This window comes from Nelumbo lutea, chromosome 2 (genome assembly GCF_056320005.1).
Source record: "Nelumbo lutea isolate HS-2025 chromosome 2, American lotus-T2T, whole genome shotgun sequence".
In the NCBI taxonomy this organism is placed as follows: Eukaryota; Viridiplantae; Streptophyta; class Magnoliopsida; order Proteales; family Nelumbonaceae; genus Nelumbo; species Nelumbo lutea.
Window position 1 is genome coordinate 17,702,865 of NC_142685.1, and position 72,089 is coordinate 17,774,953.

At 37.2% G+C, this 72,089-nt stretch overlaps 4 protein-coding genes across 5 annotated transcripts in view; 2 read left to right on the plus strand and 2 right to left on the minus strand.

Annotated features, from left to right (window-relative positions):
• Positions 1-380, plus strand: part of LOC148868915 (BAHD acyltransferase DCR-like) — a 1,952-nt gene extending 1,572 nt beyond the window's left edge. Inside the window, exon 1 of the mRNA XM_088968940.1 lies at positions 1-380. This exon is cut by the window's left edge and continues 1,572 nt beyond it. The gene's annotated coding sequence lies outside the window, so the exon portion shown is untranslated.
• A 12,130-nt stretch (positions 381-12,510) lies between these two features.
• LOC148868916 (uncharacterized) lies at positions 12,511-19,161 on the plus strand. Of its 2 annotated transcripts, none has more exons than XM_088968943.1 (4): positions 12,511-12,736; positions 12,949-13,409; positions 13,554-14,092; positions 18,889-19,161. In XM_088968943.1, exons 1-3 carry the CDS (start codon positions 12,656-12,658, stop codon positions 14,056-14,058), a joined length of 1,047 nt encoding a protein of 348 aa, XP_088825069.1. In that variant the 5' UTR covers positions 12,511-12,655; the 3' UTR covers positions 14,059-14,092; positions 18,889-19,161. The 2 variants fall into 2 exon arrangements, with proteins under 2 accessions (XP_088825069.1, XP_088825070.1); XM_088968944.1 differs by lacking the exon at positions 18,889-19,161 and adding an exon at positions 18,237-18,656 and having other exon boundaries at positions 12,519-12,736.
• A 1,516-nt stretch (positions 19,162-20,677) lies between these two features.
• On the minus strand, positions 20,678-36,647 carry LOC148868917 (sulfoquinovosyl transferase SQD2-like). The gene is made up of 11 exons (XM_088968942.1): positions 36,041-36,647; positions 27,271-27,337; positions 26,367-26,437; positions 25,493-25,610; positions 25,307-25,380; positions 24,332-24,387; positions 24,154-24,237; positions 23,486-23,573; positions 23,318-23,395; positions 21,656-21,712; positions 20,678-21,353 (listed from the first exon to the last, which is right to left on the minus strand). Exons 1-11 carry the CDS (start codon positions 36,379-36,381, stop codon positions 20,858-20,860), a joined length of 1,530 nt encoding a protein of 509 aa, XP_088825068.1. The 5' UTR covers positions 36,382-36,647; the 3' UTR covers positions 20,678-20,857.
• A 16,961-nt stretch (positions 36,648-53,608) lies between these two features.
• LOC148868918 (26S proteasome non-ATPase regulatory subunit 7 homolog A) lies at positions 53,609-71,541 on the minus strand. Its single transcript, XM_088967488.1, has 10 exons — positions 71,083-71,541; positions 59,411-59,503; positions 59,227-59,308; positions 56,407-56,503; positions 56,051-56,126; positions 55,841-55,899; positions 55,571-55,693; positions 54,333-54,390; positions 54,124-54,209; positions 53,609-53,961 (listed from the first exon to the last, which is right to left on the minus strand). The coding sequence occupies exons 1-10, from the start codon at positions 71,267-71,269 to the stop codon at positions 53,890-53,892; spliced, it is 933 nt and encodes a 310-aa protein (XP_088823614.1). The 5' UTR covers positions 71,270-71,541; the 3' UTR covers positions 53,609-53,889.
• Positions 71,542-72,089: the final 548 nt, after the last annotated feature.

Here is a 72,089-nt window from a genome sequence, read left to right on the forward strand (position 1 = left end):
CTTGTGTGTTTTGTTTAGGTAACCGTAAATCACTAAATTGACTGTTCGATGTTGCGAAGAACGCCGCTGATCGCTTCACAGCGAAGCACCGTGGAGGACTGATCCATTAGACGGTCCTGATTTGCTTGAAAGAGGATAAGCGTTGAAGGGTCCACAGCCATACCCAATTACCCATAGGCTAGGCAAATGGGCAATGTCTCTCTCTCTCTCTCTCTCGTTGGGACCTCTTAAATAAGCCTTAGTAGGTACTTTTAAATCCGGACTCGTGGTGAGCGCAGGCAGCACCTTTCAAGTTTCAACCGTTTGTTGGGAATGTAACTCTTGTCGATTTGGTTTCCTTCAAACCAATAAAATAAATAATCGCTACTTACTGGCATAAAGTATGAACCTTAAACGATATTCCATTCTGACGGTTAACAACACCTCTCTCTCCTGATCATGGATTCATGGCACGTTCACCGTCTAGCGTAAGCTTACATTAGCACGTGTATGCATACCAAAAAAATCATCAGCATGAAGTGTGACGTGGCACAATTTACACCGTGGATTTAATTACCCATATCTGGAAAAACGATGAGATTGAGCTCCGGAATCTGGACAGACCTGCATGGTCCACCACTCTCAGATGCTGTTTACTTATGTTAATTTTAAGTGGTCGACACAATCTTCATTCTTTTAAATCCTTTTAAGAGAGAGAGAGAGATTCATACAGTATTGATATTTTGACAAGTTCAAGGGAGGTTCAGATAATTTTCCAGAATGAAAATTAAAAATTAGTAAGATAGTGATAGGCAACAAGTATAGTATCATTAGGTATTCAAGGATGTAGAAATCAAATGAGAATTCTAGGAACTAGATCCAGGAGGTGTTGGTCAATATGTATGGTTTTCCTTTTCCTTTCAAAAACAAAAACAACAATTAATTACGAGATCAGCAAAAATATACATAGTAGAGAACACTCTTTTAATGGGTGTTCTATACAACATAAATGTTTTTTGTTTTCGTTTGTTTTTAAAATCATCACATCACTAAAAATATAAATATATGCTCTTAATTTCTACTTTTGTTTTGAAAAGCAAAAACAAATTGATTTTGTTTTAAAAACAATACATATTTTTTGGAATCATCAAAATATTAATTCTGAAAACAGAAACAAATTAACTTTATAGTATAAAAATTATATGATTTATAGTATTAAATACCAGATGAAAACACGTATTTGAATCCAAAGTTTCAATAACTAGTTTTTTGTTTTAATTTTGAAAATAAAAACTTATGGCTTTGATTTGTTTTTGGAACCAACAAGCCAACATGGCTTCTTTCTATACTACTAGGAGTGAGCATGAATTGGTTCGATTTGGTTCTAAGGCAGAACCTATCCTATCAAGATTTGCTCTAGGGTTGGTTTGCAGTTTCATGTCTACCCTTAGAATTTGTTCTTTCTTACCCAAAATAAATGGAACTTATTCTTTAAAAAAAGCAAAACATTCCATAATGTTAAGAATCTAATTAGTTAACTATATATGTTGTTGAACTTAATATATACAGTACTGTATGCTTTTTTTTCGACATTATAAATTATAAATGTGACATAATTACATAAACAAAAATTGTACTTATATACATACATACATACATATCAATTACAATCATAAAATGCTTAAAACTTGATTTTCAATAATAATGATGACAATGACAATATAGTTCAAAACTTATCATTATAATTTAAATTTTATAAATATTACCTTTTACATTACTTATTATATATATTCAAATATTAAATTGAAGAAAATTATCATTTTTTAAATGGCTTGGTAGTTTAGTGAGACTATATTTATAAATACAAGTGCTTGGGTTCAAATCTTCACACTTCAAAGTATTTTGGTGTTTATTTTAGGGCAAATTCGGCTCCAAGGCTAGTTCCACCAAGGCCAATTCTCCCAAGGTCAAACAAAACTCGTGGAACCGGACCCTACCAATTAACAAATTGGGTAGGGTCGGTTTGAGGTCGATTTTAGGTTGGTTCCATTCAGTTATGGGTAAAACCAATCCATTTGCTCACTCGTACTGACTACCCCACCTCTTTCAAGGGTTAGTCCTCTATCAACTGAATGGATTTTACCAACAAAAAAAATGTTAATGTGGACCAAATTTATGTTGTGGATTTAAATCCGTTTGTTCATATCCCTATATATAGTAGGGTTTGTCCTCATGTTCTATTCAATTATTGGAGCATTTTTCATCAAATTACTCATCTATCCTCTAAGGAAACTAGTGTAATAGTCACTCTTGAATAAGATTAGGATTAAATCATTAATGGTGTTTGATGTAATCGTTTCTGGTCACGTACCAATGTTTTCTGATGTAAAAATTTTTTGGCTAAGTACCTCATTATTTGACCCAGTGGTGATGTGCCTTAGTGATGAGCTACTTGGTGGCGAACTGCCTGGTGGAGATCTGGCTGAGGGCGAACTGCCTGGTAGCGAACTATCTGGTGGCGAACTGCCTGGTGGCGAGCTCCCTAGTGACAAGCTCCCTGGTGGCGAACTACCTGGTGGTGAGCTCCCTGGTGGAAAACTACCTGGTGGCAAACTCCCTACTAGGCGGCCTGTGACTTGGAGAATGGTAGAGCTCCCCGGTGCAGAGCAACCTGACTGCCTTCAGCATGAGGTGGTCTTCTTTCCTTTGTAGGTAGTGGGAGCTGAGGGACCTGCAAGAATTTCATCTTTTCCTCCTCTTTGTAGGTGGCAGGAGCTGAGGGACCTGCGAGAACTCCATCTTTTCCTCCTCTTTGTATGCGGCGGGAGCTAAGGGACCTATGAGAACTCCATTTTTTCCCATCCCCCTTACCCTTGGGGGCTGAGGTCTTTATATGCCGGAGTCCTCGTGGGTTAGGTGGTTGAAAAGCCTCCAAACGGTAAGACTCGTCACATCCCGTCAGGGCTAGGGTACGGTGGTGAACTCCTCGAGGTCGTTAGGCTGGCGCTTGTGTCAGGTGGCCGTCGGCGCCTGGGCCAGGTTGTCAAGGCGGCGCCTGCATCAGTTGGCGGGGGCAGCACTACCAACTTTAGGTTGCCAACTCACACGAGATCCTTGGAAGGCTCGACCGGTAAGGACGCCTATGTAGTCGGTTGGCCGCCAACTCTTACGAAAGCCACGAAGAGCTCATCTTTGTAGGGGGGACCTTGCAGAGAGGACTGATGAGGCATTATCTGAATTGAAAGTAAGGTTAGTAGAGCTACTTAGTCTGTTAGCTCGCTATATAGTCTTTGAGTTCATAAAAGATGCAAACTATAAAGCGATAGCTTCGATTTCTAAAAAGTGAGGATTTAGATTTCCGGGAGAAGAGGACTTAGCTTTTGTACGATGAGAATTTAGCTTTTTGTAGTGTTTCCCACAGATGGCGCCAATTGATGTAACCGTTTCTGGCCACGTACCAATGTTTTGTGATGTAAAAGTTTTTTGGCTAAGTACCTCGTTATTTGACCCGGTGGCGCCGTGCCTTAGTGATGAGCTACTTGGTGGCGAACTGCCTGGGGGCGAATCGTCTGGTGGTGAATTTCCTGGGGGCGAACTGTCTGGTGGCGAACTGCCTGATGGTGAGCTCCCTAGTGGCGAACTGCCTGGTGGCGAGCTCCCTGGTGGCGGACTCCCTACTAGGCGACCTATGACTTGGAGAATGGTGGAGCTCCCCAATGCAGCGCAACCCGATTGCCTTCAGCATGAGGTGGTTTTCTTTCCTTTGTAGGCAGTGGGAGCTGAGGGACCTGCGAGAACTCCATTTTTTCCCATCCCCCTTCCCCTTGGGGGGTGAGGTCTTTATATACCGGAGTCCTCGCAGGTTAGGTGGGTGAAAAGTCTCCAAACGGTAAGACTCGTCACATCCCATCAGGACCGGGGTACGGTGGTGAACTCCTCGAGGTCGTCAGGCTGGCGCTTGTGTCAGGCGGCCAGGTCGGCGCATGGGCCAGGTTGTCAGGGCGGTGCCTGCGTCAGTCGACGGGTCGGTGTCTAGGCCAGGTTGTCAGGTCAGCGCCTGTGTCAGTCGGCGGGTCAGTGTCTGGGCCAGGTCGTCAGGTAGGAGATCTTGTTGCGATACGCCAAACTACTCCTGTACTGAGCTTCTCTACAAATGACGAGCTGCCTGTGGCCAGCTGCTTATGGCGAGCTATGGCAAGCTACTTATGGTGAGTTGCCTATGGCGAATTGCTTGTGACGAACTACCCATGGCGAGCTGCCTGTGACGAGCTGCCAAGAGGCCATACTTAATTGACATGAGATGCTACATGTCACAATCCCACTAGAGGGCCAAATCTGCCCTCATCAGTATTATCTTTATATTTGGTAAGTGTTCTATTTATATGTATAATCCCCTCATAGTTCATTCACAAGTTGAAGTCATTATTCCATAATTCTAAGATTTGATATGGCATCAATTTTAATTTGTTCAACTTGATGCATTTTTTCAAGTTGATTGTGCTTTTTCAAGGGATGGTGGATATCATGCCTCTTGTCAATCCTTGTCTTAAATTTTCTAGCTTTCTACTCCTTTTGGTAATTCCCTTACATATATACCTAAAATATATGGCCCTTGGGTCCTGTTGCTTCCATCAATGAAAGAAGACTGATTTCTCATTTTATTTGGTATTTGACCCTAAATTGAACTCCATCCATTTAAGTTGTCTCTTTATTCCATTTGTTTTCTCTTTTTCTTACTCTAATGATACATCATGGAGGTGAAAATTGAAAGTGACAATTAATGTATGATTAATATTTTTCTTGAGAAAATCCCATATCCTTGGCACTTGACTTTTGTCCGGAAAATCAAGAAACAAGCGCCGCATTGCATCATTCATTTTCTCACACTTTAAAGAAAGAAATACTTTTGCTGATTTTATGGCGAATAAGGGTATTGATGAAGAAAGCTTTTATGTTTACAATTCCATTTATGAGGTTCCTAGAGAGGTGGTGTTGCTCCTGAAAGAAGATTAGCTATTGGGAATTCTGAATCTTCATGTAGGTTAGCTCTTTTGTTGGTTTTTGGTTTGGCTTTAGCTTTTTGTATTTTTAATCCTTGTAAGGGGTTGGGTAGAGAGAGTGAGGTTTTGTGATTTCAGTTGCATTTGTTTTCAATGTGTTGATGAAAAATTCAAGAAAACATATTTGAATGGCACTCAAACTGAAACTAAAATAGAGATAAAGAGAAATAAGCAGAGAAAATGCACACAAATTTACGTGGCTCAGCTTATAGTCTACGTCTATGGGCAAAAGAGGAATAAAAATCCATCATGAAGTTGGTAATGGAGAAGAAATACAGAATTGTACCCCTATAGAAAAACCCTAAGCCCCAAAATACAACTAATGTGTCACTCGTCTCTCTCAAGACCCAGACTTTGTGTATAAGAAAGAAAACCCCCGAAATACATAACTCTTTGTATTTGGTCCGAACCTAGAAGATGAATATGGATTGGGTTCATACTGTTGTGGGGGCGCAGCCCCCACACCCCCAATGGTGATTTGTGGTGGGCTACGGGCTACGCATCCACTACAAACCACTATAAAAATCTGTCTTCGAATTTTTCTTAAATTAATTTAGAACGGATTCATGAAATGGGTCGCCACAAAGAATTTAAAGCACAAACATAACACAATGCAAAAGGAAATATGTATCATTCAAAAACCTCCTTTGGCCATTTCATGAATGCAAATTGGTTTAATTTTACATTGATAAATTTTGTATTCCAACCAAACAGTTTCTAATTGTAATGAGTACAAGCATGGATGTCTAGACTAAGGTCCACCTTTTTTTTTGTACTTAGATTAACTATGAGCACAAAGTTTATATCAATTTTTTTGATAGTAACTTTGTTCTCATTTTGAATACAAACATATCTTCAAAGTTGTAATAACTATCATTATCAATACACAAATTAAATTTATGCTTACCAAATACTTGGATCAAAATACATTTATGTATCAAACCAACATTTGCACCACAAGCAAATTCAACCTTTATGTTGGGTTTTAGGGCAAGGCAAACTAAGGTAATGTTTGACATTGATGTCGTTTTCTGAGAAAACGGCATAACATCAAAGAAAGTGGTGCTTCAAATAATTAATGCCCTCTTGTTTGGTACCATTTTTTGAGAAAAAACGTTACTCTAGACTATGTCTTAGAAATCGGAAAAGTGTGGTCTATAGTAACACCAAATTCATTGTTTTCTGAGAATATAACACGTTGCTACCAATGATACAATGATATGGAATCAATGTGGTATCATCTTGAACGTTGGATAATATAGATCAATGTTGAAAACGTAATAGATCAATGTTTAAAACGTTATTGTTAGCACGGATACCAAACAAAACAAAGTGTTGTTTTCTCAGAAAACACTTATATGACAATACCGATTCTAAATAAAAAAATAATAAACATCGTTTTCTAAAAATACAATACTTACAATTCCATATACCCAACACCATTTTTATGAAAAAACAATGCAATATTCCCAGCACCGATGGCAAACGCCTACCATATCATCTCCTTCCGATCACCGTTATGTCTGCGGAGGCCTTACGTACCTTTTATGGGTTCTTCCTAATCCAGAAAGGTCCATTTTTTTTCCCAATGGTCGTTTTCTAAGTTTATCGAAATTGGTCCGCACGCTGTCTCCTTTAAGCACAGTTTCTCTCCGTCACTAGTTTCCTCAATCTCAATCCATCCACCGGCATGGTTGACAATGACATTGCAGAGAGTTTGCATTAGTTACAATCACTAGCTATAGAAGATATTTATTAAAGTTAACATACCCTACAATGAATAGTTTAAATTTCCTCACGTATTGATGTCGGTACAAATGATTTGAACTCCTGTTAAGTAAACAAAATATCTTCTAAATCGTTAAGCCAACTCTTGGTTGTTGATGAATGGCGTAAGTTTGAAGTTTGATATCTGAAAAGCAAAAAAAAAAAGTCCTTTTAGAGATTCCCAACAGAAAATAATAGATGCTTTTCTATTTTTTATGCCTTTAGTCATGCGTTTTAACACATTTCACTCATAGGCCACTACTTATAAAAAATAAGATTCAATATTAATCTCTTATAATTAAGTTTTTCAAATATCAAACCCTATTTTTAGCATTATGACACAACTTAATTGCGTTAAGTCAGGGCAAACAGCTCTTTATGGACAGCCTTATCGAATGATATACGGAATGAGAGAATCGTTAATAGAAGGAAGACAAGAGATGTTGACATCAATATGGTATAGGTGGTCAATGATGTTTAATAAATCCATACGGAAGTTCTTGCAAATTTTTGGCAATTAATTTTCACTGGACACTATATAAAATATCTAATTTTTATATTTATTTAAGTTGCTGTAAAATAAGCATCTAATGTCTTAGGCGCACTTACAGTTCAATCTTATTCTTATCAACTTAGATAGTGCTTGTGGGAAGATTATATCTTATCAGATCTCTTTCATCATTCTTTTTCTATAGATAGAAAAGGGTTTTGTTGGTTTTTTCTTTTAAGCCTAACAGCCAAAAATCGTTGATCAATGCCGATACTACAACTAGGAATACAATCAGCAAGAAAAATTAATTAAAAGATACAAGCCCAACCCATAAATCAGACTAAACTTGCTGAAAAAGAAATAATCAGGAAAATCAGGATAAAACACCTTAAGCAACCTTTGCCGCACAAAATCACAAAATACAGGAAAACATAAAAAAACAAAGGGTCATGATTTTGTGTCTTGGTTAATGACTTGGTTAAATGCACTTATGCGGCAAGTGTTCTTATTGGAAACATTTATCCAAATAAGAGTATTTATTAGTGTTATTTTATTCCCCATTATATAAGTGGCATTATTAAAGGGACAATATTGTCCCATCATGTATTAACGATTTTTTGGAGCGTATGGGTAACTAATTTATCCAAGTTTAATGAGAGTACTAATTCCCTAGGTAAAAGTGTATATTGACTAGGGTGAACAAATGGGTAGGTTTTACCTGGAACCAAATGGAATTGACATCGAACTGGCCTTGAACAAAGCCTACCCAATCTGTTACAAGGCAAAGTCTGGTTCCAAATTCTTGGAACCTACCCCCACCCAGGCTGGTTTTAGGGTCTAGGGGTTTACCTGCCTGAACCGACATGATGAACTGGCCTTGTTTGACTTTGGTGAAACCTACATTGTTGGAACCAAACTTGCCTTGAAATAAACTATAGAATACTTTTGGGGGTGTTAAGATTTTTACCCAGGCATTCATGATTACAAAGGGCATGGTCCCACTTAACCATAGAGTTAGTTTAAGTGATTTGATCATTTATTTTCATTTTAATATTTGAATGCATACAATAAGCAGTGTAAAAGGTAATATTTACAAAATTAAAATTTAATTCATAAATTTGTAACCATATAGTGATAATCTGCATATTAAGTTATCCAATTTAATCAATAAAGATAATATAAGCTTTGAACTATATATTACATTTATTAAAAGAACGTGATTTTTTTTTATGAAGGGGGAGAGTAAAGAAAGTACTGTAGGTTCCATGGGTAGATCCTGAAGCCAACTTCATAGCTACCAAGGCCAGAACCGACCTTAACACGGTAGGTTCCGGTTCCAAAAACATAGAACTAACCCTACATGGTAGGTTTTAAATTCTACCATGGAACCAAACCAAACCAACCCACACTCACCCCTAATGTTGACTGATTTATCCAAAAAAGTGGCATTGTTAAAGGGACAATATTGCCCATCACGTATTAGCGATTTTTTACGCATTATGGAAAACTAATTTACCCAAGTCTAAGGAAAGTATTAATTCCCAGGTAAATGAGTCACTTGGGAATCATTCTTTTCCACAAAATCCATTAATACTGAGGTAGGTTTATTGCTTTTTCATGGGACCTACCAACTTACCCACCCCTACTTCCTGAAAAATGAACGAGACCTTAATAGCAAGAGTAAAACTTAAGGCTCAGTTTGGAAAGAGTGTAAATACAAATATATAAAATGCAAAGACAGATATAGAAATAGAAAACACAAGGCTTTGTATTGTATATATTTGTATTTGCACTCTTTCCAAACTAAGCATTAAGAGCAAAGCATTGAAGGCAAACTAAAGGTTCTTGGTGTTGAAGCTAGAAAGGGTTCAAACTCAAGTTATGTTTGATACTATTACAGTTTTTTGGTGTTGGAGCCCAATGCCATGTAAGTTCTTAAAGCCCATCAATAATATCGCCCAAACAAAGTGAAATAACATAACCTGGAGCAATTAATGGTTTGTGATCATATACTGCATGCAGACAAAAGGCTTCAACAAAGCCAACCCTCTCCCATCTAGGTTACTAGGTAGGAGCTAAATCGATTGTTAGAAATTCTCAATTGCTCACGATTCGCAGCTATAAACCCAATTCACCAAATATCTACCATTTTCCTTGTCCTGAGACCACACGTCCAAGCCAATTGTTGGGAATTCAGACTGTCGTTGATATGATTGATTCCCGGTCGGAATTCCCAAGGGCTCGCCTGCTTGAGCTCGTATCAAAGCAAGTACTGTGACTTGCGAGTAGTAGCCACAACACAAGAACGCTTGTCACTGTTCACGTCAGCCTCCATTATACCTCTTTACGTATTTCTCTACAGGGAAGAGCTCTACTTTCACTGAAAACTTTTCTTTCTTCTTGCCAGTTGGCATAGATAAGGGTCGCAAGTCAGGTTGTCCGACATGAAGAATTTCATTTATAATGGGCTCGGGTTAGGGTTTCAGCTACTATCCTCACATCAGCTAGGCTCTTCTACTTTGCAATTTTCAGTGTTGACTGCTGACTCCTTCCCACAGAGAAATATTGCTGAATGGATTGCAGAGTGGATATCCATACTAATGACAACACGGATGCCTCTATTTTACCCACTTGTGGTAAAGTATTTCAAATATGCCGTGGCATATCTGGCTAGCCAGGCGCAACCATCTTCCAACCAACATCAGCTTTGGAGCCCAGAAACAATTACCCACAAGGCCCATCTACATTGGAGCTGCCTCGTGCACTCACAAATCGACATGCTTTGACACAGAGACCAACTCTTCCATCACGTCCTCCGGATGGTAAAGTCAAAATCAATTTTGATGGAGCAACCTCTGTATATATTGTCATCAAGATGATCGTGGGGCCGTTATCTTTGCGCGAGCTATCCCTATAGAAGCCCACTCAGCACACATCATTCTGAAATGTATTCAGTTAACTTCTTCCTTCCGAATCACTTCAGCCATTGTTGAAGGTGATGCGGAAATTCTGATTGCAAGAGAACACTAGACCTTCTTGGAGTGTGTGTGTGTGTATATTGTATATACACTCATCACCAGTTGCAAGAGAATTCTCACACCTTCCTGGCTACTCAGTTACCTTTGCTCCTAATCCTAAAACTTGTAATCAGGTTGCACATAAGCTGTTAGATTTCTTCTTTACCACCTGGCACCTGATTTCTTGATTCCTTTGTTGGAATCTGATGTAACTGATTAATTTGTTGAATGGATTAGCCTTCTGGTGAGTCCGAATCACCTGCCAACTAAAGGTATTCCAACGCCCTACCAACATCATCTCACACCCTACACCTCATGCATGGCGATGTGTAGTGTCAGATGAGGTTGGTAGGGTGTTGGAATATGTTTTGTTGGCAGGAGATCCCAACTCTTTAAATCAAATAATAGGAAGCATAATGTCACTATTAGATACACTGTAACATGATTTCCCTACAAATGCTTAATTAGGCTCAGTTTGTTTGCAGTGTAAATTTCTTTTGGACTGGTGTAAAGCCATGGAATTGCAAATTCTAATTTATTTATGAGAAGTAAAATAGGGTGTGAAATGGGAGTTGGGACTTGGGATCTACTACTAGAAAAAGCATGTTAACACACTTTTAACATGGCTATGAAACCACTTGTCAGGAATACCTACCCATGAATGACAGCATACAAATATATATAGAAGATATTTCCAATCTGTTGCTGGATCGTTGTGTAAACACACTTTGCTAGCAGCAAATATGGGCTCATAAAGTGATGTAATCCCCACCTTGAATGAAAGAGAATAGATGTATGAGGGTTATTTATTTGGAAGTGAGGTAAGACGCAAGATGATATGTGGTGAATTGATATAAGAGAAAGGTGGTACAAATTTTACATTAATTTTTTGGATGCAAAATTTGCACGGCTAGTGAGTGTAAATGAGACAAAGTATAAATTTTGTATGAGTTAGAAGTGCGAATAATAGTTACAAACAAACAGATGTGAAACTGAACTAGAAGCAAAATTTACATCTATTTTATATTTGCATTGCAAACAAACAAAGATTTGAATAACTTTCCTTCAATTTTCTGTTTCTCTCTTGCTTTCTATTATCAAATCAAAAATAGCTACATACCAACTTTTGATTGGACCCAAATTCTAATAAGTTGCATATTTAGAGAATGAGCTTTCAACATTATCGCTTTTTCTGTCATGAAAAAAAACTAGGTGACTTACCTGAAAGTAGTAGGGTTGTCAATGGACTGGATTTTGGTGCAAACCAATCCAATCTGACATGAATCTAACGATAGTAACCTGGCAATCAGATTTGGATTCAATACATAAGAGTCCAATTCTACAAGCTATATTAGGACAAATGTGTGTCCAATTTCATCCAATTCGAGTAGTAGTCTTAAATAAAATGTTGATCTCTCCTTGTATTGGTATTGGTGATGGGATAACCCTCCAAACCCCCTAGACCTCCAAACTTGATGATGGTGCATGACAACACTCGATCCTAGCTCCCAGTTCTCCCCTACAACCAGCTAGAGACTAGCAACAAATTAGACCTCTGTTAGAATGGATTGATGCGGAGGATAAATGAATAGGATCAGGACTGAATTGATGGGGTGCATGACAAAATGGAGGAAGAAAGTGTAGGAGATCATGTAACACACAAACTAAAAATGGGGTAAATTATACTGTCACCTTGTATACTTTAATTTGCCACAAAGATCCACTCGGAATTTGTAGATTCCAACATTTTGCCCTATTATTACCATTTCACTTGTTAGAGAGAGAGTGAGTCCCGTGATTATCATTTATCATACCAAAAAAAAAAAAAAACAGAAATTGAAGGAAAAGTAAAAGATCGTGGAAAATACAACTAGGGCTATTCAGAAAGATAACCAAAATCAAACCGGCCCGATTCGACCAATATGGTCAATTTTCAAACGTTGTCCATTTTAAAGAAATGAAACCAACCAAAAACCTTTAACATGCCTATTTTCGTTACCATCAAACCCATTATTCCATTAACAAGGGCAAAGTGCTGGAATGTAAAAAAGGTATATTCAGTGATAGGAGAATCTAAAAGTTCAGGGTGGGTTTTTATGACAAATCAAAGTTTGGGGGGCTAAGTATCAGTGTATCACCGCAAAGGTCACCATCTGTAATTTATCCTTAAATCTATGGGTTCGACACTTCGACTCTCGAGTATGATTAAATGATACCCAAAAAACTTACAACCATTTTCTTCCTTTAAAAGGAAAAAGGGCAAAACCCTAACAACCCCCAATCGTCATCTTTCTTGAATCGGGTGTTCAATTGTTTCGAGGTCTGGCTTCGTGGCATCGCACATGGAGGAGAAGCCGCAGATCTATCACGAGAAGCAGAAATTGCAGTTCTGCCTCTTGCACGCCCTCAACAACCTCTTTCAGGTACGTATTTCATCTGCGGTTCTTCTCTTGCCCTTTTCTGTTAGTTTAAATTAAACAGCCGCAAACACTCCAATTCTATATTGTAGAGTAAAACTATGCCAGTAAATCCAGATAACTCATTCAGAGAAAGTTCCCTCTGTTCAAACTCGCGGTATTTTTAGATAGATTCTGTATTTTATGGGATTTATTTTGACGAATGCGTTGTAGTTCAGGAGAAGGACAGCTTCACTCGTGAAGACTTGAATTTGATTGCTGAAAAACTCGTTCTTGACGATCCAAGCAAGGAAAATTGGAGTCCTCTTTCTGTAATTTTCAAGCCCCATCATAACGCCATTACTGGAAACTATGACGTTAACGTGCTAATTGCGGCATTGGAAGGGAAAGGGAAGGAACTAGTCTGGCATGATCGTCGTAATGGAGCTTCCTCCATCGACCTCGATCATTCTGAAGATGCTTTAATGGGCATTGTGCTTAACGTCCCAGTGAAGAGGTTTGGTGGGTTTTGGAGAAGTAGGCATTGGGTCGCGTTACGAAATATCGGCGGGATCTGGTTTAATTTGGATAGTGATCTTGTTTCTCCTCACCCTTTTGAGGACTCGGAAGAAGTAAAGCTATTCTTGGATCACATTATCAGTGAAGGTGGGGAGGTATTGCTCGTCTTGAATCGCAAACGGTGAGATCGCTTGCGTTGTCTCCTGTTGCTTATGGAATCGTCGAAGAAGCTGAAAAGATTTTACTCCTTCAATAATTTAATTATTTTTATATGCGTGGTTGTCTCTGTTTCCTGCCTTCTGGTTGTGCTTATTTCAATGCTTAGGCTTCCTGAGGTGTCACGGGAGAGCAATGCAGCGTGGAGGTCTTATAGGGCTCTGAAAATGGGTGATGTCTCTGAGAAGAAGAGGTTAGGGAAGCTCGGAGAAATCATGGTTGGGATGTTGCCTGACGATCTTGCTTTTACCGTATTTGTTCCTTCGGAGGAAGCTTTCGAACGTGATTTGAGGCTGTGGGCTAACAAGAGTTTACTGGAACAAAATGTCAATGATACCCAATCCACCCTTTCTCGCTTATTGGGTTTCTCAGCCGTTCCTCAGAGTCTGCCTTCGGTTGCAATTCCCTTGGGTGAGGAGGTCTATTTTGATTCGATTTCTGGATTCACATTGTATATTTCAAGAGACCCGGAAAAAAGGATTGTTGCTAACAGAGTCAAATCAGAATCAGTTGATCTCAGAAAAGGAAAGATTGTTGTACATATAATGAATGGGGTAATCATGGATAATGAGTTTGAGCAATCTGTCCGTCCTGATTACGAAAGTGAGGACTGAATGGAATTAGAAACTGAATCTTCTCTCTCCAAAGGTTTTTTCCTTTCTGCTTGCACAGAACCTTGTCTGTAGATCTTGTCTATTATGTTCAAACACCTGTTATAGCAAATGTTAAGTTATTGATACAAAAATGTTGAGATGTTGCATTTCTTGCTTGTGTTTATTGGTGTTATGTTGATTTATCAGTAATTTGTGTAGGTTAGAAATTTGTTATTTTTATAAGAGCTACTTTTTTTCAGATATGCCGCACAGGCAGCTGATCTTGACTGTTCAAAGAGTGGATTGTTTTCTAACCAAAGTTTCTGCATTATATCTAGTGTTTTATTGAGTTGTAATGGAACACCCATTCTTTTGGCCCATATGATCTCCTTAGTGGTAACTCATAAGTGTTCCTGATCCTCACATTTTGAGATACATGGCAAGTTATTGTAGGCAAGAAGCTGTTAGCTTGCCTCTAAGGAGTTTAGGTGGAGCAGAAACAGAAAGCTTACATGACTTTCTACTCGTTAAACACGGCACAAGGTCTAAATATAGACAATTTACCCAAAAACGAGACCACCTAGATGATTCGAAAGCCTTATTGCACACACAACAAGATGAAAAATTTAGCGGGTTAATGCAAATGAGTTCTAATTTAGCGATTGCCACTTTTTTGTGTAGAAAAAGAGTTCCTCGAGTTAAAAAAAGTGATTGATAACCTCATTTTTCTTTTATCTTTTGAAATCCACGAATGGGCTTGCGCCAAAGAACAGAAAATTAATAACACATGGGCAAATTTCTTAAACTACCCTTATAGTTTAGCTAATTAACTAACTCTACTCTTATTTAAGGCTGCAACTTGGGCCGGGTTGGCCCGAACCTAACCTGAAAACGTTCGGTTGGGTTGGGTCGGGTTGATGTTCGGGTTGAAATTCATGAACCCGACTTTACTTCGGGTTGGGTTAGGATTGACCCCTTAGGTAACCCGAACCCGACTCTATAGTACATGTCATATATAAATATATGTTATATGTAATATATAACATTGATTTGTTTAGATGCATGATATTTGCATAGCTCCACCACATAGTATCATGTATTTCTTTTAAGAAGATCACTTCACTTAATCCTCATCAAAAAGACTAAAACCTTAATAACATTAATTTATGTTTTTTGAAAATTTTATGCTTTATCTCCTCTATGTTGTTTTCCGCCCAAGAAAGATCTATCGTAAGTCATAACACTTGTTTTTCTGAATTTTGTAACAAAAGAACAAAAAAAAAAGTCAATAAACAAGTACTAATGAAACATAGGATTAATATATGTACTGAAAGTTAAGTTGAGATCTAAAATTGAGAAATTTTGTGAAGTTTTAAGGGATGGATAGAAGGTTGGGTTGGGCCCAACCCAACCCGAAATTGACTTCGGGTTGGGTTGGGTTGGGTTAGGGTCGAAGGAATTTAGTTAGGGTTAGGGTTAGGGTTGGGTTGGTTGGGTTGAAGGTCAGGTTGGGTTAGGGGCTAGGGTTGGCCTCAACCTGACCTAACCCGGCCCGACATGCAGCCCTACTCTTATTGTTTGCATATTGTCTTAAAGTATCCCTACTGTTTCTGACAATTAATATTGTTGTTAAATCCTAATGGAAAAAATAAAAAATCAAATTTGCCCTCTATTATTCTTCAAATTTTCAAAATAAAACCCAACTGATGATTATGTTATGAAACTGGTCTTCAAGGTGGGCCATGGTGCTGGATTGCACCATTGACCTTGCTGGATTCCGCAGATATGGAGACGGTAAATTTTATTTCCCGGGGTATTACTTACCCGGGTAAACGATACCCTTCTCATACTCGGGTATGTTTGGTTTCCCGAGTGGAGGGTAAATGGGAAAAGATGAAAATATCAAAATTGCCCTTAAAAGGTTCGCCGTTCGAGAGCTTCTCCCCTTCTACTGTTCCTTCTCAAACTCACCGTTACTGCTGAAGAGTCCATCATCTTCATGACAAGTATATAGGAGCTGCAGCAGCAGTGACCTCCCCAAATTCTTTCTCTTTCTCTCATTCTCTTCCCTCTCTCTCTTCTTTCACTTCTCTTCTCTCCCTCTATCTCTCTCTACATCATCCTCAACATCTACCGCTGTCAATCTAGATCCAGCAGCCATTACTATTTTCATAGCCACACCTGTTTCATCTAGTACTCTCACCTGAAATCAACTATCCGATGGTTTTCCTTTCATCCTCACGATAGTGACCCACTTCACGTAGCACTATACATCGATTTCAGAGCGGTCCCCTGTTTCAAGATTCTCAATCATCGATTTCAGTTTCAGAGCTACTCTTTTCGTTGCTGGTAGCACTATACATCAAAAGTTTAAGAAATAGTAAGAAAAGGAGAATTCGATTGCTACTTGTAATCCCATTGCTACAGATCTGGGCATCCCATTGTGAAGTGATTCTCGACAACAAACAGGTGTCATTCTTGCTTCTGACTTTAATTGGAGATGCCAGGATCCTCAGATATCCCCTTGAATGGTTGATTTGAACCTATTGAAACCTCCTATGTCTATTAATCCATATCAACAATATTGTTCTTGCTTTGCTTCAATTCCTTATGATATTCCTTGGCTACATATGACCTTCACTATATGATTTAGATCGTTGACAGTAGAATTATGCAATTTGTTTTTCTATGTTTTACTTGTCTTGATGTTTGTTTTGATGTTAAAACTATTGATGATGCATGGACCTTAGGGGGAATATGGACTTAATTGAATTCTCTAAACATAAGTTGGGGAAAAATTTATTGAGATGTGGTGATTAGTTTCCTAAATTGAGTATCATAACCCAATAATCCAAAAAATAAGAAAAATAATGGTAAAAGTAAAATAATAAATAGGTAGAAAACAAAAATGGGAAATATGAATAGAATAAAATAATAAAATTAATTTAAATGGTTAGTTAAATAACAAAAGTAATAAACTAATGCAAAATGGGATGGACAACATGAAACATGAAATTTCATCTAGTTCCCCCAAGAAGAGAAAAATTATGCACACATCCCACTAAAAGAACTTTGTATTCTTACAGTAATTGTTTAAGAAGAATGGCTTATTCATTTTGCAGAAATTGTTTAAAAAGAACTTTTCTTAAACACTGAAAACAACTCTAATTGCTCCTTGTTTAAGAAATGATCTTGAGGTACCATTTCTGTTTGGTTGTACAAAAACAATTTTCATGTTTGATTACATAAAGAAAATTAAAACGAAATTGATCTATTTGGTAAATAGAACATGAAATCATTGTCTTTTTTTGATTAAGAGATGCTCACAGCATATTGACCTAAAAGCATGTATGAAGCTTGGGTATCCAATTTGAACCCAACTAATCCTAGCCTGAGCTTTTGCACAGGTTGGACTGGGATTTGGTCATCTCCTTCCTAATAGCCAAAGCAGATCCATCCCTATCAATGATAGAACAAGTTACTAAGAGTATGGGAGGGGAGAGGAATAACTGGAAATCCCATTTTTTTCAATCCATTTTACTGCTAAAATCCATTAAAATAGAGTGTATATACCAGGAAGCAAAATGACAAGAACATCAAAGAAAACACAAAACCATTTCACTGTGATATGGTGCAATTCACAGTTGCCATTATGTTATGTGTGTGTGTAATGAGATGGATAAGGGCCAACGTAGATATTTGAGTAAAACAAGAAAACTATTGAACAAGTGCAAACCTGTTATTGTCAACAGCAAGGTTGAAAAGTGCCATAACTCCAAATTCCACAGCTTTCTCGTTAAGATCATGAACAACCAACCCCAAAAACCGCACAAGTGCCTCAACAAACTCATTGGTTCCCATAAAAATTCCGGCCTCTTCATCATCCTTCAGCAAGTGTCGTATATGTTCCACTAGTTTGAATTACATCCTTAGGTCATTTCCTTCATGCAAGACAGTCAGGAAATTCTCATACATCTGAAACAGGTCTAGTTCAGAGTTTTCTTTTGGGTCAGGCATATTTTCAATCTCATTTCTTTCAATCTTCTCAACAATCCTATTCTCCTCAATAGGCACTACCTTGATTCTCTTCAACTTATAGGAGTCAACACTCTCTATGGATCTAGAATTAGTTGATTCGCACTCAGATAATGCAAGCCTCCAGTAGTTTAAATCAAGACTTGTGAATTTTCTTGTTCCAGGTATCACTAAAATACGGCAGCTGCAACGCTTGCACAACACATTGAGAAGGGAAATGAAAATGGGCTATTTATCAGCATTGCGGCATCATGTTCAAATCTATGGGTCCTTATTCTGGATGCAAGCATTGGTTTCACTACTCAATTTTATGAGCTTTCACCTTATTTTCTTCATAAAGCAAGTAACTACTTGCACCTTATTTTATGAGCTTCCACTGTTTCATGTTCATGTTTGGGAATGCTTGGGCATGGACAAGTGAGTTGGTGTGTGAGGGGCAAGGACTGTGCCTGTGGCTTGACTCAATTAGTTTCTTGAACTTGTGCCAATATCATGGAATGCCATCAAGAAACTATTAAATTGACATAGCTTATATTCCCATTGACATATTATTAGAAGAATTTCAAAGAAATGTCTACTTCCAACTTTACCTTCTCTAGATATGGTTATTATGTTTCTCACTAGTATTAAAAAAATCACATTCTTTGAGTAAAGCACAAAAGTAGAGTTGATTCAGTTCCTAATTTTCAAGCCTTGTCTTCTGTTAAGTTGATTTGTTTCATATGGATGGAATTTGTTAAGCTTGTTAAGTGAAAATTCTGCAACTGGGAAAACCAATATAGTTATTTATGTTTTTTTTTTTCCCTTTTCTTACAGGTTTGTAGCCGATGCCTACTGACCATATGCTAATCAAATATTGGGATTTTCTCTGGTTATTAAGAAAATACCAAGATTGAGACTTAGTGAATGGAAAATGATTTGGTTGTTTACATGGTACATAAATTTAAGAGTGTCATCTTATTGTGTTTGAAAAATGTGAGAGCTAGATCTATATGATGTTCTGGTTCCTTGATCGCTGAACCTTGAACCACAGAATACAGGATCCATGTTTATATTCAGAGAACACAAAATGTGAGAGATGGTTGTTTACATGGTTCCTGGGTTGGCTTCTATCCAATCACCCCCAATCTTATGACAATCCATCTACTACAGGGGAAAAGGAGAAAAGGGGGAAACCGTGGAAATAAGGGACACAATGTGAATGATTTGTATCACATGGACTTAGCTCAAAGGATAAAATTGGCAAGAGGCGAAAAAGATAACAAACTTACCCAGGAAGTAGGTGTTGCAAAAGAACATGGGAGTAAGGAAACTCACTTACCTGGATAAATTAAACAAAAAAAGAATATGGGTAAGTGCACTTGCCCAGGTAAATGTATTTCCGAAAAAACAACAGGGCCAAAGAGAGATGTTGCTGGTCGAATCTGAGTCTCCTTACCTCTGTCTTCTACCACCAAATTCTCCATGAAAATAAATCTTCTTGTTTAAATTCTCCACTGATTTCAAAATCTATAGTCTTTGGTTTTTGAGTGTCATTTATTTAACGTGCCTAATAGAATTAGAGAATTCGAAATCCGCTTGGGATTAATGAAAGGAGTATGATATTATGTTAAAGGAGAATCAGTTCAAGATCACTCTTGCCATACCCATATTATTCAGATTTCAATCCCCCAACACCTCCTTCCTCTTCGCCACCTAAATTTTTTTTGCAGTGTGAGATCCAGGAATATGTTTCTCCAATGGACAAATGGTCTGACCTGGAAATACCAGAAGCTACTCGGCAGTTGGCAAATCTTTCCAACATGGAACAATTTTATTATGCAAACACAGATGTAGGCAACCCACCACTAGATACCAGCAATGTTGGCTGACCTCAAGAACATAATATATATGTTTGGTAATGACAAACTTTTGAGTTTATAAAAAAAGAGAGGATTGGGTTCTGTAAGCCCAAAACAGATCCGCATCTGGGTTCTCCATCTTAATAGTGTTTCTATGCTGCTTTTTCTCTTCTTTTGCAGGAGAGTCAATGTATTCGTGTCAAAGCGGCAACTGCCAGGGGTTTGGGGAAAATTGAAAAAGGCTAGTCGTCTTGTCTCACCGGAAACCCCATCATCAACAATTGGAGGTGCAACCTGAAGTGCCAAGCGAACAGCCAACGGTTAGCCAATTGCGGTAGTGGACTTAGACAGTTTATCAAAAGAGGTATTTTAGGAATTTTAAGAAAATATATCAATCACGTGGTCACATGTAACAGAATGTGACGGAAAGTTAATGACAATGGAGGTTTTAGACAATTATCAAAAAACTTAAGGGTATTTAAAAACAATATGTAATCAGAAGGGTAGAATTAGTCAATTTCCTAAATATAGGGGTACTTTAAAAAATTTGCCCTAAACGCATATAAGATTATGGTGTTTCTGCAAATTAGTTTGTACAACTGCAAACATAAACCCCCGCCCCGGGCCACGAGGAACCGGATCATTTTCCTTTTTCCTGAAATTTGTATATGTTGTTGGCAAACAAAAACAGGCAGCTCGCATGGACTATGGAACGGTGCGTGACATCTAATAGCTAACATTTTCCAAATATTAACAAAACTAACTTCCTCAAAAATTAATCAATTTCATTGCATTGCCAGATTTTCATGTCTAGAATATACAACAAATGATCTGTTGTTGTTAGAATACAAACAACAAATTAATCGTACAAACAACTTGTGACCTCTGTGTCCTTGACAGATAATGATACTTTCCCTTTCCTTTGGAATCCAAGATAATTTGCATCACCCATGGTTTACTTCTGGTGACCGGAAAATTCGTCTTATCAACCAATGAAAAGGTCGCAGTAATTGTGCTCTCTTCTTCCGCCAGAACCAAATGGCAGCATTGTATTGCTCATTCCTTATCTTGCGTGTGGCTGCTCGCCAGCCGTACTTCTCCATCTCCTCACGTGCAGCTTTTCCAATGGTTTTTCTCAATTCTTGATTGGATAATAGGGGTTCCAACTTGCTTAAGCAGTCCTCGATATCTCTAGCGTTGTAAAGGAAGCCTGTCTTACCCTCTTTATCCGTGGGAATTATGTCAGGGATTCCACCAGCACGAGCTGCAACCACTGGAATCCCTGATGCCATGGCTTCCAACACTACCAGCCCAAGGGTCTCCGATTCTGAAGGCATTACAAAAACATCCCCACTAGCATAAGCCTGAGAGAGTTCCTCACCTTGTAACGTTCCTGTGAATACCGCAGGCATTCCAGAGAACATCTTTTCTAGTTCCTCTCTGTATTAGACAGAAAAAATAAAAAAAGAACACTTTGTGAACAGAGGGCCAGCCAAAAGAGATCTTCCTCTTCTTTTAACTTCCATTCTGATCCAGGGTGATCCCCTTGGAGAAAAAAAACAGCTTGGTGAAGAATTAATGCCTGGTTTGTTGAAAAGCTGAAGACATTTTATCACTCAAGGGGTGTTTTTAATGACACAAGATTTGGCTAGCTTCCGTTTGATGGTCATAGAACAGAGATTGCCAATAGATTTGCAAAGAACTTAAGCAGTGCGTGACATGCTAGAGACAGGGTAGCTTACCTATATGGCCCATCTCCTATAAAAGCAATCCGTACATCTGGAAGCCTATCCATTATCCTGTTCAATAATGGTTTCCAAATGTCAAACATTGCAATGAAATCAATCAATGAACATAAACACCACCTCTATGAATTGCTTAGAGAGATTACAGGGATGAATTTTGAAAATGCATGTCTTGAAAGGTGCACAAAACTCTAATGCATACAAGCAAGACCTTCATGAATTACAAGATAAAAGAACTATCTTAATGAATTTTTTCCCTGTTAATTGGCAATCAAGAGGCTGGGTTTCTATAGTAGCAAAGAGGTAAAAAACAAGAAGCAACAAACTCCCAGAGAAAAACAAATGGCTATAAGCCACAATACTTAGTTTTCTGAAAAGCCCTTGAAGATGTATCTTGGGGGTTTCCCAAGGCGAGGCTCAAAAAAGAGACTTCAAACATTCAATTTTCAAGGTTCATGCCCAGAAGTGCAAGGCACATGCCTCAAACCTTAAGATGTATTATGTCAAGAACATGCTCCTTTTAAATTAATTTATAGCAAGTGTTCTTGTTAGAAAACAGAATAATTAAATCTATTTTTTTAATTTACTCTAATACTGTTTAATATCAATATCATTTTTTTACTTTTCCAGTAATGTTAATTTATTTAAGTTGATATCTAATTTGTACGGATACCTGTACAAACCTTGTATAGGTTTCCCTTCAAACCAAACACAGCCTAAGAATATGCTAAATAGAAATGAAAATGATGTAGCAATTAGGATATGACATAATTCCAATGTCTTCTTGCAAGTTTGCAATTTTTATCAGAATTGCAATACATGATTTGTATTAGGTTCTGGCACACATTGATTACTACATGTCATTCAACACAAACAAAAGTTCAATTTCATGCTTTTTTTCTATGGAAAATGGTTGAATCGTTTTATATTTTCTCAATATAAATACATACAACCCATTTTGTTGCCTCCATGGTTTAGTTCGTTTTTCTAAGAATGAGGATCACAAAGCATACCTACATGCCTCCCATGCAACTAAGGGTGCAACTTGTATTTGACCAACTGAACCTGACCTAAAACAAATCTAAGCCTCTCTCTCCACAGTGTTGCTTGTTCTGAGGAATTAGAACCTGAGTTTGAGTAACTCACTATGATAGACCCTTCTACATTTACTTTGTGTTTTCCTATTAAACATATTGTTGAAAATTTGTCGAGTTGATTGAGAATTTTTCAGGTAAACTCAGTTGAATCAAGATGAAGGAATATTGCATGAAATCTAAACAATATCCCAGCTAGTAATTTCTGAGGCCCCAGGATCATTAGCTATGTAAACATAATAAGTCAGATAACTTTATTAGCTTAGTAAAGTTAATCATGAAAGATACTGCAAAATCACAATTTAGCCCTGAACAGCACCAAATATATTTTTCCATTAACTTGGGTGGGCCAGAAAAGACTCAAATTTATTGTCTTTAACTTTTGGGCCATGGAAAATAGAAACAGGATCAATTGCAAGATGGGTGTAAAAGTTAAATCATTCAAATGATAACTTATGAAAAATAAATTAAAAATAACAAACAAGAATTAATAAAGAATGCCAGATAACTTATGATAGCCGATATTCAAAAGGTGATGCTGGCATTTCCATATGAAATTAAGTACCTTTTTAGGAAATCCAAACTCTTCTCAACTCCTAAGCGCCCAACATGGACTATCAATGGTTTGTCAGGCTCACCATTACTGATTAGGCAGAAAAATGAAGCAAAGGTTAGAAGACAGTCCTACTGTACTACAATAGACAAGCAGGAAAGGTTGAGGCAGGCATTGTACCTTAATCTTAACCGCATTTCATGGTTGCAGAAGCGGGGGTGAAAGCTTTCAGAATCAACACCTTTATTCCAGAGGCGTATCTTATTAGCTGAAAAGAAGTAATGTATGACAGTATAAGCATCCAAAGGAAACCAGCAAATTGCATTGAACATAAGGTCTTCCGTAGGGATTTTGAAATTATGCAAATATATGGGCATATTTGGTGTATAGACAATGCTTTGAAAAAAAAAAAGTAAAGGAAAAATGAAGAATAGTTAAATGCTTTTCTGCTTTAAATGTTTCTACATCAATTAATGTTTTTACCTTAATTCTTATATTCAAACACTGGTTACAAAGTAAAATGACAGAGTGGTCCCATATGAAACACTGTAAATTGTATAGCAAGTGAAAGACTATTCTAAACGACCATATATAATTTATTGCATGACGAACAGAGAAGTATAATACTATAATGAGACTAAAAGCAGAGCATATTAATTCTCCTACCGAGTCTTTTTATCATATGTAAATTGTAAGGTGTGCAGTAATCATGTAAAATACGTTATTACACATTGGCTGTTATATAAATGCCATAATAATTGATTAAGAAAATGCCTAATTAATTTTTCATACAATCGAAGGTATAGATAATGATTGGCATTCTGCTACAAAGGCATCTTTATTTTCACCTGCTGTTACCCGATAAGCTTGAAGATCCCTCCCAATGGCAACTGATGGCACTAGAGTAAGATCAGCAGCCCTATGGAGAAACTCTAACAAAGAGAAGATTAAAGGTTATCACTCTACCAATCTGATATCTAGCATCCATCTTGAAACAGGGGACTTAGCAAGGACAGTATCACATACTTATGATCATCCACATTGGTTTCACCAACCAACTAAAGGTGTATCTTGGAATGTATCTGCAAAATTATTTACAATAATCAAACTGTGCACCAGAAAAACTGTTGGCACATTTTCCTATTTGTCATTACCCATGCACACAGAAAGTATCTTTCTATAGAAGAAGCATATGTGGCAGAAAGGAAAACAAACCCATAACCCTGCCAGTGAATGCATAGTTAACTTTTCTAAGAGAACTGCATGCACATTACTTAATGCAAGTTGGTTGGGACCAACCAATCAATAAACTAATCTAGGAAATTCCCTAGGTCAGAAATAGGGATGTCAACAGATCAGATTTCGTACAGGTTTGGCTCAACCAAAACCTGATCCACCCACCTAAATGAAATGGAAATCCGAACCCAAGCCAACCCATCCCATGAATAGTACATCTATACTCAATTAATTCTATATTTACAAATATTGCAATGTTTTAATGTCAACAGGTCAGGTTTGACATGGGTCATACACAAACTGAACCTGACTAGAAACCCAACCAAGGCTGACCCAACACCAACCCATTAGAGTCAGGTCAATGTGGGTTTACCACTTAACTGACCCACTGACATCCCTGGTCAGAAGACAAGAAAGTGAGTTGTGCAGCTATAACCACAATCACTTCACAACTCACAAGATGATGATTCTAACAAGAGTATCTTTTCTTCCATGCCAAAGATTTTCTTTTATTTTTCTCTGAATGTGAAAAATTGCATGATTAGAAACATCTGATTGAAATGATTCATTGCCAAGTAAACCATTATCCAACCCATCAAATAATGGGTATCAGGCTATCAGCCACGTTAGGCCTTGACATGAATGACATGCACACAAGAAAGACAGGGATAAGAGCTTCCAGTGATCCAGTCCCTTCATCTATGATTACACTACCTGGAAAACTATCATGTGCACAATTAGAATAGCATCAGAAGGATCACTTACACTGGAACATGAGTGTGGTATGACATCACAATAGGCACACACAGTAGCTTTGCTATAATGAGAGCACCAAATACCTAGAATAGAGTTGGATATTATGTCAGGCATGCATGAAAGGGGACTGAGCGTTTGCTTTTTTTTGGCACTTCAATAATTGAAAAGATAGATTATTACATGAGAGAAAATTACCATAATTCCAGGTGAAGAAGCATGTATTATGTCAGGCTTGAACCTGGCAACCTCTAAGATTATTCTAGGGCTGAGTGCCAGTGAAAGAGGCACTTTTTGATACCAGGGGCAGGGGAAGCTGCTAAAAGAAAAACAAGCATTAGAAAGAAAAGAAGAAATAAACCATACAGATGAAATATAATAAGGCTACTAAATAAAAAATAGCATGGATGACAAATACAGAAGATCAAGTATGACAGATTCTTAAGTCACAATTTTACAAGGATTCAAGAGTGAAAAAAGAACAAGGTGGAGTTGAAAAATCAAAGTTTAATTTCTCAGCAAAAAAAAAAAATCAAAGTTGACTTTAAAGATGGTCCAGCATCATTAAAATATTAGCACTATTTTCTCTTCTCAGGGAAAAGAAAAAAAAATAGATAAAATTCTATGGAGAAGTACGGACAGGCCCATTGCAGAATTCTGATTTCCACTGCAGATCTACAACATTTGAAAAGGTCAATTACCCCCACCCTATGGACCAATGCCCGCCCGTGAATTGGCATCAATTCCGAGCTGGCACCTACCCCAACTGTACTTTGTGCCTATGAATTCTGACAAGTAAATTTTCTGGTAGAGGATTTAAGATAGATAACTAAACCTTTAACTCAACCTCTTTAACTGAATCAAGCAGATTAATTGAGTCTCTTCAGTACTGGTCAATTATAAGCATTATTCCATATTGACCAGTTAACAATCTAAAATTTGGAAATGGTAATAGAATGGTTAAATTAAGATTATAGGAGATTATTTTAAGCAGCAAACATCAAGAAAACAAGACAGAGAGATGATGTCAGTATATAATGACAAGCAATTGGATGCAGGCATATGAGTTAACCTCCTTGACCCAATTAGTTTTGCTCCATAGAATTCCCGGGGCACTCCTTCATGAGTTGTCACAACCATGACCTACATCAAATATCAAGAATTCCAGCTTTTAGTTTATCATGCGAGTCTATTTCAAAAATAATTATAAATTGTTGTGCAAAAACTCAAATCAATTTGGGAACTAGTCCTTAGATATTCAAAATTGATCAATTAAGGATCTGCTGATTTTGTAATACGGATGGTACCAGGTGATGATCGACTTAGGAAATTCCTAATAAATATAGATGTTTTAGACTTGGAACCAGAACTCTGATCAAATCAAGACCACTCAGTCTAGTCGGGAGTTGCGTGGGCAATCCAAGACCATCTGGAATTGGAGGGGTAATCAGGGATGAGGAAGGAAATATGTGTGCTTTCTTCTCAGGTCCAATTGAGCAAGGTGATGTGGCAACAGAAGAATTCTTGGTGGCTGTCTTTGGAATTGAGAAAGCTAAAGAATTGGGTTTTGATAGATTAATTATTGAAGTGACTCCAAAATAGTTGTGGACTGGCTAAAGAAGGGGGAAGGGGTATCTTGGCACCTAAGGAATGTTCTCAGGAGGTTCAAATGGCTCTCCAGGGAAATGTTTATTCTAGTTAATTGGGTTAGAAGATCTGCCAACAGTTTGGCAGATAGTCTAGCTAAGCAAGAGGTGCAAAGACAGACTATGTTTTGGGCTCAGTTGTAATACTTGGGGGGGGTAGACACCTGGTGTCTACTTGTATCCTTCACAACTTCTTGTTGTTCTGCTTTCTTAATTTTAATTAATTCATTTTCTGAGTTACTGATAAAAAAAGGAGTGGAAAATTATCCCATGATCTCATCATGCAATCCATAAAGCAACACTGTCACTGAACAATAGAATATGCCACACCTCATCCCCCATTTCACGCAGATGCTTGATGAAATTCTGGAACCGGTTTTTATATCCTGACACATAACTGCAAAATCAACAAATACCAGTCACCTGTCAATCAGATTATTCTTACTTTGTTGAACAAATGGTAAAGGGTCAAATGTTGCATCTTTACTTTTTCCAAGCAACTTGGTTAATGGTCTCCAAGCCAGTGTGTTGCCTCTTTGTATATATACATATTTTTGGAGATAATTATTGCAAGTAAAAAAAAAAGAAACTAGGACCCAAGTATACTATCTGTTTAAGTGTCACCAAAAAACATAAAACCATGAAATGTGAAATAACCAAAACAGTGTTTCTCTGTCTGTTTACTCCCTCTTTCACAGGTAAAATCCCCTTTTCCTAAGCAACTTTGTGAATGGTCTCCAAGCCAACAATATGTGTTGCCTCTATCTGTATGTATACACATGTTCTGGACATAATTTTTGCAAGGAAAAAAAAAAAAAAAGAAACAAGGATCCAAGTATATAACTGTTTAAGTGTATACCTACAACATAAAACCATGAAATGTTAAATAACCAAAGCATTGTTTTTTGTGTCTGTATACTCCCTCATTCATAGGTAAAATCCCCTTTTAGTAAGAGTCAAAAATGTATGGAAATTTCACTTAAAAGTTTAGGATTTACCAGCCCCTAGTAGCAAAAATCACTTTTTTTTTTGAAAACTGTAAGGTATTTCATTAAGGAAAACAATCAGCTATAGATAAACCCCTGTACAAAGAGAAATGAACAGAGGATATACAAATTAACCCAATCAGCCCATTACAGCCACAATCCCACAAAACAAAAAAAAAAACAACTATCCACTCCTTACAAATAAAAACTCAAACTCAAAAAAGACACTTGGATGTCTGCCTTTAAACAGCGGGTGCATTGCCCATTACAGCCACAATCCCACAAAATCACTTGCAATTCAAGCAGCACATGTCACTGATGTGTGCAATCCCAAAAGCTACATTCCTGTTCCTTTGCTTTTTCAGTTTCATCTGGAACACTCATCTTGTTTACTGTAGAGAACACTGATGTAGGCCCCACAGCTACAGTCCCACTGTGTTCGTAGGGTAGAAGGTGTTCTAGCCTTTCTAGGGTTAGCTGGTGGTCAGTTAGTTATTTCAGTCTTATTTTGTTCTATTTGTTATGTAAATACTAAGGGCAGATCTGTCCTTTCCATGTAATGAGCATAACCTATAAATACTAAATAAAGTGGCGGCGGCAAAACATTAAGCTTCTGTTCCTCCTTTCAACTCTTGTTCTACTGCTCTCTCTTCTCTCTTTCTCCTCTCTTCTCTATACTTTTTCTTCTATTTCCGAACCTGAAATCCATTAGGGTTCAAGACTGATAGCAGTCCTGAACGTCTACTTGGTATCAGAGCTAGGGTTTCTCATGTGAGTCTAGTCCAGCCAACCACATGAGAACCATCTAAGGCTGGAAGCTGAGAAAGTAGAGTTCGTTGACTGATTCTTGGAGATCACCAGAGGGTTTAGCAGCTGTTTGAAGATTTGCCACGGTTGCAGAGTGTTGGTGATCAGGAAGAATCAGAGAAGGCTAGGGTTCGGGTAACCTTGGAAGGCAGCGAACAGCATTCTCTTGTAAGTTTTTTTATTTTCTGAGAGTATTATCAGAGAAGATAGGTTGGACCTATCTAGAAAGGGCGGCCGAACCACTCTAGGGTTTTCTTTCTTCTATTCTCTAGGGTTTGTCTTAACCCTGCGGCAAACCCTAATACTGGGCTGACCTTGTGATCTACTTGTGAAACTTTTCTTAAGTTCTCTCCTCAACATTGATTAGTTTTAGGGTTTCATATTAACCCTACTACAAGTCTTATCCGTACGGTACTGTCTGGAATGTGCGGCTGAGAATTTGCTTTTAAGGACTGATTAAAACCCTAATTCTGCTTCAGCATATCAGATTATTCTCCAAGCTGTTTTCAGATTTTTTGGGGGGGGCTTCGAACTCTTCTAAGGGGTGAAAACTGTACGGACTGTTGCTGTTGTGTTTGCTAATTGGTTCTATACTGATTTTGTGATTGTGGTTGATAGTCCAAGTGTTGTTTTTGACTGTAGTAACCCTAATTTTGAGACTACTGGTTCTTGACCGAAATGGAGTTTAAGAATCAGGCAGAAGGCAGTTTTGGGAACAGCAGTTATGGTGGTGTTTCTGAGACAGGTTTTCAGATTACAACCGTAAGATTTGATGGATCAAACTATTTGGAATGGGCCCAATCAGCCATGATGGCTATTGGGGGAAGGGATAAAGTAGGGTATCTCTTGGGAGATGTGAAAGAACCCTCCAAGGGAGACCCCATGTATACCAAGTGGGTCCAAGAAAACTACTTGGTTATGACATGGCTGTGTAATTCTATACAGCCTCATATCAACCAAAATTACTTGTGGGCAAAGACAGCCAAGGAGATATGAGATGTTATGAAAGAAACTTACTCCCAACCCCTTAATGTTGCCAGAGCATATGAATTGAAATGTGAAGTGAATACCCTTAAACAAGGAGAGAAACCGGTTTCGGTCTACTTCTCTACCTTGAAGTCCCTTTGGCATGAGATTGATCACTTAGAGACTCTTGAGTGGGAGAGTCCCAAAGATGCACAGACCCATAGAAAGCACATCAAGACAAACAGGGTGTTTGAGTTTCTGGCAGGCCTGAATTCAGAGTATGATATTGTGTGACAACAGATTTTGACCAGAGATAGTGTGACCCTCTCTCAGGCATACTCCTTGGTGCATGGTGAAGAGACCAGAAGGAAAGTCATGATGCAACCTCAGCCTCTTACACCGGCCCTTGTAGCTGTTAAACCCAAATCAGGGGGTGGTTCAGAGAGGGACAGGAAGAAGGAAGATAAAAGGGATGTGGTATGTGAGCATTGTAAGAAACCTAAACACACAAAAGAAACATGTTGGAAGTTGCATCCTCATTTGGTCCCAGCAAAGTTGAGAAGCAAGAAGGGTAATGCTCATGTGGTCGTGACTACTGGTTCAGCATCCTCGTCTGGCACAAGAGGCACACCCTTAGAGACCTTAGATGCAATTCAGGCTGCTCTAATATAGTTGGAAAAGGAAGTTGGCAACTCAACTCAGTCACCGCAGTCACCATCAACCCCTGCCACATCTGCTTTCGCACATTCAGGTACTCGAGCCTCAGCCTACCATGCCTCAGCTCCAGGTACTACTGAACCCTATTGGGTAATAGATTCAGGTGCATCCGACCATATGACTAGCTTGCCTTCATTGTTTACCACTTATCATTTATCTTTTGGTAGGGATAAAGTATCTATTGCTGATGGCTCTCCTGTCCCCATTTATGGCAAGGGTGACATCAAACTGTCGAATACTCTCTCATTGTCTTCTGTCTTGCATGTTCCTAAACTTGATACTAACCTTCTTTCAGTTAGTAGTATTACCAAACATATGAACTACTCAATAACTTTCTTCCCTAACCGATGTGTTTTTTAGGACCTAGAGATGAAGAAGGTGATTGGGACTGGCCGTGAAACGAATGGGATCTATCTGCTCGGGGAGAGTTCTCGTCGGGAAGAGTCAGTGGATAAGAAGTCACTTGTTTCTCAGATTGTGAGTCCGGTTATGCTTTGGCATAACCAATTGGGTCATTTGTCTTTTCGGTCCTTAAAAAGTTTGTTCCCTACTTTGTTTGAGTCTATTGAGTTGTCCCAGTTGAAATGTGAAAGTTGTGAGTTTGCTAAACATTGTAGAAACTCTTATTCATTGAGTAATAAAAGGAGTAATAGTTCTTTTGATATTGTGCATACTGATGTTTGGGGGCCATATCACATCCCTTCTATGGGTGGGTACAGATATTTTTTGTTATTTGTTGATGACCATACTCGATTTTCTTGGGTTTATCTTATGCGTTCACGAGATGAGGTTCTCGCCCTGATCCAAAACTTCCACCAAATGATCCTAACCCAGTTTGATGCCAAGATCAAAGTTCTTAAATCTGATAATGCAAAGGAATACTTTGCTAAGCCATTGGCATCTTACCTTCTTAATCATGGGGTTATCCACTAGAGCACTTGCCCTCATACACCTCAGCAGAATGGGATTGCAGAAAGGAAGAACAGACACATTTTGGAGGTGGCTAGAAGAATTATGTTTACCTCCAATGTCCCTATTCGCTTCTGGGGTGATGCTATCCTCACGGCGGTATATCTTATTAGTCAGGTTCCTTCCTGGGTTCTTGATATGAAACCCCCTTTTTCCCTTCTATACTCAAATGAGGAGTTGTTTATTGTTCCCCTTAAAACATTTGGTTGTACCTGTTTTGTTCAGCTTCTCGGACCCCATCACTCCAAGTTCGAACCCAAGGCTTCCAAATGCATCTTTCTTGGTTATGCACAAATTCAAAAGGGTTATTGCTGCTATGATCCTGTCTCAAGGAAGAAGTTTGTCTCCATGGATGTCACTTTCATTGAGGAGACACACTACTATTCTCGGGTTTCTCCTCAAAGGGAGAGCAGTGAGAGTGGGGATTTGGGTTCTTTTCTTCAGGGGGAGAGTAGTGAGGGCAGGGTTAATATTTTGGGGTTGTTCCTTTACCTATTCCATTGGGTGATGAGGGTTGCAGTAGTGAGGGTGGTCAGAGGGATCAGGAGTTGAGAGTCTATCACAGGCGATGCAGGCAGGTTGATCCCGGTCATCAGCAGTCCAGGCCAGCTCCAACCTCTTCTACGGCTCCAAGTCCAAGTATTACAGTCCTAGGGCCCATAGAGACTCCTTCCATTGTTGCCACTTCACCCCCTATAGACGATGTTGACCTTCCCATTGCCATCCGTAAAGGAAAATGGCATTGCACCACATCTACAGCCCATTGCATTTCCCAGCTTTTATCCTATGATCGCCTATCTCCCTCCTACAGGTCCTATCTTACTTCCGTTGCTAATGTCCCTATTCCAAGAACAGTGCAAGAAGCCCTATCAGTCCCGGAGTGGAGAGGTGCAATGCAAGTTGAAATGGATGCCCTGTTGAAAAATAATACCTGGGAGCTAGTTGATCTGCCCAAAGGAAAGAAACCAGTTGGATGCAGATGGGTATTTACCGTGAAGCACAATGCGGATGGCTCCATTGAGAGGTACAAAGCTCGGCTAGTTGCAAAAGGGTTCACCTAGACTTATGGTATAGATTACTTGGAGACATTTGCCCCGGTAGCCAAGATGACCATCATTCGAGTTCTATTATCTCTTGCAGCAAACCACACTTGGCATTTGTACCAAATGGACGTTAAAAATGCTTTTCTGAATGGAGACCTACAGGAAGAGGTTTACATGCAGTTACCTCCTGGATTCTATGATATAGAGACAGGTAAGAAGGTCTGCCGGCTCAATAAGGCATTGTATGGTTTGAAGCAATCACCTAGAGCTTGGTTCGATAGATTCAGACTGACCCTTGGGAAGTTCGGTTATGTACAGGCCCATTTAGATCATACACTGTTCATCAAGAGGGTGGAGTCCTCTCTAACACTACTTGCAGTATATTTTGATGATATTGTGGTGACAGGAAATGACAGCCATGAGATTGAGTCCCTCAAACAGCTCCTTCATCAAGAGTTTGAGGTGAAAGATCTTGGTGCACTACGGTATTTTTTGGGTATTAAGGTTGCTAGATCTAAACAGGAGATATTTGTCTCTCAGAGGAAATATGTTCTAGATTTGTTGGCGGAAACTGGAAAGTTAGGTGTCAAGCCTACAGATACACCCACTGAACAGAACCACAGGATTAGTGCAGAGAGTGGGGAGCCTCTTGAAGACAAAGTTATGTTCCAGCGATTAGTGGGAAAGCTCCTATATCTCTGCCTCACTCGGCCAGATATCAGTTATGCAGTTAGTGTCGTTAGTCAGTACATGCATTCTCCTAAAACCACGCACCTTCTTGCAGCAAAAAGAATATTAGCATACTTGAAGAGATGCCCGAGTAGAGGTATACTGTTCAAGAACAATGACCACATGAAGGCGGAGGTCTATACGCCGATTGGGCTGGGAGTGTTGATGACAGAAGGTCTACCTCTGGATATTGTGCCCTTGTGAGATGTAACCTTGTCTCTTGGAGGAGTAAAAAACAAAGTGTTGTCTCCCGATATAGTGTTGAAGCTGAATACAGGTCAATGGCTAACGGAGTGGCTGAAATTCTATGGCTGAGATCACTACTTGAGGAGTTGGGTATTGAGTATGAGAAGCCCCTGATGTTGTATTGTGATAATCAAGCGGCTATTAATATAGCACACAATCCGGTGCAGCATGACAGAACTAAACATATTGAAGTTGATCGACATTTTGTACGAGAGAGGGTCTCATCACAAGAAGTATATCTCCCGTACATCACCTCCAACATGCAGCTAGCAGATATCCTCACCAAAGTTGTACCAAGGAAGAAGCTAGAGGCAGATCTATCCAAGCTGAGAATGATAAACATTTATTCCCAACTTGAGGGGGAGTGTAGAGAACACTGATGTGGGCCCCACGGCCACAGTCCCACTGTGTTCGTAGGGTAGAAGCTGTTCTAGTCTTTCTAGGGTTAGATGGTGGTCAGTTAGTTATTTCAGTTGTTATTTATTTCATTCTTATTTTGTTCTATTTGTTGTGTAAATTCTAAGGGCAGATCTGTCCTTTCCATGTAATGAGCATAACCTATAAATACTAAATAAAGTGGCAGCGGCAGAACATTAAGCTTCTGTTCCTCCTTTCAACTCTTGTGTTCTACTGTTCTCTCTTCTCTATACTTTTTCTTCTATTTTCGAACCTGAAATCCATTAGGGTTCAAGACTGATAACAGTCCTGAACGTCTACTTTTACTTTGAAACAGTGGATGGAGGTGGGCATAGTTTGTGTGTGATCAATGATGAATAACTTGAATCGAGCAGTGTCAAACAAAATGACCTAGGGAAAAAAAAAAAGACTTGGACACATGGCAATGGTTTCTACAGTTGTAAAGAGGGAGGATATATAGAAAATGGCTAAATATGAGTGCTAGAAAGACTAATACTGTTAATTCTTGAAAGTTGGATGGCTAATAATCTGGTCACTCAATGAGAGAATAATATTAATGGTTAAGAAAATCAAACTGCCTGATCAACTTCATTTTAAGCTATATTCCACACAAAATAAACTTTACTGATTGGTTTGTCTGAATTAATGACATTACATTTATAGTGGTTGGATGTTAAGGAAAAACTGAGTGACAGATGTGCATAAGCATTGACATTGAACTGTCATGTTTGTACATAAGGCCACAAATGTGAAAACAATAAATTTAAGAAAATCAAACTGCCTGGTCAACTTCATTTTAAGCTATTTCCATCCAAAATAAACTTTACTGATTGGTTTGTCTGAACTAATGACATTGCATTTATAGTGGCTGGATATTAAGGAAAAAACTGAGTGACAGATGTCAGGTGTGCATAGGCATTGACATTGAAGTGTCATGTTTGTACACAAGGCCACAAATGTGAATACAATAAATTTAAAATACCAATTGCAACTTAACATGACTGTAAGGAAAGCTGGATGACTTGTAAAGCATGGTCATCTTAGTATCTCACTAACAAAGAAATGGATATGCTTTATCTATTTGCTGGGCTGTCAACTTCTGCATGCTATTCTGCTAGTGTTGAATTAATCATGACCACATTTCCAACATCTAACACTAAGACTGCATGAATTGAGAAATGGGATATACTAGAAAATTTGGGCTTGTTATTGGCATTAAAATCATATTATCCTAATACTTAGTGTAGAAAGAAAAAGTAAATATTTAGTAATGACTACTTTGGAAGTTATAGACAACAGACTTCAAGCCAACAACAACTAAGGAAGATGAAGGAGGAGTCACGTCAAGTATTCAAAACTTTATTTAAAATTTCAACAAACATATGGTGGGCGTCGGGCGGTGACTGCATGCTTAAAGTACAAGTTTCAATTTTATAGAACGCAGGATATGTGAGAACTTACTAACTATAATTACACACAAACCAGAACTATAACCTCAGTTGAATTCTTAACAGATTAGAAAACAAAATTTAATCCAGGTTAGAATGCCTGCTATAACAGAAGGCAAGTAACTGCCAAGACTCTCAGGTAATGAGAGGAATTTCACTTTGGAACTGAATTAGAAAGAAACAGAAAACGATGGTGAGAACTATGAAGCCTCACGTAAAACTACAGATTTATGAATAAAATAGGCTAACGCTAATGCAGAAGATCGTTAGGTAAAAAATTAGGGAACAAATTAAACTTCAAAGGTTGCAATAGAACTCTGATCTCTTATCAGAAAATCCACATAAATAACAGCTAATACGGAAACTCAATATTGATAAGTTAATCAGCTAGACTCGTCAAAGTGGAGCTAAGTTCTAAAGCCAACTAAACAGCTGGGGCTACAAGCCAACCACAATAACAATCAACCTACATGCATTACAATAAAATCTCTTCATACCAGAGAGTTTACACTACTTGAAGTAATTCATGATTTTAGAGCATAGTTGAAGTTAATAAAGTACAGATAATTTACAAAACCCAGCATACTAAAATCGAAAATCCGCACGAAATACAATTCAGTAAGCCTACCGAAGTAATAGATACAGCTACAAATCCATTATGATCAGAGCTACACAAAGCACAACATATAGTTCAAAAACACATAACGTGACCAAAATTGAGAAAAATAAACAAAACGGGGTTTTTTCCTAGAAAACCAAATTAGGCACTCACGCAAAAGGAGAAGGCTCGACGAACAGAGCAATACGCCGGGGCTTGGAAATGCCTTCCGTTTCCTCCGAAACAGGAGGTCCCTGCTCTTCCTTTTCTTCATTCACTTCTGTAATGGCCATATTATTGTCTGAAAAAGCAGCAACACTTGGTCTCCTTTCGCTTCTCTTTGCTTGAACGAGTTGCGGGAAATGCACTTGTTTGCACGAGAGACATATGGGTCTTCTGCCTAAAGAAGGAAAAACAGAGACTTCGAGAGCAGAAGGAAAAACGGGAAAAGAAGACGACGACGTCGAATTGAGAGAAAGAGGAAGTGCTAAAGTTGGATTTATAAAGAGAGCCATGACGTTATGGTTGTTCTCCTTATGGAGTTCGTTTGGAATACTATCGTTGGTGAAATACGAGGAGCAGCTCGAAAATTTTATTTAAAGCTTTTCGCTTTGGGGGGAGACTTTGAACTCAGATCAGAAGTGGATATTTTCAATGGAGTAGAACTGTAGAAGGAAAAAATGGATACCGAATCATGTATATGCCATCGTCATATAAAACAAGAAAAAGTAATCAAGCATATGCCATATCGTAGGCTTGTAGCTGTTCTAAATCTGAATTCCAATTTCCATGGGTTAGAAACTCTTATATTGGGAACGTGTTGCCTGTCTACTATTGTAAGAGACATTTCTACTAAGAGTTGAGTTAAATTGAATTTGGAATTGCCCTTGGGTTTTACTCCCTACTAAAAAACATCCAGAATGAGACATCACATTGCCACGTGGCAATTTTTTTGATACAAATGGAATCCCAACATTTGAGAAAAACTTTGGCTGCTCTGGGGCATGAACTGATACTGTTGATACTTTATTTATTTATTTATTTTATAATAGTGTCTTAGACCTTTTAAAAGTTTTCAAAATATTTGTATATCAAGATTAAGATTATTAGAAGTTTTTTGAAATTCGTCCGCTTCCATCTTTTCAAGCCTTTTTGAGCATGTACCTTCTAATCTTTCCAGTTTTTTTCCGTTACCCAGCGAAAAAAAATTCCAAACAATGCCCAAGTAAAATAACATTTTTAGTGTGCAAATGGGCCGAACGAGAACCCAACCCATTCCGGGTTGAAGAGGTACTCATCTTCTGAACCCAATATGAGATAGAATTCGGATTAGTCAAGAAGTTGACACGAGCGGTCACCATGGGCCGGCCATCTTTTAGCACATGTTTCATGATTCATGAATAGAGGAATTCAGGAGACACACACTGTTTAATCAAATCGGTCGGAACAGTAAAACAAGAAGAAGATCAATGATCAATCCCCCCCCCCCCTTATCTGTAAATATAATCTTGGAAGTTGATGTAGGAAATACACAATAGGTGGGGTGGAACCGAGTTCAGATCTGCCCTTCACGATGTCCCACAGCACATCTTCGCCGTGTATTGGGAACATCTCCCTGATGATGAAATCATCAAATTTGATATTATCATTAAGAAATATTCCCAATACATGACCGGAATGTACTGTGGGATGTCATAGGGCGCAGATGAACTCAGTGAAACCTTCCAAATCCAATCCCATATTCCCAAATATGTACATGAGAAATGCCAACAGTTATGAGATTGTGACTCCACACCTCTCATTTTAAATCCCAGGTCGGCCCAACCCAAGATTTTACACGACTTCGTCTGTGGATTTTTGGTCTTTGGACTGGGCCTGACTCCTGAGCCAAGAATTTTGGATCTCTATTTTCAGGTTGATTTTGGACCGACAACGTAGGTAAAACTAATCTACGCAATTTTATACTGATTAAGGCTGAATACTGAGATAATGTAGCATTGGAAAAACTGATTCGAGACCCCACATTCCATTGATAGGCCAATGACCCAAACCCTTGTCAATTGACATGTGGTGAGAATAAAATAAAGCCTTCTTTTTTGTAAAAATTTAATTTGAAGACATTATAATTTAAAAAGCTAATATTACTTACGGAAAACTACTAGTAAATATAAGGTATGGGGCTGATGTAAACTGAAAGAATAAACAAGTGACCCCATTCGGTGAATTGTTCAGCTTAACCACATCATCCCTCCCTATGGCAGAAATATGGCACATTGAGCAGGAATTAGGGGAGCTCTCTACTTGACCCAATTAGAAAACTGTCTCTCTCTACATAGGAGCATAATCAGATTAATATTGGTAAAACTTCACTAGATAGCCAATGAATTTTCCATGTGACCCCCCCCCCCCAAAAAAAAAAAAAAGTGTTCGGGTATCCATATGTTCGGGTATACTGTGGATCTTGGCATGTGGGCTTTAAGCTTTCTAAAAATTTTGGATCTTAAGGACCCTAAAGTTTAAATTATACACGTGGCTATCTGCCTATCTTGACTCGTTAATGGGCTTATCCAATGCGAAGATACGAATGATGAGCTCATCTTTTATTTTCCAAGGGTCTTAACATTGAAAAGAAGATGAGAAGCAGCGTTTTGTACCTCCTCTTCCTTAATACTTGAATAGACAAATCATAAATGCTATGAAAATCACAAGCCTATCTCATATGGCCAACACACTGCTCTAAGAGCCCGTTTGACGAAGAAAATTAGTGAAGTTGATTTCTTACTACTACTGCCCATTACCTGAAAAGTGGAAATAAGTTTAAACGAACTGAGAAATCTATTTTTCTATGTTTAATAACTTCTCTGAAACGACTCAGAGTTAACACAGCTCAATAAACCTTGAAGCAATGAAGCCCTCCCAATTCCCAAATACTATAGGTAATTAGTTGAATTAAAGTGCATTTGGCTTTTGGGATTTTTTCTTTCTAAACTTTTCCTATAAGACCACCTGCCATACAAAAGTCAAAACTCAAAAGCTGCTGCTTGAAAACCGCCCAAACGGGCCGTAAAGTTATCACTCTCCTGGTCTCCTCTCAATTTGGCTTTTACGACGATGCGAGTGAAGCGGCAAACGAAAGCTTTTCATATGCGACGGACCATAAAAGGCAAATAGGAAATTAAAGCCCATCTCAATTCTCAAGAACAATCCCCAGAAGTCTGATGTGACACAAAGCCTTCAGAATTCGTGTTCATATTGCGGTCCAAAGCGAAACTGGCGTGCAGTGGTACATCCAAATACGTCTACGTATAGCCCAAAACTGGAGGCTAGGATATATGTAACGATTACTGCCACGCTGTCGGCACCTGAATTTGCTTTTGTAAATTGTTTGTCCCAAGAAATAAATCTGGAGTTCTTCACATGAAATCACCAGCGGAAAAAACGAACCGGTGTACCAGTGTTCCGGAAATAGAAAGAAAATTTGTCAGGTGTGTCAATTGTGACGGAATCAAAATCAAAATGTCAAACACCTCTTATTTGGTTCCGTTATTCCGTAAATGTTTTGTACTAAAATCGAAAAAACAATTAATGAGGACATTTATGACATCTACACACCATTAGGCACCATATCAAAATACCAACAAATGCCTATCTGTTTTAATAAGCTTCAAAATGAGTAAAATATGGCACTATAAATAAACGTTTACTCAAACATACACTTGATCCAAGGTAAAGTTCAAAAGTATTGATACCAGGTGTGTAAATCACTATTCAGTCCACCATCAAATGCTAATACAGGGGCAAATATTAGTGTTTGGGGTAGGGATGTTATTGATATTTTGAATTATTATAGGTAAGTTTGGAATTCTAGAATAGGGTGCATTGTACTTTTTCATAAAATCAATATGCCAATATGCCTATTCTTACCTTAAATCACGCCCATAGTATCTTGAAGTTACTCCATTAATAATTTGATAAAGCATCTAAATTTATTTTAGGCAAATAATTGTATGTGAAAACTAAAATATTACAATATGCTATGAAAAATTGAATTGTAATCCAACAATTAATCCCATTGTATTGACGTATGTGCCATTTTATGATTGGATCCCACTTTATAACTTCTAGCTCCATAAAACAAGAGGATGAGCTAAATCAAGAATGATGTAAATATTTATAATACTTCAACTTTGTTGGTGTTTAGAGGGAGTGTAATCATGATTGATTTAAAACTTCACTTCAGTTTAGTTTTGCATACATTTGAATGAAGTAGAATTTTACATCATGAATCAATATAAAATGTCACCAAATACAAATTTTTACTTCGATTATTGATGTAAATACTAATAAAACTTTACACCAATTGCATCACACTTTTTAAAAATACAACTGTTTCATTACTTTTACATCGATTCCAAATACAACAGCACCAGTTTCCTGGACGGTAGTATAACGATTCACTCAAAAGGACAACGATTTTAACTGTTTTTTATTTTAATTAATACTTTTTTTTTTCAAAAGTGTAACGGATCATCCATTTAAATCCAAAAACCACTAGCAAAAGCATTCCCAATTCCGAATCGATTTTTAAAACATTGTTTCAAACTTCAAAACGTGTGCTGGATGCATGATGGTTAAACCAAAGACAAGAAAGTCCCCAGTCCCCAGCCCCGACATGCGACATCAAGTTCAAATTTGACTGTGGTCCGTGGGTCAGTGTAAAGTGGAAGCGAGAATATATAGACAACTCCCAGCCTGCTACCTCTCTGTAACACCCCTTTTGTCTTGAGGAAAATGTACAGCAATTCTAACATTGGTCGACGGCTGAACCCAAACCACGAGGTGTTGCCTTCAATCCTTGCTTCATTATCGCTTTTTCCGATGCTTCATTGCTCGGTCAATAAAGCTAATTGTGAAATATGAATATCGCTTTCTTATACTCTCCCTTTAAAAATATATATATATAATTCATTCCCCTGTTAAGATTTTGATGATTAGTTTTGTTTCTTGGTAGTTTTCTCAAGCTGCAATGATATATAATTCTCAAATCCTCTATTCCTTAAAGTAAAACACGTTACACGTACACACCAATAGCGATATCCTCTGAAAAATCTGAAAATAATAATAAGTGAAAATTTTCAATTAGTATCCTGTATTTTGTGCCTAATGTTACTTTTATCTTTATTTTAAAATGCAGTAATTTAATATCTGAATTTTTTAAATATGATAATTTAATGCTTGTCATTAATCAGTAATTAATCTATAGTTGTAACATTTGAAAATGATATAAATGTCTTTCCATTGTCATTCAATTTTCTTTTTCAATCATCTAAATGTTGACAAAAAATTAAGTCTTAAATCTTTGTTTCTTCTATTTAAGAAAGTTGGGGTTACCTTTGACTGAGCATTCTGGTGATTCCAACTTTCTTGAATAGAAAAGGCAATGATTCGAGACTATTAATTTTTTTGTCAATGTATGATAATTGATAAAGAAAATTAGATGACATTCAAATGATATTTGTGTCTTTTTTAAATGTCACTTAGTATTGGATTATCACATTTTGAACACATTTTAAAGTTTGAGAACCAGAGTGACACTAAACCCAAAGTATAGAATATTAATTGGGATTTTTTTTCAAATAATAATAATTACAAAATGAGAAGTAGGGACAGACCCAATGCAGATTTCTGATTTCCAAGCAGCATTATAAACATTTAAAAGTCCAAAAACCTATACTCCACTCACTCGGCCTATGAATTAGCATCAATTCCAAGCTTATCCCAAATATACTTTAAATTACAAATTCTGACACTGGGCTGATCACCTAATATAAATCGCTTTTAGAGAAAAAAGAAAAAAAATAAATAAATCTGTTCTGTCGAACAAGGTAATAAAGATCTCTCTCAAGTCTCAAAGAAGGGTTACCCATCCTCATTCCTCCATTCCTCCTCCAATATTATTGAGGATTTCACGCAGGTGAAGAGCTTTACTGTCTTCGCTAAGGTGGACCATAGCTGGAATCGAGTACAAGAGAGAAGAAAAGCAAGAAAGAGTGATAGGCCTGCTGCCTGCAAGCACCTAAAAAGAAACGCCATGGCAGTAGTACTGTCTTCGCTATCTATCAACCATATCCTTACTTCTTAGACCTTTACTCAACGGCAGTAGTTGTAGTAGTCCTCCACTCCTTCCAAAGTTTCAATTTTCAACGGCTCCACCACACCACCGTCTTTTGACATTCACAAACCCTCCCAACTCCAAAGACGATTGTCACTGTGCATGTTTGGATGGCATGCATGGGTATGGCTGGGTTAGGATATGTCATGGATTTTTCATATAATTAATCCTAATAAATAATTAACTAAAGAGGAACCCCTCGGATCCACCTAACTCACTTATGACTTTAACAGTTATTACTGCACACATCACTAGGGCTGTAATCGGATCGGATGCAGCAATATCCACATCCAATCCGATTACTGATAGCATACATTCAAACCCCGATCCGATTTAAAGGTTTGGATTCGAATCCGATTCCTAACAGACTCGGATCAGATCGGTGAAATCTGACTCTACTATAATTTTTTTATTTTTTATTTTTATATATAGTAAATTAATATAAATATAACACATTAAATTTATTATATACATGAATTCGCATATAATGTAATATATAGAATATTTTTATAACTTTAAATATAGTTATATAAATTTTTTATATTAAAATTAATAAATATTATATTATAATCGAATTTGGATTTTAATAGGATCGAATGGGATCAAATTTAAATCTGATCTGATTATTAATCGAATGTAGATTATACCATCCAAACCCAATCCGATTATATATATACATCATCCAAATCTGAGATAATTGGATCAGATGTCGAATCGGATCTCAAATTTTCGAATACCATTGACAGCCCTACACGTCACCACCTTCATTGAGGTTTCAGAGGTTAATAGAAACTGCTGTTTTATGAAAATAGAAACCGTTGTTGATCCTTCCCTTTTCCTCTCAATAAGTGAATGCAGAACAATGGTGCTATTTAGCAAGTATCTTTAGAAAGATGTTCTGACAGCTTAAATGGCTAAAAGATAGTATTAAACTTTTGGGGTCTTGTCTTTTGAATTAAAGACTGTTTGGTAAGCAGTTTGGGTTTTTAAATTAAAAATGTGTTTGGGTTTTTAAATTCCATTTGAAGCTTTCAAAAATGTATTAAACTCCAAACGCCACCGACATCATTCCTATCTTTTTTGTCTTACCATGCATTGATTGATTGTGTAAGGACTCACTATTGCTTATATAAGAATCCAATGTCATCTTACTCAACTTGATATACAATTTTCTTCTCCAAAATAATAATTCAATTCTCTAAACTAGTCCAAATGGGGAAAAAATGTTTTCAGTTGATTTGGCACTTCATCGGTCTAAGCTTATTCTTTTTATTTTATTTTTGCATTACATAGTAATTAATATGTATCTATCGTTAGTGGTTGGACGCAACATGGATACTTATTGTAACAAAAGTCATATTAAAATGTTAATGACTGTTCTTTAACTCTTTAACACCCCTCCACTTAACTTCGAAAATTTAAGAAAAATATTTACTTTTTTTTTTTATAAAAATGCTATAATAGATCCAAAAAACCCCATCCTATTCATCTCCAAACCCCACCTCTTTTACTCTGTATCTCGTGTTATTGTTTTTTGCCATGAAGACGGACGATGGGAAAAGTATTAAGTAGTATTTATGGGATTTGGGAATTGCCGCAAAACCTATAATCGAAAGATATGGTAATTCCTTCACCCTTGTATCATTTATCTATTTCTAAATTTATGGCTCCATTTGAAAGGAGTACAAATATACAGTAATTTTATATTATTTTGTATCTATTTGTACAGTATATATTTGTATTTGTACTTTTTTCAAATTGATTCTATGTAACAATATTTGTATTATTTATATTATAAAATTTTATAATGTAATTAACTTAGGCCCCGTTTAGTGCGTCTTTTTGTACATGCTGCTAATAGAGATGGCCACGAGCTGAACTTTTCACGAGCTATTCAAGCTTTGCTTATGAGGTTCACGAGCCTAGTATAATAAATAAATAATTTTTATTTCATATTTATATACATACGTACATACATACATACATATAAATATATATAATAATTATTTTTTATTATATATAATAATAATTTTTATATATAATACTTTTATGTTTATGTTTAATAGTAAATCATTTTTATAATTCTTAATTTTTTGTATGTAAAATAAAAAATTATTTTTATATGTATAATTTTTACCTTTTAGAAAAAGCTTGACTTGCAATTGACATCGAGTTGAGCTCGAACTTGCAAGCTTTTGAATCGAGCCAAGCCAAGCTCAAGCTCAAATCGAGTTCAAGCCTAACACTATTTACGTGAGCCGAGCTCAAATAACCAAGTATTTGGCTTGGCTCGACTCGAATCCATCCATAGTTGCTAGCTGTTAAGAAGCTTAGTAGCTTGTGTTTTGGTCTTTCTTCATTTGGTTGGAAAAAGATCTAACCGCCAAAAGATGTCACCCCGAAAAGAAACTAAAAGTCAAATGATGTAACTACGTTTATATATGAACATAGAGTATATCACATTCTTAACAAAGAAAAAAAAAAAAAAATCTAATGTCTACATATTATTCGATCAATCTTCCAACCAAACAGAAGTGAATCTATCCATAACCCAAGGGCTCAAACTCATTTCTAAACTACAAAATTAGACTAGGGCTCGACCAGTATCAATCTGAGGTGTAAATTGGGGCATGCGAGGGCCAACCTGGCACAACTTTGCAGGCTGCCCATGCTTTAGCAAGTCTCATCATGCCAACCCATAGGCTTAAGTGGGTGGTGTCTACTTCCTTTGGGATCACTAACAAGTCAAGCCCGACACAACCCATGGCATAAGCCCAAGTGGGCACAAGTTGGGTCGTGTTGCAAGGTGGGTCATGCTATGTTGCGCATCGAGCCATGGGTCGGGCCATCAGAGACATATTTAAAAAAATTGTAAAAGAAATAATAAAAATTTTAAAATAAATTAATAGAATAGATATAAAATTAAAAAATACTAAAAAATTTTAATTCTATATGAATTTTGATATCTACAATTACATATAAAATAATAAAATGAAATTAAAAAAATTACAATACAATTAAGGGGTTTTTATGATTTAGTCAAATTCCTCAAGTACAGCCTTAATCATACGAATAAATTGGTTGGTACCACTACACACTATTAGGGGATGGCAATTTTTCCTATTCTCAGCGAGGACCCGACTTCCCTGACCTGATGGGGTCGGGGATGGGGATTATTTTGACGGGCGGAGATGAGGATGGGGATTAATAGGAATTCTCGATCGGGGTCAGGGTCGGGGATGGGGATTGAGGTCCCCGCCCCAACCCCAATTATGTATATATATTTATTATTATATTATATATATTAAATATATATTATTATATTATTTATATTATATATTAAAATATATTTAAGAAATTATTTATAATTTAAAATATTTATTTATTTTAAATAATTTTATTTTTCAAATAAATACTATTATATATAAAAAATTTTGAGAATTCAGGTCCCAACGGAGATGGAGTACAAAATTTATCGCAACATGGATCTGGGTCGGAGACGGGGAATATGATTCTCGCGCCGTTGCCATTACTAGGCGAGAAAAACCTCATTAGTGTCCATGGATGGTCACGGTCATACACTAGACAAATGATAAAAACCAGTAAGAAAACATCCCTTTCCATGGGTAACTCACATGCATGTTGCATGTGCATACACATGCACGTATCATAACATGCACCGGGGGTGAGGGGTGCGTAATGCAGACGCTGGCTTTGTCAAATCAGTCAAGAAACCATTTCCATTTGCAGTAGCTCTGACTTTTCTTCCTACGATCTATTGAGTCTATTCTTCTTTTCCTTTTCTCTCCCTCTCTTTTTCCATCAATAAATACACCCCACTTACTGCCCATCTCTCCGACTCTCCCTCCCCCATTCACATTTCTTCTCTCCACTGCAACCCTTCTCTTCTCCTCTCCCCTTTCAAACCCCTCTCTTTCTCTCTCTCTCCCCACTTGTGTATTGGTTCTACATCCGAGGATGTCTAGGAAACCAAGTGATTTAGGTAACTTCGCTCATACAGATATCAAGGGGAGACCGACGGTATTGTTAAAGCAGAGCAGCAGCAAAAGAGTTGCCGGAAACAGGGACAACGCTGAAACTTACAGTTTTCGACTACCCAAGAGCTTAGGATTTTCACCGGTGAGATTTCTGAGGAGTCTTGGGGATAAGGTGGCAAGAGTTCTTCAAAGGATATCTACGAGGGGGAGGAGGTCTTCCTCCAAAGTCTCCTCGTCCAACTCAAGGTCGAGGCCAATGGCTGCATCGTTTGATTCTCACCGGTCGAAAGCCATAGAAGATTGCATCGAATTCATCAACTCTTCTGCTTCTTTCCAGAGGTCCAATTCCGTTTCGACAAATTAGACTTTGGGGCAGAATTATGGCAAGCATGTAAATGGAAGAGCAGAGGAAGAAATTTATGTAATACTACTACGACTATTACGATGTTTTGTGGTATTAATTTAACAATAATAATTAAAAACTATGTTTATGTTGTAGTTTCTTGTTATTTTGTATGTCCCTAAGTAAGCTTAGTTCACATGAGACAACAACATCTCCATCAATCTAGAATTCCCTTTGTTTTTGGGTACAACATCAACAGATCAACTTAGAATTCAAGTAACAGATGAAACCACCCCAGAAAAGGAAAAGGCACTCATTTGAAAGAGCAAACTGGGTGGCAATTTTGTGCTCGGAAAGCGTCCAATCAGCGTTGGCTGAAGTTACGAAGTAAAGGCAACTGCATTTTATCATCCATCGCTTCCAAACTGAAACCTTGTTAGCCAATAGTCTCCGTCTTCTGTGGAGTTCAATAACCAACCATCATGGTCAATTGGTCATGTACGAACTCATAGCTTGCAGCGTATTCTAGTTTAAGCTTGGAAGAAATGGAAGGATCACTCAAAAGTTGTCAATTCTTCCGGTTTGGAGATGGAGAGAAAAAGCTAGAAAACCTCTAAAATTTTCAGTCTAGCATCTGTAGATGGTAATAGTATTGCAAATCCTGTAGACATAAAACTTTTCTAACAGACACATTCACCCACACGAGACGACAGAGGGTTGTCTTTTGGGCATAAGCTAAAGATGGGAGACAAAGACAAAGTGGGAGTAGCAATGGTACCGACGAAACTCAATATCGTATCATTTTTTGTTTTTTCATGGAATTTCGGCGAATCTCCCAAATTTTGAAGTTTGTTTCGTTCAGCCCCAACAAAATTCCGAAACTTTGCACAATTAAAAATCTTGGATAAATGTTAAAAAATAACTATTTGCTAGTATATAATTAAGCTTTTCAACTCTTAAATATAATATTATAAGAATTAAAAGGTGCAACCGTGCAAGAGCATACATGATACATCCAGTCCAGTTGGGCTGATTAGTGATTTACCCAAAAGCTCCAGTTGGTTGGGCTCATAGGACATCAAGTGGTGGCCCACTGATAGGACAGGTCTTAGACAGTTGGGGAGTTTGTCTGTTGCAGTAAATGGGGTTGTGGAAGCAAAAAAGAATGATGTGTCAAAAATCGCAACTCCCGTCACGTGGTACGTCTTAGGTTTGCTGCTTGCACTCCCCTCCCTCCTCCTTCCCACTCCCTCCACAGTGCACCGCATTTAACACCGACACAAATATATGTGGATGGGTGTACCAGAACTCATAAGAGACCCACCCACCCGCCTGCCGCCTCTGTATGTGAATGGTGATTGGTGAATGAACGAATACAGGTTGAATTGAATTGGTTTTCACTACCTTTGAGTGATTCATTAGAATGTATTCAGTTGGAAGTTTATAAGAAGAGAGACTCTCTCTCTTGGATAACATACATCCAAAGTCATGTGTGAGATGTCTAGATTCTTGTTAATCGAAGTAACATGAAGAATATTGTTCATAATAAATTTCGAGATTTGTAAGAAATAATAGAAGAGTCAATGTGTGATATGTTCAAACTTTCACCATTATCGATTGTGACCTAATCAGGTCCATCATATTGGGAGTGAACTTGTAGCTTCTCTAGTTCAGAAGTGATTGGTTGCTCCGGAGTCTAGGTACCAATAGTTTTCGAATTGGGTGCTATTCGGAACTGAAGCTATATGAGCCGTAGGAGTAGTGTTGGGCTTTTTGGAGTGAGGCTTGAATTCCTTGTTGTATCGGTTTCGGCAGCAGAAAGCGAAATGATTTCGGCCTCCATAGATTTGGCAAGCATTGTTGGCATATTTTGACTTATTTGTTGACTCTATCTCTGCCATCATTGTCAGTGTACTTGAGGTTTTTGACAAAACCCTTGGTTGAATAGTTGGCTGAAGGTGGGATTGAAGCTGCAACAAGTCTGGACTATCCGAACTTCCTAACTAATCAGAAGAGCCTGTAAATCATCAAAGCAAATTTCATCAGGACGGGTTTGTACGGAGGTAACAAACGCATCATAATCGGCCCCTAAACCGTTGAGGGTATAGTGGACCATATCCGAAGTGGATAGCGGTGATTCGGCTGCCGAGAGGTTGTCCGAAATAGTCTTGATTTTCTGGAGATAGATCTCCATGGAATCTCCTTCTTTCTTCAAGGCGAGAAGTTGATTCTTGAGTTGAGTGATGCGAGTTTGAGATTTGGAGGCATAGAGTCTTTCCAGTGTGCACCACACCTCACGAGGCGATCTACATCCCACCAACTGAGCAATAACAAGTTCAGTAAGGGTGGAAAGAAGCCACCCCATGAGTAATTTATCTTACTTCACCCAACTAGTGTAGGTGCAGACTTCAGCCAAATTATTTTCAAATGGTTGAGGAGGGCATTCGAAGGTTCTATTGATGTATCCGATGAATCCGGATCCGAAGATAACTGGTTCAATGTGAAATCTCTAGAGCACGTATTTTTTCCCATCCATCTTGATGAAAATTAAGATGGAGAGATTTCCATTGAGAATGATAGGAGATAATTGAGGGTTTGAGTTTGTTGGAAAAGGAAAGTTGTTCAACTGGGTGGAGCTCGACATAGTGTGCCGGGTTGATGGCTTTGATACCATGAACGAACAGATGTTGAATTGAATTGATTTTCACTATATTTGAGTGATTCATTAGAATGTATTTATAATTTGTTAAAGAAGTTAGAAGTTTACAATGAGAAAGACTCTCTCTTGAATAATATACATCAGAAAACAAAGATAAGATAAACAATAATTTAAAATTTAAAAACACTACAGGTTTATCCCATGTGTTAGGGGATAGGATGCTCAACAATGTGGCATCGTCATCATCATCGTCCCACTCCCACCTAACCTCAGCTACTTGTGTGGTCACAGCTCCACGTACGGCTCCATCGATCGTTCCTTCCGCGTTGTTGGGTGAGTTTAATTTAGGTGTCTACCTCTATTAAGTAGTAACAGGAGATTTGCAAACATATATCTGTGGATGGGCGGAGGATTAGTTTGACAGAAGCTTAATTAATTTCCTTTCCAGTATAATTCCACCAGGCCACTTCGAGGATCAGGCTCTCTGTTCGTGAGTCGTGACTTCGTGTTCGCCCAGCCTCAGCCTCAGCCTGTGTCAACCTGCCAACAAGAGGAGCCATGCATTTGTGTGGGCACTGGGCACTGGGCACTGGGCAGGGTAGATAGCATTGTTCTCAATGGGGGCGACATCCATTAATGTTGTGCTGGCCCCTCGATCAGCACAAGACAGTACCTCAACTTTTAACGTTTCCTCCTGCTAGTTTATCTATCCTAACTACTATCTTTGTTTTATTTGGTGTCTGTCTCAGGCTTAGGCATTTCACGTACGCTTCACATATCAAGTTGATGAGAATGGTTACGCCACAATCTCACTCTATATAGTTGTGAAACAAATCGCGTTTAGAAAAACTTTAAAAAAAAAATTTAAGTAGAAAATCATCTCTAGCTTTAGACTAATTCCTCTTTTTCTAATTTAATTGAACACTCTTTATTAATTAGAATCCTACTAAATCTCTTTAAAAAAAAGAAAGTCCTAAATTCAAAAATCCCATTCATAAATGCGAATCAAAATAAATAGGCAGAATAATTTTGCAATGATGCTAACTATCTTGATCTTGGTAAATATCAATTAAGATGAATTGTCGAAGCCAATTTAGTAATTATTTATTCAATTGGGTAAGAGAGGTCATCCAAACTTCTTATTTGTCTTGAAATGGTTCAAACTTGCATAAAACTTATTGACTTTGAATTTAATTTAAAATATTAAATTGTAGTTCTCCATAAAACCAGAGTTGAGTTATTGGAGAAAGTTTTCACACTTATAAATAAATGAGGTCCACAGCTGAATACTTTTGTAGGGGCAATCTCTATTTCTGTACCATACATTAGTCCAACATTATCATCTTGGGTACAAATATGTATTGTGATTTATGGCTCGTTCTCCCTTTAATACTGGGGTTGAGGTCAGTAGTGGGAGCATTTATGAATACAGTGTGCCAGCGGCCATGATGTGTCGTGTGCGTGCTGCCCTTGAGTTAGGCCTTAGGTTAGACACCATCGTAAATGAAATGATCTCAGCTTGTTCTTTAATTCATTGCGTTTGAGAGACAAATTCAACATCTAGAATTAATGGAGTTGTATCCTGTCTGTCTCTAGGTGAAGATATAAATGAGGTGAGGATTTCAGTACTGTCTTGTCTTCATTAAACAGTTAAAGGGCGGCTAAGTATGCTACTATGTAAAGCTGTGTTCTTTGATAATCGACATTCATATTTGATTAACTGTATGTGTATGGTCAGCCTAGTGAATTCTCATTCCAAGCACTTTGGATATATGGGGTGATGATCAGTTCTTTCCCCTTGACATTCAATAAATTATTATTGACTTGCTGCTGATAAAACAAAGGATTTATCATTCATCTTAATTATATAATTAAATAATAGAGTTGAGTTAATTCTCTGTATTGAGCCGACTTTTTTGACATCAAAGATGAAACTGCATTATTTTGGTTGGTCTCCTTATCTCCAATCACATGATGAGCGGACCTGAATTAAAAATGAAATAGGGTCTGAATCTTGGACTCTTGGTTCTTAGGGTTTAAATAAAATTTTGATTAACTTTTGCTTTTGACTTTCATTCCACTTTGCTTCAGGTTTTATTACTTCATTTACATTGCAAACAAACAAAACAAGGCGAGGTTTCAAGTGTAAACAAATTGGAATTTGCAACCGACTTATTTGCGTTTCCATACTTGAGCACCAAATGAAATTGCATAGCAAACAAACTAGGCCTAAATCTCAAAAGATCAACAGCTTTAACCAGAAGTGTTTCATTGACCACTCTCTCAATTTATCGCTATTTAAGCTTTGAGCTTGCAACCAAATTGCCTGAGAAAAAGGGTATAGATAAAATAAATGAAGATAGGATTCATTTGAGTGGTTAAACAGCACGCATGATCCCTCCCTCTCATCTTTATTGCCTCTGTCTTTAGGTGGCATCGCGCAATCTGAGTAAGCTTTAATTCCACATGAACAGTTGAAACCTATAAAGAATTTGTATTAATTTCTTTCCCGCGTAAATTTTTCCCGCTGATTTGCGTGACAATCTGAAGATTGAGGTTCATTCCACTTTAATTTCCATCCGGGAGGTCGATTTCAATTGGTTAAGCAATCTCCTTGTTAATTTGTCTCGACCATTAAGATTGACTTCGTTTTTGTATTTACCTAGCTTAGAAGGACTATTGTTCAGATATTACTGAGCTCTAGAGCCCATGAGCCATTTGGGAGAAGGTACCTGGGCTCCATGTAAGCCCATTTCCGATTTTCTGGATTTTTTTTTTTTTTTTTTTTATGAAAAACGGCTTCATGGCATTACGAGTTTTTGAGCTCATGTAACGCTAGAAGCCGCTAAGTGAAAGCCCTCCCAAAACGGCACTTGTGTTGTTTTGATAGTTAAGTGGCATCCTAAATTTTCAACTTTTTAAAAGAAGTCCAATCCATCTTCCACTTTTGCTCAACAATCCATTTATTTATTTTTTCTTCCCATTTAACCTGTAAAATCCTCCCCTCTGATCTCTGAACACTGCCATTAAAAATTCCTCAACATTACATACTAATTTTCTTAATAATTTCTTTGGAAACAAAAATACCTCCATTACGTAATTTGGAATGGTTTGAGCCGCATACAAAATAACAAAATTAGAAGTCGTTCACCCTGTTTGAGACAATGGTTTTTCTTTCAAAAAATGCAATTAGATTCTGAACCCTGTCCAATTGTTCGTCGATCCACAAGGTTTCCCCAAAAAACATTTGTCCTCAAGTTACAGGTGATGCATTCTCAGCGTTCTTTGAATGATTCTCCGATGACATTGGAGGTGCACATTCTTGCCGAACAAAATTACAAAACCCCCCCGACTTTGATAAAAAATGTGTTCTCTTACAGATTTTGCTTTTAAATTTTTCACAAAAGTTACAGGCTAGCCTTAAAAATAAAATGCGATATTGCGATTACATCCACACACAAATAGTAGATGACTTCGGTTGATCCAAGCCTAAAATAGAAATCCTCTATTATTATGTTCTTTGACTTAAAGTAATAATGTTATAACACTTCAGTATTCCAAATGGTTCCGAGACCCTTTTTAAGCAGAAAAAGATTACCAGGTTCCCCATTTAATTTTACTGGAAAAGCTGACAGATATGCATTGATGCACTGAGCATCTCCAGAACTTCCATCTTCTTTAGCACGTCCCCATTAAAGTTTCATCCCAAGGCCCAAGCCATCATATGCTTTGACTTACCAATTATTACTCTCCGAAGCGGTTGCCTACCTTTTCCAACAATCTCATTAAATCCTTGAGGGGAATAATCACACAATTAAATATTTAAACCGCAAATGCTTCTGTTGTCATAAACACAAGAACCCAGTTCAGTGAATGATTCCTACCCAATGTGTGGATTCGATCACCATGGACCTAAGAGAATCATGCCAAATAATCAGTAAATCCATGAATTGTCGCCAACTCTCACGAGTCAAAATCGGAAATTAGAAGACCGATTTCTAAAGTAAAAATTAGCCAACGCTATAAGTGAACATGGAAAACTTGGATTTTTTTCTGATACCACTGCTGTTTCTACCTAAAACATTTTGGGTCCATCAACTGGTGAAAATAGTCACATAACATATGAGAATCACTTTCACTAGATAAACGCATGTGGGAGGATCATTGATGTTTACACTTGAATTGAAACGTCAAATTAGTGTTTCAAGTAAAAAAAAAAAAAAAAAAACAATTTGCTTTGATCAACCCAAAGAAAACATTTCAGGTAGAAACAACAAATGGTACCAGAACACCGAGCAAAAGTAAAACATCACAGATTTTGAGGACAAATGGCATGCATTCTCCTTCCAACTCCGATTGTGCAGAAGCTGGCATCTCTCTCCCACCCTCCGTCCCCTGGACTGAGGGCTTTATAGCAATGGCATTGCTGGCTCGGTTAATTAAAAAAATGAAAAGACATTCTATTGTTAAAACTTAAACGAGTTGAGGGGGAGAAGTGTTGAATGAGAAAAACAGTTATAAACAGGAGCATACTAAACGAGAGGGCAAGAATGAAACCACAAGCTAAACATTTCTACAAAATCACTACTCTTATACAATGATCACATTAAGGTTGTCCCTTCTGCATTATAAAATTCAAAAATGATTAGCAAAATTCTCTTAACCATCCAAATAAATCAATTGGGGTGCTGGATCTCCAAGGTTAGGATCCACACTATCTCTTGTTCCTATTACAGAATACAAAATTCTCAAGACAGTACGCCATGAATAATCATACAATTGGAACTAGGCCCCCCAAAACTCGAACTCTCTTAATGGCATTAACATCCAGGCTGATAAGAAACCCCATTTTTAGCTTCCAGCCGCAGCTGGAATAGCTGCTGGCTTTGCATCTTCGGCCTTCTCATGTTCTTTGTTGAGCATCTGAAATCAAATTCCAAATTTGAGGTCATACATAACTACCAGAATTATGCTACTGCATGCTGTCTTACATTCAGCCAAATTACAAGGTCGACAGATAAATACGGGATTGTTCATTCAACAGAGCACAAACGAACTAATTAAATTACATGAATACTTTATTACCTTGTTGTTGATCAAGTTATGAAGAGCAATTACACTCCGGATGAGAGAAGAAAGGTAAATAACCAACATCATATCATTTGTTTTCACTGCAACAGGAGACATGGAGATAGATTAAAACAATATATATATATATATATATATATATATATAGTGTGTGTGTGTGTGCGTAAATATATAAAGCAGAATTTAATGCTGTTCAATTTCTTTACCAGCAAAAGCCTTGATTAACTCAGCCACATTGAGATTTGGAAGTAGGTTGAAGACATCCTACAAGAGACGAATTTTCTAATAAAGAATTCTACCATCATAACTGATTAAAAAAACCAAACATGAAAAAACACCCTAAAGGACCTCTTTACAAGAATTCCAACATGACAACTGCAAAACAAAACTTCTTCAAAGATCCATCATCCTTGATTTACCTTGCCACCATGTATAGCTTACCAAACTGTCAATCAGCTGAACCTGACATCAATTTACACCTCCAGGACTCTGAGCAGATGGCTATGTGCATTTGAAAGGGGGAAAACATGTGGTTCTTCCTCCTAAATAAGGGCCATTACCCAATGTTGGTCCCAGCCATATGGTTCTTTGGCTTTTTTATTTTTTTGCACAAAGTGGCCGCTCCCAGACTCAAACCTGCATTCTCATGCTTGCCAGCCTGAGATTTTACCATTACTCCAAGTAATGGCCCCCTTAATCTATTTGTTCTCTATCCTCAGCCCAAGTTGCTTTAAATTATGTATGTCTGAATCTGTATGTATGTATGTAATTATGTATAAATCTGTGGCACTATTAATGTTTCATCACTAAGGCAAAGGGAAAAGAAGTATCCACACACCGTACCTCTACATTGTTCCCAGTAGTGAAGCATGCTAAGAGAATATTTATAAGAAATTGCAAGGATGGAAGTCAAACCTAGATCTTTCCTACAAACACTGAGCAATTTTGTTAACCTAGCAAGCTAACATCCAAAGTAAAAGATTCCATGTTTCAACTTTCAATGTTGCAAATTCAATTTCAAAAAGGAATTTAAAACCACCAAAGGTTGGTTGCTCAAAAACAGAATGCATGTGAAGAAAAATAAAAGCAGATATAGAATGGTTACTAAATTTAAAGGCTACTAGACATGAGGCCCTCAAGTGTATATCTTTGTTTCATAGCTTCAGATCATTGGTAAAAGAATGTGTTTAAACAGTCCTATATGATGCACACCCATGCCACAACGTTCTTTAATCAATGATCTGAAGCTAGGAAACGAAGAAATACACTCAAGGGCCTAATGTCTAGTAGCCCTCTATATGATGCCCACCCATGCCACAAACATTGCAGGAAAAACATAGCAAACTGGCTTTCCACCACCCCAGATTCATGAAAATAAATGCAACATCAAAGAAAAAAGTAATTAAATGCTAGGCTGCAAGATAGAGAAATAGAGAAAATTCACCTGTAGATGGTACAAAATCTCATGGTTTAGAGGGAGCTTTCCATCGATAACAAGATCAAGATAACCCCGTATCTCTCGCAACCTTGCATCGAGACCTTTCAATGCTGCAAGTTTGGCAGTGACCTGTAAAGAACAACATGGTGGCAAATCTTTCAGGAACAAGAAACTCAAATGTCCAGTAGAAAGCATATATATATATATATATATATATGTATGTATGTATGTATAATTACTTGGTTTTTTTCTTCTTTATAGGGTAAGCGTGGATACCTCTGTTGCAAGGGTGCTAATTGTTGTATCTTTCACGTCCCTGAGCAGGTGCTCCACACCTGTTGAACATGGATCATGCACTCAATACCATACATGCAAAACTTAAATGAAAAAAGAAAGAAAGAAAGAACGCCAGAAGAGATGCTAGTTCAATTAAAATGGTGAACAAAATGTCCTTGGGACAGCTATCTCCACAATGCATGGACATACCGATTTCCTCAACTTCATGAGCAGCAATTTCTGAAGGCACATGCACAAACACCTTCTGGCTTTTCTGTGTGGCATTCTGTAAACAAAGCTAAAAATTAGTCAAAGCTTCCACCATAGTGGTATACATGAAAATACTTGAATGAAAAGAATAGCTTTGAACACTAAGAAAATACTTGAATGAAAAGAATAGCTTTGAACATAAGAAAATAAAATTATGGTTTTTATGGTCTCTCCAATGATAATAAGCACCAGCTGGGACGGCTACACTTGACCATATTAAAGCTAAAGATAACAAAAATCACCAATTGCACAAATGAAAATCAAACACTACTCGTAAAGAAAACTGGAATTTTTACCTCTTTAACCTCTTCTACAGCATAGTAAGCCTTGCTGGGTATGCCAAGTTCTTTTGGTTGCACATCTATGATAACCAATACAGGATTCGAAACATAGCTGTAGTATCAAAGTTGAATTAAAAAAAAAATGAGTACAGAAAAAAATTAGCAAAAGGACTACTTAGACAAATTTACATTGTTTGCATAACCACATTAAATGATAAATCATAAACACACAAGCTGTACTAATCTCCAAGAGACCCATGGTGACCAACACATGACATGGAACACGGTTTCAAATCTCAAAATTAATTAGAAATTAACTGCATAAGTAATGTCTAATGCACAAAGTTTAGAATCACATCATATAAAAAGTTAAACGATAAGCCACAAAAACACAGGTAAGTCATGCTTCTCTCCAAAACAAAAGACCAAATATGACCAGCATAGAAATTGGAACCTAACTGTCGGCAGCCATCAATACAAAAATTGGATTCTGCATTGGATGTTCTGACCATAACCCTATTCAAGTTTACTCATAACATAAAACACCTGAAATGAGAAAATTATGGGGTTTGAAATACCAAAACTTATCCCCAAAGGAGATAAACTAAAAAATGGATGGATTCAGGACCAGCTAGTCATAATTAAGGTGCCCTTGGAAAGCTATTATAGCTATCCTCTTTTGGGACCCAGGGTGAAATTTCGGGGAAAAACTTTGGTGGGTTGACATTCTATTGTACTTTGCACACCCTGGAGTCTTGCCCTATCCAATCAGTACAAGGAATCTCTACTGAGATCCACACTTTCAAAGAGGGGTTTAAGGGAATAAGAAACCTAGGAGGTCTGGTAATTTTTAAAATGGTGTTTTATTTTGTTCATCCCGAGATGATGAAAGAATTTGGGGTCCCGATCCAAGAAGTTCTCTCTTCTGCCTCCTAAAACTGTCATTGAAACCCAACACCCCTGGTAAAAATAGCTTCTTAGACCCAAACACTCAAAGATTGTCACTTCATGAAGAGAAATAGGTGAAACGTGAAACCCTAGTTTCAGAAGAGAAAGCCAAGCACAAGAGAAAACTAATAAAAAATGGTGAAAAAGGACACTCAAAAAGCAACTGTTAGAGTACCAACACCAGACCAAATATCAAATAACTCACATGTTCCTGTTTCCAAATTTCCATCCCTGAAAGATGAGAAGGGAAAATACAAATAGGAAAAAAAACAAAAAGAAGAAAACACGAGATGGAAGAAGAAAAGACTTGTACAAAAGCAATAGAGAAATGGCCTTTTTTAGGGTACTTTTTCATTTTTTCTTATTTGTGATTCTGTGTATTTTCGCTTGAGTTCCTCCAGATTCTGCATAGAGAGAGAGAGAGAAGATGATCTGCTATATGATCAGTTGCCACAAAGCCCACAACCCCCTTCTATGTGGTGGTAGATGGGATGATGCCATGAACTGTAGTAACAGGTAACATTTTGGTAAGGAGCTTCCACGGTTCCACCTTCTGTTATGGAAGATGGGGAAATTAATGGTGGCAAGAAGCTGACATTTCCATGAGTAGTCACCACCACCACCACCCTCTTCATTTTAAATTTAGGGTTTAAAAAACAATATTCTAGTCTAATGTAGAAGGAACTAAAATTCCAATGTAACAGTTTACTATGATTATGTCACAGTATGAATGATCCAACCCAAATGAACTAAAATTCTAATGGGGTGTTTTAAAAACACCCCATTCCTACATCAATGCAGATACAATAAATAAACAAAACATAACCAAAGATGAAAGAAAAGAATTAGAGGGAGCACAATGAGCCTAGAAGACAGTTATCAGGTAAGAACAAAAGAAAGAGATAAGAACCATGGGGTTTGCAATTTCAATATTGATGGGCATTTCACCATGCATATAAAGGAAATTTTCAGGGATATTTTGCTAAGATATTCGGAAAAACAAAAAAGTGAAGGAAATTTTCTAACATCATGGAATTAATTATTAAACCTTCAAGAAATCATCAGAAGTATAATTGCACATTTAAGTCTAGAAAAAACCATAACAAACAACTGTACGAATCAAATAGAGAAGATTAAAAGACCTAAATAGATATCCTTCTCTATGTGTCCCCCACTTTAGTCTTTTATCTATCTTATCTCTATTACATATGTCATTTACTTTCTATTTGACTTTTGTTATTTTCGTTATTATATTTTTTTATTAAATTGAGAATCTTCTTTGTAGTTGTGTGATTTCTTTTTTTCTTTTGAATTATACTGACATTGTGAATTATATCAAAATAGTAAACCAATCATTCAATCACTCAATCCCTATTTGTTCTTTTAGGAACAGATTTTTAGAAAATTATGATGGTCTTAATCAAATATCAGAAAGTTTCCAATAATATTCTAAAATTTTTTATAGGTTCCAATAGTATTCTAAAATTTTGAACCTAAATTTATAGTCTATCAATGAAACCCAAAATATCACCGACACTAGGAAACCTTAAATACAAGCAAGAGGTAAAGGCTAAAGATATGTTATAATGGTTCCAATTTACACTAGCATGATGGATTATAACAGTTGCTCCTACAGCTCCACATGGTTATATACGCAGGCTTTTATGCTTATGCTAAATCAGATCCAATCCAATGTTATGCAGGCAAACTATGTAAATAAGCATGATATATTGCACATTCAATAAAAAAAGATAAGTAGGTCAAGTTAAAAATTGAAAAGAAAAAAAAAATCTTAAAAAAATAGAAGTTTATACCAAATAACAAGTTAACAACTAGTTTAAACAATCTCATTTTTTGTGAATGTACGTAAAAGATTTATGATCTTACTCATGGAACAATCCGTGGATATCTAGGTCATTTTCTCGCAATTTCGGACCTGTACTATACCAGCCGACAACATGCTCCTTGGCTGAAACACATAACAGTCAAGTTTGTCAAATGATAACAGCTAGCAGATGATCCATCATCCATACATGTCTATGATAAAGAGACTTCATTCATAACAAAATACCATTTATTCTCTTAAACATGGAAAACATTGATTCATGGTAGTTGTGGTCAAGAAACCAGATGCTGGGATCCTTGTCGTCTTCTTCAAAGGGCACTGCAAATTTGAGATCCAAATATTCAATAACCATATCAATTATCATTGTAATTGCTAAAAAGAGTAATGAAGAAGAAAAGCTTGATGACATAAAAGGAGATGCTAGAGTGGTAAATTCAAATAAGGTGTTCAAGCTACTATATCTTAACCATCCATTTTTGCAATTGACAACTGGTCCTGGACACTCCCACATAGAATGTTTGCACCATTCCAAACTTCAAGATTCCAGCAACAAACATTAAAATGATGAAAATAATATTCTAAAGCACAAATCGTTCTCAAGGTGTTATCAAGATGAACTTTGTGGAAAGAAGTTGAGAAAAACAAGTGAGAGTTCGGAATTTAGAAAAAAAAAATTGATTTTAGGAAAACAAATGAAGTTAAAAGGGCAAAATGGTATTCCGTGAAGTCAACTAACAGAATGCTAACGACAGGGGCGAGGTGCTGGAATTCAGACATTCAAGGGGGTTTTGTTGCAAAACAAGTTCAGGGAGGCTAAGTGTCATTACCCCCTAAGTACAGGGTGGTTGTCTGCAATTTACCCTTTAAATACATGCAGCATGCCCAAAAAGAAGTTGCAGTTAACCTCTTTTATCCATCTTTTTTTGTTTCTTTTACTCTTCTCAAAACCCTTGAATCATTTCAATAGTAAAGCATTAGAAAGATGCCGCCATAATAATATTATTATAAAAGGCACCCACCTTATGATTTTTGTTGCCAAGGCAGGTGCCTTTTTAGTACAAGTCAAGGCACCCAACCAAGGGTGCCTAGGCAATGCCTTGACAACTATTGTTTAAGGTTGTGAACCTGATAATGTATTCATGCTAGACGAATATATATTTATGGGTGATTACTTGATATCCACACCAAGCACCATGTCAATTTGCCAATTAGAGAAGGCACCTGCTTGGAGTTATGGGGATTCTAAGGTGATTGTGGGCTGGCTGTCAAATCCGGACTCGGTTGTTTGGAATTATAGAGATTGCATCAAAAAAGTTAAATGTTTAACAAGGCACATAACATATAGATATCATTGGATGGGTAGGGAGGCAAATGCTTTTGCTGATTATCTTGCTAAACAGGGATCTACTAGGGATCATCTATTTTGGGCAGCCTTGTAATCTTTATTTCTGATCACTTGTAATGTTTAGGGGACGCTGCATCTCATGCCTGTCCAAGGGATCCTTAAGTTTTATTACTCTTGATTAATGAAATCATTTTCAATTATAAAAAAAAATTGCCAATTAGAGAAGAATAATTGTGAGGTGGATGGTAATTCAGAGAGAGTGTTACACAGAAAAAAATGGAGGAAGATGTCAAACAAAGTAAAGATGAAACAACTGATAATGAGGTTAGATGACTATGCAAGGGTGGTCACTTGATATCCTCCCAAACACCATGACAGCATGCCAATTAGAGAAGAACAACTGAGAGGTGGATGGTAATTCAAAGACGGTGACTCACAGAAAAAACAGAGGATGTCAGACAAAGCAAAGATGTAACGGCTGATAAAGTGTTCAAAGTTAAAAAGCCATATGGCACAACCAATGTTCACTGAGGAAAGATTTTGTCGACATCAGTGGAGATGTTGAAGAAGATGCAGAAGGGAAGAAATAATGTTCATTTGAATTTGAACCTGTACAATATCAGGTCCGGTGAAGCCTGCTATTGTAAGCAAGACAAAATGTCAATTCTAATGGAAACATAAACCATTTAAAAATAAGAAACATGTCAATATTATGAATATTTTGTATAAGTTTGTTGAAAATTTTTTCATTTAAAGGCATGAGATGCCGCCTCTAAACGGATTTGTTGTAAAAAAATTATAATAGTGTAAATATTGGTTTATAAAACATCTGTTAATATTTTTTGAAGTTATAGAAGCACATTAAATAATTATACAAATTTAAAGTGATAAAATATTATGCTTTTTTTTTTGAGAAAGATAAGGTAATTATTGATAAGAACAATAATGATACAACAAGCCACCTGCTGGAGCACCACACTTAAGAGCTCAACACAAGAAGCACAACTAAAAACAGAACAGCTAACACCAGAACAAGATTAGCACAAAACAAAGGTAACACAGGGGAGTTCTGGTTAACAACATTAGAAACTGACAACCAAAACCCAATTCTGTCCACAGCAATATTGATGAGCTCCTCAACAGACTTTTCATTTGAGCTGAAAATTCTGCTATTTCTTTCTCACCAAATTGTCCCGAGGATAGCTGCAAGTACCGGAGTGCATATTTTCTTGCCATTAGAGCCCAAAGGATAAAAATGATAGTTTTAAAATGACTTCCCTCCGATTAGAGCCCAAATACAACCTTAGTGAAACCATGGGGTGGTGGGGACCAAACGGGACTTGTTAAAGTATGTCGCTCTGAACAAGCCACTTCCCTCCAATTTCTCACAGCAATGATAGTCTCACCGACTATAAAATCAGCAAACTCCAAGGATTTAACCCACTGAACCACCCTAGCAATGATAGTCTCAATAATAGCCTCTCTACGTCTTTCCTTATCAAAGAATATCCTTGAGTTCCTTTCCTTCCAAATGGTCCTTAAACACCATAACAATCATCCCCTCTTCTTTGGCCAACTAAAGAATGTAGAGGAAAACAAACTTTGCAAATTTGGTGTGTGTGTGTGTGTGGGAGGCATACGCCTGGAGGCACACCTCCCAAAACGCCCTGAGGCATATGCCTTGACACCTTTGAGGCATACACCTCATACGTTTTTTTCATGAGACGTGCTAGAGGCATATGCCTCATGCACACCTCCCAAAACGCCCTGAGGCATATGCCTTGACACCTTTGAGGCATACACCTCATACGTTTTTTTCATGAGACGTGCTAGAGGCATATGCCTCATGCACACCTCATGTAAAAAGACAGAAAAAGAAAGAAAAAAAAAAGAAAAAAAAAGGAAAAGGAAGGGAAGGGGAAGAAAAAGAAAGAAAGAGAAGAAAAAAAAAAGGGAAAAAGAAAGAAAAGGGAAGGGAAGGGAAGGGAAGATAAGGGGAAAGAAAGTCCACTTCGACAAGACCCCCCTTTCAACTAGTGCTATGCATCTTCATTTTTTCTTAATATAAAAGATTTTTATTAAAAATAAAGAAAAATAAGATTTTTCTTCCTCTTCTTCCTCCTCATCCCCCCTCCTCTCAAGGAGGCTTATGCCTCCTTGTGTTCAAGAGGCTTACACCTCTTACGTTCTGAACTACACCTCACGCCTCTAGGTAGTGGAACACCTCGCATCACGCCTCAGTGTTTTAAAACATTGGTATTTATTCTTTCTAGGAAAACTTTCCAATAGAAACCTCCAATTCTAGGAGGGGAAGGTTTTTACTCTAGACCTCCTTAATAGGGAAAACTTGCCCCAACTTATCCAAGTGTTTAGTTAAGAACTTACAAAAAGGAAGCACAAGAGAAGGTACCATTGGGGGAATGAGTCAAGATTCGACTATCAAGTTTGGTAGGATCCAATAAGACCCCTTCAAGTATGTGGAGTGAAGCCAATACACCGTTTAGTTATGAATCCCTTAATCCCCTTCTTAAGCCCAAATCCTAATCGAAGCCAGTATTTGAACTAGAAGGAACAAGAAAAGTGCAATTAAGCTCATCTTTGTATCTTGAGAGGGGAAACAAGGAAGGATGTTCCTAAAACCTTACCAAATTACCAAAGCACAAATCATACCTGACACACTGAAGGAAGAATGTCATGTATGGCCTTCCAAGGAAAAGCTCTTGTGGCCCTAGTCAGTAGTACTCCAGCATCCCATCCATCCACTGTAAGCCCATGAATGCTCACAATTACCTTTGCTCATAATTTGTCTCTATACTGAGGTAATCTCCAAATCAATTGGCCCAACAAAGCCACATTTCTCTTTTACAAATTTCCTAACCCTAGACCCCCCCCCTATTTCTTGCTTTTAGTTACTACATCCCATCTAACTCTATAATCCCACTTTCCCTCACCTAGCTCCCATAAGAAATTCCACATCATCTTTTCCAATTTCTTCCCCACTCTCCCTAGCATCTTAAAGATAGATATATAATACACATGCAAGTTAGCTAGGGTGGACTTAGTCAAGGTAACCCTACCTCCCAAGGAAAGGTCATTTTTCTTCCAATAGGCAAGCCTTTTAGCAAATCTTTCTATGGTAGGGACTCAAAAACTACTCTTCTTTGAATTGTCCCCAAAGTTAAAGCCAAATACTTTAGAGTCCAATGATCCACTACACACCCTAAAATGTCTGCACACTCTGCCACTTCCCTTTCCTCCATATTAATTCCCACTAACCAACTCTTATCAAATTTTATTTTCAGATTTAACATTTGCTCAAAGAGTTGTATTGCTAACTTCAAGTTCCTTATCCACCTTCTATCCCCACCCTCAAAGAACAAGCCCATGTCATCAGCAAATTACAAATGTGTGATTGGCACCCTGTCATGACCGACTTACCATCCCCTCACTTAACCTCATAATCTACCTTGGTAATTATTTTTCTGAAGAACCTCAGCTACTAGAGTGAAAAGGAAAGGAGAAAGAGGGTTCCCTTGTTCAATTCCCCTCAAAGCCGAAATAAAGCCCACCAGAGTTCCATTCACCAAAAGAGAATAATGCCAAGTCCGAATACACCCCATTATCCACTTACCATCTCTCCCCAAAACCAAAACTTCTCATCACCTCCAATAGAAATGACCAATCCACCACACCATATCATAAGCTTTCTCCAAATCCAACTTGAATAATAAACCTTTTTTACTTTCTCTTTTCATCTCATCTTCACTTTCACTCACAATTAGGATTTGATATATGATTTGCCTATTCTTCACAAACGCCCCTTGATTTAGTGAATAATTTATACAAGCTACTTTGCTCCTTAGAGACAAAACCTTAACTAATAATTTATACAAGCTGTTCATACATATTTGTCAAGAATGGAATTCAAACCCATACCCTTTTGGACTAGTACCTGAAACTAGTGCCTTAGACCAACTCGGCCACTTGACATTTGGTTGTACTCATGCCTATTTTTTACTAATGAAATCATTTCTGTGTTGTTAATCAAAAAAAAATTTATACAAGCTATTTACCAAGTTAATGGGTTTAAACCTCTAGGATGAGAAGCATCAATTTTCTTAGGAACCAAAACAATGAAAGTTGAGTTCAAACCTAGACTTATTATGCTCCTAAAGTTTCATTGAATACTTCTTGGATGTCCTCTTTCAACATGTCCAAGCAATCTTGGTAAAAGGTCATTGTGAACGCATCTGGCCCAAGAGCTTTACATCTATTCATAGAAAAAAATTGTCTTTCTTATTTCTTCCAGCTCAAATTTCCTCTCCAACCAATCTTTTACCTTACTTGATAACCTTGGCCATTCCAAACCATCCAACCACACTCTACCATATAGGGATCTTCTAAAAATGGATCTGAAATGTTCTTTAAATGCCCCAACTATCTCATTTTGTTGTGTGATTGTTACACCATCCACCACTAATCTTGAAATATGATATTTCTTCTTCTACCATTTTCCAATGCATGAAAGAACTTTGTATTGCAATCACCTTCCTTCACTTATTTATGTCTTCATTATGCCTCCAACTAATTTCCTCTTTGTAAATTATGTCTTCCAACTATTTCCTCAATTCCCATCTTGCTTCCTTGTCTCTCTCAAAATTACCCCTAGCTTCCTTGGCATCCAACTTCCAACTATTTCCTCAATTCCCATCTTGCTTCCTTGTCTCTCTCAAAATTACCCCTAGCTTCCTTGGCATCCAACTCCTCAATTTGATTGATCATCGATTGCTTCATTTCCTCCAATCTCCTAAACTTTTGTAAATTCCACTCTTTGATTTTTAGCATTTAGATCATACAGCTTCTTATGAAACTTCATTCCCTTTCACTTCACCCTTGGATTACTATCTCCCCACCACTCCTTCACCTTTAGTCTGAAATCCGGGTGACACAACCACATCTTGTCAAACCTAAATGGTGCCGGGCCTCTCCTTCCTCGTTCTTCCTTGAAAATGGAAATTGACCAATGATTCTAGGATTACCCTTGGCAAAGCTTTTGAAGCTAAACCTCCCTAGTGTTCCTCCCAGACCACCAAAAATAAGAATCTATCCAGTTTTGAACAAATTAGGTTGGCCTGGAGGTTAGACCAAGTAAAACTACTATGTGAGAGAGGCATTTCCTTAAGTTTTTTTTTTTTTGATGAATGGCATTTCCTTAAGTTCAAAAGTATTTATAAATTTACTAAACCTTGTCCACAATTATTTGTTTCTATGAATCTGATTACATTAAAGTCTCCTCCTAAGCACCAAGGTCCCTCCCATAGATGTCTCCCAACTCCTCCCACAATCCATTTCTCTCTCTATAACCATCAGAACCATAAATATTTGTTAACACCCACTCAAACCAATCTTCTATTTGCTGAAAATTTATGGACATTGTAAATTTACCCACTAACCCTTCAAGTCCAGACAGAAACTGCCTCATCTCTCCATAATGTCACTAAACCCTCGGATGAGCCCCAAGATGGGGCCATCACCCAACTTACACACCTATCCCTCCAAATACTTCTAGCCCACCTTCTATCAAATTCTACCAACTTGGACTCTTAAAGAACAACTATATCAAGATTTTCTTGTCTTGGTACCTCCCTGATAATTGCCATTTTTCTAGCACTCCCTAGTCTTCAAACATTCCAGTTAATAATCTTCATTTTCAACACTTTATTATTTTTTATCAGCAACACAGAAAATATTCATTAATTAGGAAAATCAAGTACAACAAGAAGTTGTGGGCGGACAAGCAGTCCACATTGTCCCACTAAATACATCACAGCCCCAAGCAAACCCAAAAGACAATCCCTTTAATTACAACGCAGCCCAAAGGATAATCCAACAGAAACATCCTACTAACTAGAACATAGCCCAAAACATAGATTGTCTTTAAACTCCTTGCTTAGCTAGACCATCAGCCATGCTGTCTAATCTTCTAACCCATCGTATTTGAACCACCATGTCTTTAGAAGCCTGTCTGAAGTGCCTGAACTCATTCCTTAACTGCCAAATAATTCCCTTCACCTTTCTTCAGCCAGTTCACCACAGTTTTTGAGTCCCCTTCAACAACCAACCTATCAATCCCCATTTCTTTGGCTTTTTCAACACCAACACTGCTGCCTTCATTTCTGAGCTCACCACATCACCATGCTGAATAGGACCTGAGAACATGCCTAGCATATTTCCATTCTCTTCCCTTATTACCCCACCAATGCCCGATGGCCTTCAACACTTTTTTTTTTATATTGTTTATCCTTTTAAGAGTTTAAAATATTAGAATGTCAACCATAGTTTATTAAATTATGAATAATTAAAAACACATCATAAAGGAAAATAAGGAAAACAGTATCTACAATGATAAACTAAAAACAATAATGTCTTTCAAGAGAATGTTATCATATTAAAATAAACTATTTTGATGATGTCTATGCACTGTAAACTGGAAACCTTACATTGATATTATTTACTATTTTAATGAACCGAGGAATCTGTCAAGATATACTCAAGTTTTTGTTTATGTTTTGAACATTGTTTAGAAAACTAGATTGGACTGGCCAGTCGAACCGGTTAAGTCGTTGATGTAGGACCAGCTCAATTCTAGTCCTTTGAGAATGTTGAATGGCCTTCTTTGATCAGAAATTTATGGGCGTTGATGGTTGTAATGGCTTCTTGAAGGAATAAGAAAGAAAATAGGAAGAGAAAGAAGAGAGAAAATACCCGGAATCACTCACAGGGTGCCTAGAATCACTCTAGGGTATAGGAAATTAGGAATCGCTCACCATAATTAGCATGAGCTGAAGAAAAATCAATAAACTTCATTTCCCTTTGTGTAAAGCATCCATACATATTTATAGACTCTAAACTCAATAATCCTAGTAGGACTCAAACTAAGCTATCATATCATATGTATGTATGTATGTATGCCACATCATCACAGTTCAACCTCCGATTTGACTGTGGTTGAACCTCTGACCAGTGAACTTCTCCCTTTTCTGGTTCTATGTCTAGTCTGGTTCTCTGAACATTGGTTTTGAAAATGGAAATGGAAATAGATTAATATTTCATTTTAGTACCTGTGGAAATGAGAATATTAGGAAATATGTGGATGCTTCAAGTAATAGTTTTATCGACATGAAGAGCAAAATTGTGAGACTAATGAGGGTTCATACAAGAAAACATTTGAATGTTTTAACTTGCAATGTAGGTAATGGAATGCTACAAGAAAGAATTTATGTCCTAAATGAAAAAATATAAAAATTGATTTTAAGTTGGAGTCTGGATCAAAACAATGTGTTTCTAATGGAAGGCTAGAGGTGGAGTTGGGTGGAAAAGGAGGAGAATCAGAGTATTGTCTTAGGACCTATCAATGTACAGATTTCAATGCTGGCAAGGACAACCTTCATGCTTTTGGTCCTTCATCTGGGCAGGATGAATAAGTGGTTTCTGATGTACCGTTGACTAGTAGTGTTGCTAGTATTCCTTTAGATGTGGAGAATATTGAAAAGGATATGCCTTCCAGTAAGGAGTGCCAATCATTGTGGGCTTGACAAGGATCAACTAGCATTCACAACTCTTTTGTTAAAGGTCCTATTCAGAATAACAAATATAATCATGTATCCATGGAGTATTCAAAAGAATCTGAGATAGTTCTTGTTGATATTTCAGTGAAGCCATCCAAATTCAGAAGATGAGATAATTGGATATAAATTAGATTATAATAATAAAATACATATTACTAAACTAATCTATTCATTTTATTAGTTTATATACTAGTTGATTTTTATAATTTTCTTATTTGTTAGGGTTCAATCAACACACATGTTGGTTATTTGAACCCTCAGAGACTTCAAACCCTGAACCAATAAGCAAGGAAAAACTTAACCCCCTGCCTAGCCTCACCTTGGCACCTTGAATCATTTCAGATGATGAAGACTGAGGAGTTTGCTAGGGAAGTGTTTATGGAATTGGAAGAAAGGGGCAAGATTATTTATCAAAAAAAGGAAGAGACAAGATTTGGTATCCTAAAGACAATGAGACAATGGAATAATAAAACAAGAATATAGGTGTTAGTGATCTAGATATTTTAGGTGTAACAAGGAGATGAAGTTTTAGGAATTTATGAGGTGGAAGGTTTGTTGTTAGAGGGGTGGAGAAATTTAATGGGTTTGTAGCAATAATCAAAATGGGAAGGATGATTATGGTAAGTTAAGAAGGTCAAGAAGACAAGTTTATGATTGGTTCAATTATCCTTTTCAAATTTTCTGAAGGTGATTTATTAGCATGAGATGATGATTCAGGGTGTTACTTGTTGAAGTTGACAATGGTTGATATGTTGTTGATTGCGGATTGCAGATTGGAGTGCTCTCACTTTATGTTGTTTCATAAAGTTTGCATCTGAAATTGGACTCTTTAGGGAGTGTTGGTTCTTATTGGGAGTGGTTGGAGTAACTTGCTTTCTATCTTTTCCTTGGTGATTTCTTGTCAGCTGTTTCTTGCATTGACCCTTTTATCTAATGAAAATTTCTTTATTTTCAAAAGGAAGATCATTCTTTTATTGCCTTATCTATCCCACCACTTACCTACATAAAAATAAAATAAAACAAAATTTTCTATCCAACAACTATTTTCTAGAATGCCAGTAGTATGCATTAATTGTTTAAGTATGACAATGTTTAATGGTTCACAATGCGTTCATGAAGTCTTAAGCATTAAGAGAACACCATGTATCATACTGAGATACCTAAAAGGCGCTATATAGTGGGGGATACTTCAATTTCTAGTGTAAATTCTGTATCCAACACTATGCCCATCCATGTCCCTGTTGTATCTAGGTATCATATAACACCATGTGGCATAGCCTTAGCCAAATGGGCAAGAGAATAACATAATAAGGATCACCTACCATGGAGGACTGACCTCATAATATCATTTCTTTTTCTGTTGTCCCATTACCTATTAATACAAGTCACCTTTTTTCCTCCATGTGTCCAGATCCACTACATGAAAATGTCAGAATATGCTTTATGGGAGAAACAGTTTTGACTGTTCATCAATGTCTTTGTTGTATCTAGGTAACATAATGTAGTGTAAGCTAGCAGTCTTAGCCATAAGGGCAAGATAATGATGTCTATGAGGATCACCTACCATAAAGGACTGACCTCATGATATCAGTTCTTTTTCCATTTACCCATTTCCTACTACTACAAGTCACCTCTTCCTCCAGGTGTTCAGATTCACTACATAAAAATATCAGTGCATGATTTATGGTTGTAAAAGTTTCCATTGTTTGTATTAGTGCTTCTATTGGACTTTGAGTATTAACTAACAGTTTTTATTGTTTGTTTTGACTGAAGTTCCACATGGATGTTCCATATACCTATCCTTCTCATAATCTCATTACAATAAGAAGCATTATCAGAGTTCCAAAACCCTTGAAGCAACCATATACCATAAATGCTTACCCAGCTTCCTCAATGCACAGTGAACCTTGAATTCATATTATAATTATCGTGCACCTTAGCAACTCTGCCAAATCCTTAAATCTGGATCTAATAGAGACACTTCTACAACCCCAGACAAAACAATACTCCAGTTCTAATCTCTGCCACCATAGGTCCGTACATCAGATTAAAATAACCTTCTGCTAACAACATTAGCATGATACATATTTATATATTGAACAAACTTTTTGTTGATTACCTACTTTGTTCAAGAGATTCCTTTCCAAACACAAATTCCAAAGAAATTCACTACTTTGTCTCTGGTGCTAATTTCTAAAAGGCAATATCTTCTAACGAGTCTGCAAAATTGCTTATAGTTTTGAAACTATAATTTTTTCAGACACAATTAATGATTGATAAAATCATTTTGAAGCTCCAGCTAATTCAAGAACTAAATATTCAAAGCTGGTTCATGAGTGAATCTTAAAAGGGCATAACATGCTTACCACTTGATCCTAAAAACTAATAAAGAAAGCGGCATTCTCTAGGTTAAGTAATTCACTTTTGCGCAACCAAACCCATTCGCGCTGCAATTCTAATGGCCCTAAAAATAACGTTCAGGACTCTAACCACGAGGTTTAAGACCTCAATCACATCAGTAAGGAATCAAAAACGAACTCAGGATTCCTCTATAACAAACTTATTGCTTACCTATGTAAAAACAATTAGACCCTATTATTGTTCAACAAGTAGCCTTAAGACCCAACCCCAAACTCCTCATATGAGAACGAAGGTACTGCTATTCAACGATGCCAAAACCCTAAACCCTAATGATTTGCCTTACTAAACACAAAATTCTACCCGGATAGCTGACCACACCGTTTAGTGTATGAATTGAGAGTTTTTGTATCTCCTTTTCTCCTATAAATTTGTTTTATCATACCAAGGGGCATATGCCCGAATGTGTAAAAAGAAAAGAAATCAAGGAATTTAGATCTAATGAAAACAAGAAAAAAAGGGAAACTCCTTGGGCGATCATCTTAGTCGAGATTACAGAAGGATACCTGCATAACTGTTGGTGACATCAACAGTGCCCTTGAAGGAGCTCCCAAGAAGAACCCCAATAACACGTTTCCGAGTATCCCTGGCGACTCTGTTGTAATTGTCGACGATGCTGAGAAGAACGAGAGGATGAACTATGACCTTCTCTATCGGCCTCGACGAGATCTGCTGTGTCTTGATAACATCCATTACCACTTCCTTCTTTGCCTTCGCTTCGATCTCCAGGAAACCCTCGACACCTTACGAATCGGGAGTTTTCTGAACTAAAAAACTCGGAACTAGAAATTATTATTATTATCGAATTAAGAAGAAGAAAAATAAAGTAAGAAAAACCCCAATACAAGCAAGGAACAACCGAACAAGACCAACCAAAACCAAGCGCGGTCCACGGGTCCAGCCCCTTCGCCCAGCTACTTGGTAGTACCAAACGTACTAGGGCCTGGTTTTCTGCTTCTCTATTTGGGCCCGAGTTACCCTTATTTTATATTTTATTAGCGGAGACCACGCGATGCACGAGAAAATCTGAAAAATTGAATAATTTTATTTATTATTATTTAATTGATAAAAAATATGGTATTTATTAAATATAAATTAAGTTTTTATTAAATAAAAATTTGGTATTCATTAAATAAAAATACAGAATTTATTAAATAATAATGTGGTATTTATTAAATAAAAATTCAATTTCCATTAAACAAAAATACAGTATTTATTAAAAATAATACAGTTTCCAGTATTACCAGTATTTATTAATTAGCAGTATTTATTTAACACTATTTATTAATGGCTTTTTAAAATTTTAATACTATTTATTAGTTAATTACTGTATTTATTAACAGTAAATTTGTAGTGTTTTAATTAATTAATTGTATTTTAATATAATTATCAGTATTTATTAAATAAAGATATGTTATTTATTAAATAAAAATACTGTTAATTAATGAATTATTAATTTTTTATACCATATTTTTAATAAATGCAGTATTTTAATAAATCATGTTAATTAATT

Excerpts from the sequence above, each read along its gene's own strand:
- LOC148868918 (XM_088967488.1), bottom strand. The coding sequence starts at position 71,269 with ATGGATGTTATCAAGACACAGCAGATCTCGTCGAGGCCGATAGAGAAG. Across the intron at positions 56,504-59,226 it reads ATCCACGGATTGTTCCATGA|CTATGTTTCGAATCCTGTAT; the intron begins GTAAGATCATAA and ends TTGATACTACAG. Across the intron at positions 54,391-55,570 it reads AGATTTTGTACCATCTACAG|GATGTCTTCAACCTACTTCC; the intron begins GTGAATTTTCTC and ends CGTCTCTTGTAG.
- LOC148868916 (XM_088968943.1), top strand. The coding sequence starts at position 12,656 with ATGGAGGAGAAGCCGCAGATCTATCACGAGAAGCAGAAATTGCAGTTC. Across the intron at positions 12,737-12,948 it reads CCCTCAACAACCTCTTTCAG|GAGAAGGACAGCTTCACTCG; the intron begins GTACGTATTTCA and ends GTTGTAGTTCAG. Across the intron at positions 13,410-13,553 it reads CTCGTCTTGAATCGCAAACG|GCTTCCTGAGGTGTCACGGG; the intron begins GTGAGATCGCTT and ends TTCAATGCTTAG.
- LOC148868917 (XM_088968942.1), bottom strand. The coding sequence starts at position 36,381 with ATGGCTCTCTTTATAAATCCAACTTTAGCACTTCCTCTTTCTCTCAAT. Across the intron at positions 24,238-24,331 it reads ACCAATGTGGATGATCATAA|AGTTTCTCCATAGGGCTGCT; the intron begins GTATGTGATACT and ends TCTCTTTGTTAG. Across the intron at positions 23,574-24,153 it reads AGCTTATCGGGTAACAGCAG|CTAATAAGATACGCCTCTGG; the intron begins GTGAAAATAAAG and ends ACTTCTTTTCAG.